This window comes from Pelecanus crispus, chromosome 2, assembly GCF_030463565.1.
Source record: "Pelecanus crispus isolate bPelCri1 chromosome 2, bPelCri1.pri, whole genome shotgun sequence".
Taxonomy (NCBI): domain Eukaryota; kingdom Metazoa; phylum Chordata; class Aves; order Pelecaniformes; family Pelecanidae; genus Pelecanus; species Pelecanus crispus.
Genome location: NC_134644.1, coordinates 29,011,815 through 29,083,903, shown reverse-complemented (window position 1 = coordinate 29,083,903; position 72,089 = coordinate 29,011,815). Strand labels below are relative to the sequence as shown.

Below are 72,089 nucleotides of genomic sequence, written 5' to 3'. Positions count from 1 at the left end.
AAGCGGCACTGGAAGCCAGCTGGCCAGGCGCTCTGCTCGCTGGGGCCCCAGCAGTCACACAGCCCGCCTGCACCCGTGCCAGCCCAGGCTGCTCACTCGCTCCCCAGTGCTTCTCTGAGAAAGGTAAATCACTGCTGTAAAGACCAGGGACAATAAGAAAAGCAAAAATGGTAAACTTGCAGACCTTAACATTTTACATTCAAATCTTGACCTGTTTTTCAGTGGCTGGACCAAGATTACAATCAGTCCCTTGGTCTTTTCTTTGCCCTACTGTCTGGCACACACACATGTAATCATTTGACCACAGCCTGTCTATAATAAGAACAAGCTTCTGTGTTATAAGCAGGAGGGTATAATAACAAGAAATGGACTTAAAGCATATTGTTTCTAGTATCTGAGGAATATGATTATTTGTATAAGTGAACCTTGTAAACCTGCCCATATGGTGGTTATAGACAACATACCCCTGTGGGATAATAGTGCTGCTTACAAGGTCTGCTTATATATAACACATCTAGCACAAATGTTTGCTTCCCTAAGATAACCTCATAGCAGCTAGAGCATCAGAGAGTAACAGCTATACTAAAACTATCCAGAGAGTGTTTGCATTAAGAAAAGCTTGATAATACTTCTTCTGTCCCTCCTGGTTTGGTGTCATCCAACTCTTCTGCAGGCGGAGTCCCTCTCTCACCCACACATTTAGAATATGCCTCAACTGGCTCTACCTCTCTCCTTTTACCTGTCTTGGTATCCTTCTTCTCTAGGTTACAGGTTTGCAACAAGTGGTTTTGCCTGCCCTCTGCTAATCTCTCCCATCCTTGAAAGTGCATCAAGCTAAGCTGACAACATGACATTTTCAATTTGGAGAAAAAAATGTCCACACGTGAAGTTATCCAGCAATAGCTGGGTGTCACTACACATTCAGAAGAGTTTGTCATAATGTCCAGGTGAATAACTGGGTTGACGCTATTGGACAGACTCTCATTTACTCTGATTCTGTCTGGCATGAAATACCATCCAATACATTAAAAGTGCAAAACTCCCACATACTAGGAAGAAGCCAAAAAAAAGAAACAGCTTTGTAGACTTTTTAATATCTTGTTCATAAATTTATTCTAGACTTCCACACCAAGAGGAAATGAAGCAAGTTAATATCTATTTTATATATGAGAGAAAAACTAAGCATTTGAATGCCATATTTTTTGTTATCTGACAGGGTAATCTGCTTGAAAATAAGGGTTGCCTATAATTAAGGTATTTGGCCAAAAGTGATTAGTTTAGTTTAATTAATCATCTCATGTAATCTATTAGCTAGAACCTGTAGATTTCTTTCTAATTGTACTTAATGCTAATGTCCCTGTGTGGTGTTAAATCACCTGTGAAAAATCATTTTACAGATTTTGATAAAACCAATATGATTGGTTAATTTGAAATGAAATAAATTGTATTTGTTTTTATGCACTGATAACATGACCCACTAAAAATCCCGTCTCATTTGAAATGCTGTGCTTAGCACTGAGGACACACTACTTGCCGCATGAGCAAGCTTCTAGAGTTAGCCAGACGAATTTGTACGACATTCCCCATTGCTGTTGCCTTGCGTCCCTTGGGTCAGTTAGAACAGACTTGCCATAAAATATGATACTTAAAATCAGACATTAGAGATGCAGCTTGCAAGCATTTATCCTCTCTGTCGTTACCAGAAACAGACAGGCTTGGTAAAGCTTGTTAAACATCTCCAGTATGTTGTGTACGAGTGTTGTGGCTTAACCCGGCAGGCAGCTAAACACCACACAGTCATTGGCTCACTCTCCCCCTCCCCAGGGGGATGGGGGACAGAACTGGGAAAAAAAAAGTAGAATTCGTGGGTTGAGATAAAGACAGTTTAATAGGACAGAAAAGGAAGGGATAAAATTAATAATAATAATAATAATAATAATAATAATAATAATAATAATATACAAAATAAGCGATGCACAATGCAATTACTCACCACCTGCTGACTGATGCCCAGCCAGTTCCCAAGCAGTGATCACAGCCCCCCGGCCAGCTCCCCCCCAATTTATATATTGAGCCTGACATCATATGGTATGGAATACCCCTTTGGTCAGTTTGGATCAACTATCTTGGCTGTGCCCCCTCCCGGTTTCTGTGCACCTGGCAGAGCATGGGAAGCTGAAAATGTCCTTGACTAGCATAAGCAGTACTTAGCAATAACTGAAACATCAGTGTGTTATCAGCATTATTCTCATCCTAAATCCAAAACACAGCACTATACCAGCTACTAGGAAGAAAATTAACTCTGTCCCAGCCAAAACGAGGGCAACGAGTTTTAAGTTCACTGGCTGAAATGCAAAAAACAAAACCAAACAATTTTTGGTCATCTGATATCCAGATATTTTGTTTGACTGAAAAATGAATTGGCCTGTTTAATTTTCGGGAAGGATTACCCTAAAAAATATAAGTTAAGTAAACTATGAAATGAAAGTCTGAATATGTTTTATTTATCTGAGAAGCCACCAAAATTAATTAGACAAAGCAAACTTGAAATAGTTGTTCTTTCAAAAGAACTGCTGTGCAAGCAAACCATCAGAAAAGTAGATGGAGTCTTTTGCCTATGAGAAATTCAAATAGCACTGGGCACTATTTTGTCTCCTCCACACTCCTTTATTTTCTTATGTGTATGTTCAAAACATAGACACTAGTTCAAAATGAAAATCAATTTGCAGACCAAAGATAACTACAAGACTTGAACAGCTGTGGTGCACCAAAGAAAGTCTGTGCACCAGTGGGAAAATAAATGAGTTTGAGTAGCGAAAGCTCCAGTGGCCAAAGGCTCCCCATTTCCGCTCCCTGGCACCATGCAAAGGAGCTGGCTGAGCCGCAGCAGCGGTGATGGGGTGAGCTTGGAGACGGGAATTCTTCCTTCTTCCCTCGAAGGCTCACCCCAGCTCTGGGCACCTGCGCCGGCGCTCCCGGCAGCGGAGCTGGCACGCCTTCGGTTCTGGGATACGGCTGCTGCTCAGCACTTCTCCCTGCTAGCTCAACTTCAAAGCTGACATTACAAGCGGTAAGCAAATGATGAAAGACTAGAGGAGGGGAGGACAGGAAGGGTATTTTGGAATTTTTTTCAAAGTCCTTTCTGGGGTTTACAGAAGGTTAAGCTGCAAAGGGTCATGCAGAGAGCCACGATGTTGCCCAGCTCTTGTTTACAGAGCTTCTGTTCCACTGTCTCAAACGATTAGTAAAACTACAGATAAACAGCAGTGCAAGACCTATAAGAGCATATGCTGGACCTATAAGGGCATATGCTGATGGATATTGAAAGGCTATAGAAAGCACAAATATGACACCCACTTAGCTAGCAGATTTCCAGAATTTCTGAGGCATAGATTGCAAATGGAAGTGTTACGAGAGCCGGCATCCTCCAGTACTGCTCTTGGACCGAGCAAACACAGTGCTTTCAGCCGTGAAAAACTAGTACACTTATTAGAAACTGATTAACAAGGCACACCATGTACATTCATCTGTCTGGACAAACTCATCTGAAATTTGGGGAGGAAAGTAATCAATAATTCCGTGTTTTTATACATCTCAGTATCCTACCAATGCCAGATTTCCCGTGGAGCAAGCCAGCCCACTCCACCTGACAAATACCGGTACATAGTGGTCTAGAGCAGCAGCGAGAGTACTTCCCAAAAGAAATGAAGTTGCAATGAATCACTATGATGAATAGCCTGGGGCAACAGCTCATCCTGTGAAGGACAGTTTTAAAAATGTTTTTCTTTTCCATCAGTGAAATATTGTCCCATCAGAAAGCACTGATGAATGAGTTACCTGGGATATGACCCATCTCTGCAGCAAGATGAATCTGCCTTTTCCCAGGGAACACAACATGAGGCTTAGCGAGCCAGTCCATGAACCACGGCACTTCTGAAGCACTTTGATCCAGACAAGCACGCAGAGCAGCCTCCGGCTGGCACAACTTCAGAAGAGCGAACCCACCGGCTCCCCATGCAGTGTGCTGCAAGAGTCACCAGAATCATCAGCTGCGATAAAAATTTGCTCATGTTAAGAAAAAAACATCAGGAGCTTGGGGCGGTACAATGAAGCAAAGAGCTGTAAACCTGTTTCTAAATGAGCTAATCAAGACAAAATCAGGCTCATGTTTTCCAAGGGCATGGTGAGGTTTCACAATGGAAATTAGGTCGGATCCGTGTTCCTCATCTTATGCAGAGCTGATATCTGGTTACCAAGGACCTATTCAGAACATATATGCCACTGTCACACATTTCATGAGTAAAGCAGATTTTGAAAAGTAGATCAAAACTGGAAAAACACAATGCTTTTAAAGACTGGGGCACGTTTCATACAGATCAGGTGCCATCAAACTCACAGCCAGAAAAACAGGATGAAACATAGGTTGCTCAAGTTGCAAAGATGGCTGCACTTCTGGAGAACTTTCTCTATCTAATTTGAGCCAGACTGGACCCTATAAAAACTACGGTAGGGTCGAGCAATTATTCTCATGTCTCTGGTGAAATTTAGAAAGAAATCACTGGAGATTGCTAGGAAATGGCAAAGGAAAGGGCCTGTGTGTGTCTCAGGCCAGCAATATTGGACAAGTCCTTGACTATAATACCTGCACCCTATGTGACTGTGATTAACAGTCAGTAACCACGGCCTTTAGGTACAATTTCACAGTGCAAGGTCCTTTTCTATTTCCTTCATAACTTAACAAAATGTTAGCAGTTCATTAATGTTAATACTGCATTTCATGGCAACATTTTTAATATTCATCCACTTCTTATCACAGTCCGTATTCTGATGTTTCTGGGTGTTCTGGCCAAGATCCTTTGAGCTAAAAGGTCCAAGATCCTTTGAGCTAAAAGGTGGTTTGTGTTTCCCATGTCTGGAAAGATGGAAGTCTGGGGAACCTGGCAAGGGTTCACACCACAGCTTTGGCAGAGGAGAAGGGTCAAAGACCACCTGCCCACCATCCAGGCACCTACCCCAGCCCCATCCACATGGCTTCCATCCAGCACATGTTAACAGCATGGTGGCATCCACAGTCACATCCCTAAAATTTACTGGATAAGGCAGAAAATATCCAGCCTGTCTTTTCTAGCGAAACAGCAGATTTTACAGACATTTCAAAATTAGTTTTTTCTCCTTTTTCAGAGACTTAATCCAGAGAGAATCAGATATACAGTGGTAGCTAATTGAACCTTCATACTAACCACATTAAAAAAATCATTTTAAGGTTCAGTTACTAGCAAAGATGTAAGGGATTTGGATGTAAATTTGGACTCTTAAAGGGTGAGGATTACTAGGGATATTTAAAAGGTACTATGCAGGTGAGCTGCTTTTGTAGCACTACTGACAAGAAGCTAATATCAAAAGTAATTACAAATATCTGCAAATTTTGCTGCTAAAAAGAGCCTTCCTCATATGTTTTTACCAGCAGATGATGACAAAATTTCTTCCCTAAGAAGACAGGCTTGGGACCCCACGCATCCTGCCCCAAAGGAGCTCACCTGGCCGGGTGAGCAAGGCTGAGCGCTCCAGCACGGCTGCCTCACTGCCACCGGGGCAGCCATGCGACACCGAGGGGAGCTGCGAATACGAGCGTTGGCGAGGGCAGAGACGCTCGGGACTTCCCTGTGATTAATGCAAGCCACGCTTGCAACAGCACGTGGCAAACCCTGACCCGCATTAATCACATTAGGAAGGGGGATTATTTCGCCTGTCACCATGATTAGGCTGTGTCTGAAGGAAACTTTTTCCGCATTTGCAATTATTAATATTTGCTGAAACACTCTAAAGCATTATTTAATTAAACTTCTTTTGACTACAAATAAGGCCCTCTCTCTTACTCTTTTCACCCAGTTGTCTGTATCATGCTGATAAGGGTGCTTTTGTCCAGTTATGGAATTTTTAGTGGGTTTTGATGAAATTGAATTCTGAGCCCTTGTAGTCTCTGAATTGTTTCACGCTGCCATACAAACAGTATACCTACAATGGCATGCAAAGGATCTTTCACAGCATCTGTGTTTCCCCTGTCTTCTCAGGGGGGAGCTCACGGCTGGTCAGAAAACAAGAATTCTCTTTCACACAAAAAAAATCTGGTTCCATGCAGAAATGACACAGAGATCTAGAAAGAAAAAAAAAAAAATACACATCAGGGAGAGCTTAGACAAGCCAGTGAAGACTGAGATACGCAGCATCAGCAGGAGTTTTAATCTGAGTCTGCTTCTTTCCAGTCCTCAGCTCCCTCCCTCTGACCCCACTAAAATTAAAGTAAAAGATTTTATCTAAAGAGATGTCCTTCTGTAGGGATCTTCAGCTTTAGCCAATCTACATTTTGCAATGGAAAAATGTTTCATACACCAAACTTTCAGTTAATTGTAATACTTCCAGGAAATAGAAGTTTTTAAATGCAAAACTATTCTGACTCCAGCTGGAGACTTTGCTTCCAAAGAAGATTTTCTTTAATTATTTTTTTGAATTTCAGCACTGATCCATTAACTTATCAGGGATAATGGAGAGCATATTGCTTCTTGTGTTACAGTGCTAATGTATAGCATTCGTCAGATTTGGTAATTTTCTGTTTACAGGAAGCCAACGTTTACCAGTCATTAGTCTTTATCCTTTTCATCTTTTTGCAGCGAGGAGTCATCTGTATTTTCTCCAGTGGAGTCATTGAGATTTGTAAGCCATATAGCCTTGGATCTGATATTATTTACAATGGGAACACTCTCTCAAATTAACTTATTGGAGAAAAATGTAAATCAATTATGTTTACAGCTCTCAACAAACAGAATTAAAATCTTCCACCAGTCTGCTTCCAGTTCCTAATCATTTGTGTGATTAACCCAGTGTCTGGAATTTGCAAGAGAGCAGGAGATGAATTGCTTTCTCTTCATTATCTGACATTGTTCAGTTATTCCTGAGGTGTCCTTTAAAAAAAAAGGCAAGAAAACAAACCCCCCTTAAAATCATTATCCACTGAGAAACAGCTAACACCCACTGCCATTCCTCAGGACCATTGCACAGCGTACGTGTAAGTGGAAAGGTCATGCTCTTGATACGGCAAATGAAGCAAAATCAATCACAGACCAAGAATAAACATACGACCAGCCTTGCTCTGGTCAGCCTGCTCATGAAGGAGTGTGAGTGAAGGAAAGAGCATTGGGCGTATGATATATAGAAATGCAAGTCATGAAAATAATGAGCAAGAGCTGAAAAGGCGAAGCTCTAAGTGCCGCTTACCTGCCCGCTACAACATTTTAATACTGTCCTCTGCAGTATCCATTTCCCATCGATTCCACTTTGTTTGGACCGGTATAATAAGGAGGCTTTGATGATCCCCAGGGTCTGTCCGCTTTTGCAGTCATGCTAAAAGACAGTCCCTAACCCATATGTGTGATTTGGTTCCCAGCTCTGAAGAGCCCTTTGGGGCCAGAGGGGTCTGCCCCGTGCCAGCCCACAGGTCCTGCTCCTGGACTGACAGCCTTGGGCATCGCATCCAGGCTCCCCCGCGCTCTCCTGTGGAGAGGAGGGATGTCTTTGTGCACATCTGAAAGACAGTGCATGGGGATTTGCCGGGACACCAGGCCTGGAGCTCTTTACCTTTCTGTACAGTGATGTATCACCATTTTTAACACTATTACCATTTTTGTCGTCCCAGCACTTGTGTGAAGCAGAAGAGTATAGCTGCCCCATCATACAGATGCGAGATTGAGGCAGAGCCAAAAGCCAAAGCATGAAGGCTCCCCACGTAACTAGCTTCCACAGAGATGCATTATTTCAGGAGAATCCAGTGTGTTGGTAGTGTCCAAGAGCCCAGACAGCTTTTCTGAGATGCAATGGCTGGGCTAACCCTGCATGAGAAGTCAGCGCAAGCCGTCGGGCAGACCGTGTTCACTCCGCTGCAGGAAGAGTTCAACCAGCCAGGAGCAAAGGGACCAGCCCTTCACCCAGAGAAGAGGCGTGCCTCCACCCGGCAGGGAGCGAAGGGACCAGCCTCCACCTCTGCAAGAGCCCCGGTGCAGCCTGCTCTCCTCATGCGCAGGCTGCCGCGGGGCACGTGCTACAAGCCCCTGCACCCAAATGCCGTTGCATGCAGCAGGAGCGCGCTGTTCTTGGAAAGAGCATGCTGTTCTCAGCAGCCTTCATCCACCTCTGAATTTCAACAGCCCAGATCCTTCACCTCCTTATGTAAACCTCTGCTCATTCTAGAGTTTGACTAAATACATACCTTACGCGCAGCCTGTACCAATATCTATAAATCCAGCATTTACATTGTCTTGACACACTGATAAAATATCACATTATTTATTCCAACCTTATAATCAGAAAGCCAGAATTACAGCAAATGGAATCTTTTCTATCCTCTGTTTTAAAAGGTCTAATTATTTTATTACTCAATGTATGTACATGCAGATAAGTAATAATTATTCTGAGTATTATCCTGCATAATAGAGCCAGTTAATGCTCAGAGATAATAGAGCAGAGACAGCTCATTATATCAATTTGTACAAAAATAACAGAATTATTTTTTTCTTCTGAACAAACTTGGTCTGGTTTGATAATAGCAAGTTTCAATCACTTCTTTATTTGCTGAAAGATTAAACTATGTGCAGCCAGTATAGTGATTATTATTTCAACGATGAATCACCATGTGCTTTTATACTGGATTCAAAGAGGAATTAGCCATCCAAAGGATTTGAAGACAAATTCGTGTAAGGCAACACTAACAGCAGGATGATCCTGAAATTATTGCACATCTGTTTATAAACAGCCTTCTTACAGGAAATGTCACTTATGAGTTCATGCTGCTAACAGCTGAGAAAACTCGGATGAGCGTGGAGAGGAGGAAACCGTGATGTTTTCCAGTGTCTCAGAACCACGCAAGTCTGAGGTGTAGAAAAGCAGTTCAGCCATGGAGCGCTTTTGGTTTGGCCAAGGCTGAACATGAAGCAGGACAACTGCAACACAGGAGGTAGCTTTCCTGCAAAAAGAAGACAGCGTTATTCCTCAATAACCCAGCTGCCCAGCATACCCCTTGCTCTCTGCCGGATCTAGCAGCATGCTGCCCTCGATGCATGTAGGGAAGGGAAGTCCTGTGAGAAAGCACAGGTTTTGGTTTTCCAGCCCTTTTTTCTTTCATTTCCCCTGATCCAAGCTCACTTCATTCAGCTCCTCCTTACCTAATCCTTTACTCTGCTTCTGCCCTGAAATAAAAAAGTCGGGGGAAAAAGCAGAAAATAGAAAACAATCACTTGTCGCTCTTGGCTCCATTGTCTCTTACTCCCGTTTGTTTTTTCCAGCCTGGAGGCCATAGGCATGACATGGCCTGAGGCCACGGGCAGGGCCACCGCAAGACCAAACGACCAAGCCCAGGGGACTTGAAGCATCAGCCAGCCCCGTGATGCACAAGCCATGGCACTGCTGGTGAGGCATGGTGAGAGTTTGGGTTTTGCCAGCACCAGGAATTCCTCTTACCACAAAAAAAAAAAAAAAAAAAAATGTGACGGGGGCTCAGGGCAGGGGTAAGGTGTAAGGCTGCCCGCCAGTGTCTGGGTGAGGCCAGGACACAGCGGGACAGCCCGTCCATCTCCGCTAAGGAGAGGGGCTGCATTTCCCAACAGCAACCTCCAGGTCACCGGCAGACAAGTGCGATGAAACTGCTGAGGGCAGGTTTCTGAGAAAAGGATCGGACACCTCTGCTGGCACTGGCGGCAAAATCAAAGCAGAGGAGTGGCTGCAGGTCCTGAGGGGAGGCTCTGTGCCAGCAGCAGGCACGTGTTTCTGATGAATACTCAAGGGCGTGATGCCTCTGTCTCACATTAATTGCGTTTTAGGAGGGGCTCCGAATCTTTGCCATGCCCATTGCTGCTTCCCTCAAGCGAGTCATTTATGGCTCTAAATGTATGAGTTTACAATCATTGTTAATTTTGACTAATTACTAAGGCAGTTGTCTCTTCTTTAATACCAGCTTGATTCAGAGAGGGAGTTTGTAATGGGATTCCGACTGGAAGCAAAAGCTGCTATTAATGCTAAGCCAGCCAATGCCAGCTGCTGTGAGTTACCGGCAAATTGGAAAGCACACAGGAGGCTCGCGGCTCCCGACCTGACAAGTGCTGGCTTGGCCCCCGCTGTATTACCAGCAATGCCCCCCCGGGTCACGCAGGCAGGCATGGGAGCAGGCAGGGCACCACACCGAGCTCCTGGGTGGAGACGTCCCACCGCCTGCCCTTGCTGCGGCTGTCACCTCCCCAGGCTGGCAGGGGCCCTCGCAACACCAAAGCCATGCTCCGTTGAGAAGCAGGGTCCCAGGAGGACTCAGGACCTGTAGACACCTCAGTGACACCCACAGGTCATGGTGCATGGCTACAGCACAAGAAGAGCCCAGTCAACGTTGCCAAAGGATGACCATCTCCATCCCACACCATGTGCTACATTATGGGTACACAGAGCTTCCTACTGAATTCCCAAAACCCACCTCACCTGCCAGCTCCTTGCCTAAAATCCCCCCTGAGACATCCCCACAGACAGAGCTGGGCTCACCCATGCCGTCCAGATGATGGCTGGTTTCTAACCTGGACGATTAGATCAGAGACCCGAAAAACTTGGCTATTTCAGACTTTGTACAAGTACCTAGTTTATTTTCAGTTTGCATAAAAATATTTAAAAAAAACTCCAAACCCAGCAAATTTACCTGTGGGACGGACTTGGTCTGCTTCTGACTGAGCGCTGAGGAGCACAAAGATCTTGGCTCCTGGCGGCAGTTTTGACCAGAGGATCACCAACTGCAGCATCCCCACAAGGTCTCCCGGGATATCTCCTCAAAAGGGAGGCAGCTCACCCCACACCTCACAGACCGACATGGGGGTGGCTGGGGCTGCAGCCAGCATCTCCCCCAAAGCCAACTCTGTCCCAGAACCGTGCCCTGCTCCCAGGGCATGGCCGGGCTGAGCAGCAAGGAGGAGACTGACCCACTGCCACCTCCTTTCCTTGTGGGATGGGGGCTGCCAGGGCAGTGCCAGGGACTTCTGGCACAGTGATGTACTTTCAAGGAAGGAAAAAAATGCACACAGGAAGAACCAAAATAAAATCTCCATGGAAAAGGAAGACTTTCATTTCAAGCCTTTCTGTCTTGCATTCCTTGGAGTCCTGTCCTGCAGTGAAAAGAGAAAACCGTCCTTATACTGAATAAAATTTCATAGCTCACTTCAGCTTTTGATGAAAACTCATTCATGGGCATTTTTTCTGCATCAACATTTATGCATGTACCCAGGGAACAGGGAAGGTTCCCTTTAACCAAAAGAAATATTGTTCCTGCCTCTAGACAGACTTCATGGATCCTTGCAATTTCTATCCCCCAGCAGAGGAGGCCAAGACAATGAATTTATTTGTCTGCAGCTTTTGGGTTTTTTCTACACCAGCCACTTGAGGTGAGTGATGCTGCTACTTGGCCGCAATCTGTTGCTGCTTTGACTGGAAGTCCAGGTTCATTCTTGGGCTGAGGCGCTGACCCGTCTCCATCACTGACACGAGCAGTAGGAGCCTGGCTCCATGGGTGCAGGTGAACTTTGCTACCTTCTCCCCTGTATCTGGGATTTACTGGAGGAACGGTGTTTGCCCATGTCCTGGATTCCAGCTAGTTGATGATGCTGTCAGTCACAAATCTTATTTCTACAGCACTGATGGGCTCCTTTTCCGTAGATTACAAAGGGCATTTTTATCATCCAAAGTGCATGAGCCAGCAACACAATTCACCAGAATATAGTACTTCTATGAATATTTCATAGAAAGATGCCAAGTACTATAAAATGTTTCATACAGCCACTCCTGAATGTCACCAAAGCATGGTGCACACCGGAGACAATTCAAGGCCTGTGGTCCAAAGCCTAGAAGTAGGAGTTGCCTGTCCCATCTGTTGGCAAGGGGAAGAAAATACATTTAAAACCTTGCTCGGACAAGGTATTCAACCAGCATACCACCCCAAGGCTCTGTGACAGCTCTGAATTTTCATGGCACACACAATCTGGGCAGAATGTCATTGAAAGCGTAGAAAAAACTCTTCATATTGATGGCAGAGACTACGAGTCTGGCAACGAGCCCCATTCCGGGGGCTTGGGAAGCCTTCTCCTCCGTGCTGAAGGAGGCCAACCAGGGATGGCACGGGGCAGGGGTGCATGCTGCAGGACGCTCAGAGAGCAGCTGTACCAAGTGCCTCTTAACACCCTCCGCAGCCTCTTAACATTTGTTTATCCCCACCCCTTAGCATGCTCTCCAGGGGTGATCTCTGTGCCTGCCCCCTCTCCCCCTTGCTGAGCAGATGCGCTTTTTACACAATAGATGTTGGTACTTGCTCTGAGATAAGTAATAGATCTTTCCATTGGCACAGGGAGTGAGAACTGTTTCTAAAAAAAAAAGAAAAAAAAAAAAAACCAGGCTGTTTTGGGGCTTATTGCCAATGTTCATTAAAAAGTTCATTTTTTTTAAAAGACATGGCATTTTAAGGCCATCCTCTTTAAAAAGTTGGTGTTACAGGAATTATGTGGAAACGCTGGAAACTTGGAAACACTTTGATCTCTGATCTGTAAAAGCCTGAGGAGAGGCAGCAATAGCATTTTGGGTCCTGAGTTGATGGACAAACAGTTCACCGGAAACCAACGTCTGAGCAGCCTGTCCACAGCAAAGAGTTTGAGTAATTTCCAGAAAGGCTCACTTGCAGTCCAGGACAGACAGGTGGTACAAAGTTTCCTTTCTAATCCCCTCTGTAGCATGTTAAAAATTAGTCAGAAAAGCACACAGATCCCTTGGAGCGACGTCAGAGGCCCCTGCTCATTTGGACAGAGGACACCTTTTGTATGGGGCCCAGTGCAGTGGGTCCTGAGTTTCCTGAAGCTTCAGACGTTGCAGTAAAATAGCATCAATTTTAATAATCTTAACCAGGTTTAGGTTTGCTTACCTGCAAAGGGGCAGAGCTAAGGACTGTCTTTTTTCCAAGCCAGGCTTTCCAGTTTTTCAGCTGCAAAACAAACAGTTCTGGTAAAGAAATGCCACCTTGGGACTGGAGAAACCATACAAACACAGCTGGGACGGGATCTGGTTCATGCAATTTTCAGTTTCAGTTTTTTCCCCGCAAGGGAAAGGTAAAGGCTAGCTGTGGGCGCACCGCCGCAGCCAGGAGATGCTTTGCTGGTGTGTTACATGAGGAAGAAGTGAACTCTTTGCAGTCCAAACCTCAGCCCCCTGAGGGCAATGGGCAAATCCCTGCAGGACAATGTTAGGATTTCCCTCAGTGGCTTTCTGCGCCATGCCAGAAGTGCCCTTCGTCGCCATGCAGAGGACGGAGGTGGCTGCCCCATGCCCCCTTAAGCTGGTCACACTGCCCGGGGAGGTGCCGGGAGCGGGGACCACAGGGAATGGCCCTGGGGATGGGTCCCCCTTTCCCGTGTGGGGATGCCCCCCAGCTCCCACCAGCACAAGCACTCCTGTGGGCCCTGGAGGATGCTGCAAGGGTGCAACATCCAGTGATACCTGATTTAGAAAGAAGCCAAATGAAAGCCAGAGTGTGTGGTTTAGCTTTTAATCACAGCTACACATCACACCTCATGCTCCCGAAACATCTGTGCTACAGCAATATGCTGTTCCGCATCAGAGCTATTGGAAAATAGCAATTGAATCCACAGGTAGCACTGATACTTCATGTTTATAGCTCTCCCTAGCTCCCTTTAGGCAGGGAACAAAGTTTTGCTCTTACAAATGACTACGCCATAACTAATTACATAGTAATCAGTTTGTTTTAACAGAAGGGGTTATGTGGTAATGATGAGACCCAGAAGTGATTATAAAGCACACCTAAGGTTCATGTGACACATGCAAAGAGCTGCACAGGTATCTCGCTATATATATTATGTTCAGGAGTAAGCAATAATGTTATTCATTTTCTAAGCCTTTTTCTTTTTTTCTGGAGTATAGCTCAGGCATTTTCAGATTTCTAAAGTCTTAGTTACTTTATAGGGTTCCTAAGAACCCTTGCTATCAGTTCTTGTTATTCCTAAACTTGAAAAGAAATAGCTACAATTTTTAATTCATCAAGTAGTTCTTATGGTAATAAAGAGCTGAATTAAGCAGAGTGAAATACGAAGAACATTAAAGCTGATCATCTGAGATTCCCATACCAGAGGGTAATTTCAACTTTGTACAATTAAACAAAACCACCACCACCACCCCAGCTTGGTAAGAATAACCAAGAAACCAAGCTGGGTCAAGATGAATTTAATTACCTGGAAATTCATGCCACAGCTTAACTATCATGATGCACAGAAAGTTAGCAAAGCACGTTTTGTCCTGCAAAGTTTGGGATTTGCTCTCAGAAGCCCCTTTGACTCCCTGGTCACCTGTGAGCTACAAAGATTTGTCGCAGGTAAGAGCAGAAGAGACAGCAGCTCCAGCCCACATGCGACCTGCTCTGCCTGGATCACACCACAGAGGAAAAGCACCGTACTTCACAGCAAGAGGCAAGAACAACTGACTTGAAGGTAGTATCAATTTCTAAACTTGCACTTGGCATTTGAAGACACTCTGGGGTTTAAAGGACCTCCTGCACATCTGCCCCCTCTCCCAGAAGGGAGCTTCCAGTTCTCTAGATGTTTTCTCAGGAGCTGCTTTACTCTCCCTTCCTTTGAGATTGATTTTTACATGAATTTCAGAGCCCATCCAGTTTTTGAGATGGGGGCAATTATATTTTGGCCTATAAACTTGCTGAATATTGCTTTCAAAATAACTATCCACATTGTAGAATGTCAATAACATCTAAATAGCTTTTACAGGATTGCCTCTAACTCCAAGTACCCCCTTGGCATTCCAGGTTGATATTCCTTTCCTTGCTTTGTTTCACTGTATAGCTTTTACTGAGCTTTTATTGTGATATCTAGTAAAATCCCTACCACAGTTCAAGATTAAGGATCAAACTAGTAAATTCCTATAACATGTCCCCTGGCATCTCACTTCTGTTTGGGTTTTTTGATTCTGAAAGCCATTAGCCAGTCTTTAAATCACTGCCAGTCAGCACAGAAGTCCATACACCCTCACCCTGGCTGCTCTTAATGCATGGAGGCTACAGAAGATGTTTACGAATAGCCAGGAGGGCACCTCTTGGTTTGGGACACAGCTGTGGCTTTGCAGAGACGATGTGAACAGAGAAGAAGAAGAGAAAAGGAAGAAACTGAACATGAGCCAGCAGTGTGCCCAGGTGGCCAAGAAGGCCAACAGCATCCTGGCTTGTATCAGGAATAGTGTGGCCAGCAGGAGCAGGGAGGTGGTTGTCCCCCTGTACTCGGCGCTGGTGAGGCCGCATCTGGAATACTGTGTCCAGTTTTGGGCCCCTCACTACAAGAAAGACATTGAGGTGCTGGAGCATGTCCAAAGAAGGGCAACGAAGCTGGTGAAGGGTCTGGAGCACAGGCCTTGTGAGGAGCGGCTGAGGGAACTGGGGTTGTTTAGCCTAGAGAAGAGGAGGCTGAGGGGAGACCTTATCGCTCTCTACAACTACCTGAAAGGAGGTTGTAGTGAGGTGGGTGTTGGTCTCTTCTCCCATGTAGCTAGCGATAGGACAAGAGGAAATGGGCTCAAGCTGCACCAGGGGAGGTTTAGGTTGGATATGAGGAAAAATTTCTTCACGGAAAGGGTAGTCAAGCATTGTAACAGGCTTCCCAGAGAGGTAGTGGAGTCACCATCCCTGGAAGTGTTCAAAAAATGGGTCGATGTGGCACTTTGGGACATGGTTTAGTCTAGTCTACCCTTGATTGGTTTAGCGTGGACTTGGTAGTGTAGGTTAATGGTTGGACTGGATGATCTTAAAGGTCTTTTCCAACCTAAACGATTCTATGATTCTAAGCCAGTTCCATCTGATTTACTTGTCCTGGAACATCTCCACTTGGTGGGCTGCTCTTTCTGGACTAACACACACATCACTGTGGGAAGGCACAGGGATTCGGCTATGTCCTGAATCATGACAACCAGAAGAGGCTGCTGATGGATCTGAACGGTTAGGGATGGGGCCATGTAGCCGCCTTCCTGGCTCCTTCAGCACAGGACTTCAACGCTCATAAACCAAAAGGGATATTTCTCCACGATGCTCTGAAACCTGTTTGAGCACTGTGTCAGGGATGCCCTGTGCCTCTGCGCCAGGGCTTAAATCCTGTAACATCAAAATAGCTTTAGTCTGGCAGAGCCTCACCTTTTGCTGTGGATATGGTATTTTTTTGAAAGGGGAACCTATTATGCTTAAGATGTGCCATTTTTTGAAGTTTTAGAGCTGCTTTCAAAACTATGCCTAAGCAAGTACTGCAATAATCTATTTATTGTAGCAGTGTGATCAGACACGCTTCCTGCTTTGATCTGCAATAGAGCAGGGAGCAGACTTCATGCAGTGTCATCATACCCGTACTGATCATGTGCCCACAAGGAACAGGTACATCTTTGTGCCTCCCTACACTGCCGTGCAGCTCCTGCAGCAGATTTTGCCTGAGGTAGTGGACTAGCAAAGGAAGACCTCATCCACAGACATTTAGGAGAAGGTGAAGTCCCAGAATTCATATGTCTTTTGTCCAAAAACACGCATTATAGAAAAAATGTGGGTGGGTCTTATTGTTAGAAAGTGCCACGCTGTTCTCTGAGCATCCTATCGCGACCAGAGTGCATGAACTGAGGGGCTGGCGCAGTGGCTCTGGATGAGGAACACTGGATCCTTCAAAGGACCTGCAGTAGGTGGTTGCTCTTGTGTCCACTATGGTCCTAGCTCCTTCTCTAGCCTCTTCCTAGTTCCTCCTCTGCAAAAAGAGACTGTCTTACCACAAAGACTTTTTTTTTTCCGTTTCCTGTCATCTTTGTTTTCCTTTGCGATACTGCTGAGAGGTCACTCAAATTGTAATCTCATGTACCAGAGGTTTTGTCAGTGTTTTTTTGTGTTGTTCTTTTTTTCTGGCATAAGATCTAGGAGATGGGAGACAGAACAAGTCATTACTACATAAATTCCAGTCTCCATAGCAACAATGAAAAGTGTTTTCCTTCCTCAGTTTTACAATTCCCAGCCTACAGTCTCACCTGAGGCCCGGTGAGAGGTTAAAATGTTTCCTAGCTTACTTGCTCATGGCGGAGTTTTAAAAGCAGGTTACTGGGGTGAGTAGCACGGGCCAAGTGAGACCTGAGAAGCTTTCCTGAGCTCCGGGATGCGAGACAGAGGCTTGGGAAGGGCAGGTGGGAAATAGCATTTTCATCTCTCTAGGACTTGTATGCACTAAAGCACACTCCTGTGGCAAAAATCACCTAGGGCAAAGAAAGTGATGGAGAAAACATAACATACACAGTGCCACTCTTCCTCAGGCTGACCGTCCCACCACGGTGGGATCAGGAAGGCAACACTGGACTAACTCCCCTGAGAATACAGGGCTGCACTGCTATACTTGCACCAAAATCAAAGCAATTGCCTTGTCTCAAGTTACTGCTGTGAACCTCCTGCAGCTTATGCAGAGTGCCCGCGGCACGCAGGCAACGCTGCACTCCCGAGCTCAGGGAAGCTGAGAGCCATCACCGACCGCCGTCTCCTGCAGCTACGTGGTTTTGATACTTCATGTGTGTTCATGAAATGCTAAAATTGCTGAATGCTCAGGAGAAAAATTCAAGGAACCTGTGAGGGACAAACTGAATTCCCCAGGACAGACTGGGGAATTTTGAGCCTAAGGAAGACTGGACCCCACAGTCCCGGTCAGCCTCTGGCACCAAGACCTCTGCCATGGCTTTGGCACTCTGCACGATGGATTAGCGTTTGGCAGAGGCCTCTCCGGAGGAAAATACCTTAAAGTACCAAGAGGTGCTTGGAGGACCTTTCTATTTGTCTGTAAAGCCAGTTCTTCCTAAATCTTCTTTCCTTCCCTGCCTGCCAGTCTCCTGGGCAGGGGATGCTGGCGAGCAGCAGGGGGGGCTGCGGATGTGCAGCTGTATGTGCCGTGCTCCTACCAGCGCTGCTGCAGCAACGCAAGTTAGTCACGCCGCATTAAGGCATTCGGGTCATTTGTATAAAAGGAGTTGGTTCCCTCTCCCTCGCAATCTGAGCAAAGTCCCAGTGTATGAAATCAGCAATTAACAGCGCAACAAGGACAACAAAACCAGGCTGAAACACAGACACATCCGAACAAACCTTAGTGTACCTCAATGCACATAAAAAATGTACCCGATTTCTTTTCCAAGCTGATCTTCCAATTGACAGTGTTAATTTGAAATAGCTGACTTGGACAGGAATGGCATAATTAACTCAAAAGAAAAAACAAAATGGAAGAGTTGAGTTGTAAATAAACTCTCCAAAAGAGTTGTCCTTTTCCCTGTACCTCAGCATTCCAGCAGTATTCTGGGAGCACGGTACCATACCACCTGAAGTTGATGAAGTTTTCCAGTGGTAAAGGATTACAAGATTTCACCCCAAGAGGCTAAGAAGCTGTCATTTTAAGATATTTAGGTCAGGTCCATTTTCCCACCACCCAGTAGCATGTACTCCCATTATAAAATTAAACAGAAATTCTCAAATCAGTTCTAACTGGGTCTTTGATTAACCGGATTTTCTTCAGCTTTGAAAAGATCCTTTAACTTATTAGATCATAATCAAAGGTGACTTCACTGATGACAGCAGGATATTGTTAACCTGTACTCAAGTAGTAGAGGGGATGTAAAAGGAGGGAACCCCTCCATGAGCAGGAATTGATCAGCTGAATTGGTCCGCAGCTCCTTACGGCCTCTCTGCAGCACCCAAAAAGGGAAAATTCAGACTCTTTTAGCAGCCCTCTTCAACCCCAGCTGGGCCACAAGCCTAAGCCTGGATGCTGGCAGACGGTGTGCCTTGGGTTCGCCACGCGCAGTTTAAAGCCCAGCCTGGCTGGCAGAGCCTGTTGGAAGGATCCACCCCGGTCTGTCACCCGCTCGGGTTACTCACCGATTCCTGACCGCACCATCCTACTGTTGATGCGGGTCTGTTGTACAAGGGAAGAGCATGGCCAGCTTTTGCTGCTCTGGCAGACCTTCTACACTATAGATTCTGTACATTCTTCCACCAGAGTAAAGCTAAGTGATATCCTGCCTTTGGCACAACCCCAACAGAGTACTGCCAGCTTACCTTCTGCTACATATTTTGCTGTTAATCTCTCAGGATAAAGGTATACCAATATTTTAGATTCTGTACTAGTTGTTTTTCCAGTAACCTTCGGGGAAAAATTGTAAATATGTTAGCTCACTTAACAGATGATTCAGATTTCACTTCATTGTGTAATTGGCATAAACCAGAAGGCTCATCTGTGCTGGAAATGGTGTTGCAAATGGTGGTATTTCAACAAACTACTTATTAAGGGCTTTACAGTAGTAATATGCACTTGTCTCGATGTTCCTCAGCATTTATAACAAGTTGACAGATATTCAGTATCTAAAGGTCATTTTATTAAATAAGGATTCTTGTTTTATAGTCTCAAGTACATGCTTTGAAATTGTTAGAGAGCAGTTTAAACACTGAACTCCCCAGACACGCATCCGTTGCGTAGGATCATGTATCACGTAAATGGGCTTGTTGAAACACCTGACATTTACTCACAACATGCACTGCTACAAGTGGCAAAACCATTCCGTTCTTAGTCATTTATACATTGAATTTATACATTGACTTATAACTCTCAATTTCAATGAACAAAGAATACTTTGTATTATACTTATATAATGGTTGCATCCAAATAAAATTAAATTCTGTGATCTTCATGTGTGTTACTAGGTAGACACAAACCACTGGAAAAGCTGGAAGGACTCAGCACTGTCCAGTCTGTTCCCAGGGCAGAGCTGTGGCCACTGAAACTGCTGAAAATGTCCCTACCGAAGCCAGTGGTTTCGCAGCAGGTATGTAACCTCCACAAAAAAGAGCAGATCATTTGCAAATGCAATTATTGTCACTTCTAACACCAGCTATTTGGTTTGCATCAGTTTTTACAGTGAAGTTCTTGATGTGGTTCAAAGGGGAGGACCTCCCAGTACCACCATTCCTCACTGTGAGGCTCTTGGGTACCAAACACCGGCAGCACCGGTCCAGCACTGCGACACGGATTGGTAGGAGGTGGGTCAGGCAGTTCTGTTACCCAACAAGCCCTGCAAAACCTGTGTTGCTGCACGTATAGCCTCCAGCAGGAAGGATTTACCCTGAAACCCTTTCCAAGAGCTCTGAAAATCAACAGTTAAGCGGGATGACATGTAGAGACATCTTTTGCCCTGGAATGGGAGATGCCTTTTACAGAGATTCAGCTTTCACCCTTCCTCAAAGGTACATGGACCCTCTGTGTTCATGCTTGGAGTAAATCAGTCTGCGGAGAGATTCAGCCCTCCCTCCGCTGTTAGTTTGGCTATAGAGAGGAAAATTAAAATAGATGGTAACAGGCAGGGAAAGGCATGGTATTGTTCCTTCACTAATTGTTCAATACTTTTACCTAGAAGCCAATGAAAACTCGTCCACTGACTCATCAGTGAATAACCAGCCTCTCATAAATACATAGCCAAGATGAACAGAAAGTCCACTAATAATTCAAAAAGATTAAAGTAAGTCCAAAATAGCTGAGAAATTAAACTCCTCCATATATCCTACCTTCAATACATTAAATTATTAATTTATTTTTAAGAGGGAAACATCAGGTTCTAACAGCTCTTGTTGGACAGACAGTTAAAAAAGCATAAACCTGCATCACAGAAATAATAAAATGCTGAAAGAATGACATTTTTAGTCGTTCTTTTTAAGATGTCTAACTTGTATTTTGCATATCAAAACTGGTAATTTTTAATGAGACAGATTTCTGAAAATTGTTTGCTTATCGGTAAGACTTCAGCTCGAGCCTCTTCCAGCTATCTAAAACTTCAGCTCCCTCCAACTCCTACCAGCTGGCAGGTGATCACATAACGTGTTACCACAGATAAGGTTTAGCCAAATTAACCAATGAATTTTATCACTCTTTTAGTTCTAGAAAGCCAAATGGATTTAAGATCAACAAAATACAAAGGATCTTTTTTAATGGATAAGCTGAATGAAGAGACGTCTTTTAAGGGTGGTAGGAGTTTTCCAGCATTTAGCTGTGTAACAGCAATCCACACCAACACACACAGAACACAGCTTAAAACTTCGTACTCATTTCTGAAGTGATCATAGCTATTTTTCATTATAAGGTAATTAGTATCTTTTTTCTAAGCAACTCTTCTGCCATTTGAAATAGCACGCTGCTTGTGGTTTTGAAGTAGTTTTGATGGATGCCTTCCTTTGTTCATTATCCATCAAACCCTATGTAGAATTCCCCACAAAAAGTATCCTATACCTTAAAAAAAAAAAATTAAAGTAAAAGCATCTTCATCACTCCACCTTTCTGCAGACAGGACGAGAAGCCCATTGTCTTCCTCAACTTAATCATCATTAACCACAGTTGTAAATCAAAGAATTTCACTAATGCATGCGGGTGTTGGTGTTGCAAAGCTTCTGTGGGGCCACCCGTACCCACCACTTGGACAAGCACTGCTTGGATCACAGCATGCCTTACTATTAGAACTGGCTGTCTTAAAGCCAGCTATCTTTAAAGATGTTGCATTCCTATTGTGGAATTTTGACTTTTGTAAGAGTTGTTTTAAACAAGAATACAAACATTGTACGAAATATGAGCTACCACTGGAAATGAAAGAAAAAGGTTGTCAGATTTACTAGAAAAGGGACCATGGATGTAAAGGTGTTTACCCTCACCTCCAACTCACTTTAGGTCTCATTATAAGCTTAAATTTTTCATACCAAATAGCAGTTCTTCATTATAAATTAATTTAGCCTCTAGAAATGTGCATTATCTAGGTACATACATGAGTAGACAGATGCAAAACAAGTATTCTAACTTGTTTCATTGAACTAACACGTTTCATTAAACATGTTGATAAAAGTAACTGTGCTCTAAATTGCAGTATTTGAAATAAATTTGAAGCAATGTGGATATTGACTGGAAAGTAGGCACACGTACTAGCAATCGAGTGGAAACAAACTGTTGTCAAACACTTTTTGATATTAAAACTGAGTAGATCTAGTGATGAAAAATTAGTGGTTACTGTACATCTGATGGAAGTGCAACAGAATACATTCTTATGCCCTAGAACTTTGCAGTTGGATTACATTTTTACAGCCTTTGAAGTTTAAAAAGTTTTAGGTATGTGCGAATGGCAGTATCGGAGACAATTTTCAAGCTTCCTACATGCACACCCAATCTGCTCCCCAGTTTGATGCTGGGGCAAGACCTAGGTACGCAGCAGGCCAGAAGGCAGCAGCCGTTCTCTCCAACCATACCCTTGAAGCACCAAGAACCAGGACTTGTGAGCCTCAGCCCTGCAGAGAGGATGTCATCTCCATCCTTCTATCCCTGTTTGGATTAGGCCCTTGAGGCTAAAGGATATTTCTGCTGCACAAGCAGCGGAAGTTGCAGCAGAAGAAGATGTAGCAAGGAAACCGTAAGTTGCATGGGCATCTTGCAGTTGACTTTTTAATAGCAATTAACAACTTGCAACCTAAAATCCTAGCAAAGAATTGGGAAGACTGATAAGGGAGAGAGAAGCAGGCTGCTCCCCCAATTGCCCCCAGTTAGGATCCAGGAGCGTAGCTTTGGCAAACAGCATGTTGTTACAACTTGAGACAGATGGATATGTGCTTACTTGTCAAAGCTGTTATCCCCCAAGAGGAAAGAAATTATGTTGTCTTCAACACGCTGTGGGTAACAGACAGGGAAAGGTCCAGAAATAGAACATAACTAATAATAAAAGACTAGGTTTGGAATATGAAATGAAAGCTGTCTTTTGCACAGAAATGGGGTGTTTTTTCTTAGCAGATAAAAAAGTAGGACTTTTTTTAGTCACAATAGTATGAGAATTACAATTGGCACATATTGTTCTGATGAAGACTTAAACTACCACCTATAAGTTACAGATGTTTGTTATACAGTATTATCAACAGGATAATTTCTGTGATTGAGGAATTTACAAATTCTGGTCTGTATAAAATATTGAATAATACGAGATACTGAGCTTTTAAAGAGCGTTTGAATTCTAACTACAGCACAACCAACTCATGAATGTTTTTTTAAAATTTTAGATACTAACAATAATCTAAGTCTAGCTTTGAAAAAAGTGCAGAATTTTCTTCATAAGTCAGTGGTTCCTTCAAGGTCAATTAAATAAAGAACTACATCTTTTATTTTAAAGCACATTTCACAATAAAGCTCAAGAAGAAAACCAACTTTCAATTTCAACAGCAGTATGTGTTTCTAATACTGCTCATTTCTTTCCATTGAAATAAGCCCGCTCTAGTACCATACTTTTGTTCTTCCTCTACGGAATCCACATCAGAAAACAAATGCTAATTGCATCCTTTCCATTAAGGCAGAGGACGATACACAAACAGAAAGATGCTTTGCCCCATGGTTGCTAAGATTTAAAAAAAAAAAAAAAAAACAAAAAACCTTTCTATTTTAAAAATGTCCATTTACTTTTACTGAAGTCTCCACGCTCCATTAGGAGAAAAAGAATATTGCAATTAACATAAAATTGTTGTGATTATTCCATTTTAACATTTATTCTTGCATAGAAAGCCAAATAGCCAGAAATATCTGTTTCAGACAAGTTATGGTATCAGCAGTGCCCATTATTCCACAGAAACCACATTTAAGTCCAACTGGAAAAGAAAGTTTCAAAATGCTTCTGTATGCATTAAAACAATTTTTAAACCCTTTTACTTTTTGTGTTCCAAGTCTTTAGAAATGGTCATTTTTTTATTAGGTTTGGTAGCCTCATCCATCAGTTCCTTCAGCTGCCCAATCTGTTCATCACGGAAGTCATTAAGTTTTTCTTCTGTGAGCTGGATTCCATATACAGTCTCTTCTCTCAAGTTTTGTTTGTCCTCATTAATTTGTTGCTGTATCAGTGCTGCATAGTTCTAATGAGGAAGGAATATAAAGGTCACAAAAATGACAAAGGCAGGATTCAGGTCAACTTTTTTTAATACCATTTTACCGTAATAGCATACTCTTACTCAATCTTCTACAACAGTCTATTAATCAACACCAAATGAAAAAAAATACACTTTTTAAAAGAAAGAAGTTATTTAGACATTTCTAGTTTCTACAGCCAATTTTCAGCAGCTAGTTTAAAATGCATATCATATATGTACAGATTAGTTTAATTCTGTCGTATCATGTACTACTACTGAAAGCAAAACAAAATTTAATTATAGATCAAATATATTTATGTAGTTATAACTATTAAAATACATGTTTTCTATCTAGCAGTATATCAACAGGATTCACTCTGTAAATGTATACATCTGGAAACATATTATTCTTGAAGATATGTATTTGAAAAAGCAATCTATAATAAGAGACAATGTCCTAAAGCTTTTCTGCCTAACCACTCCGCATTTCTGGGAACTAATAAGGTCATTTGCACCCATCCCTGGCCTGCTCCAAAGGTGGTAGGAATTCAGCAACTGTGAGACTTCTGTCACTCTGTCAGCTTTGGAAGAAATTAGTCACCAAAATTAAAAGTTAGGTGAGAATAAGAAGGGGCTTCAAGGGCAGACACCTCCATATTGCATACTCTGCAGGAAAAAAAGGATAACCACTTTTCTGTACTGCTTTGAATATAATTAAGTTTGTTCAGACTTACTTTCAATCCTGTTGTAAAAGAAAGCATTTAGACCATATTTACTTAAATAACAGCATTTATAGTTGGAAAATTGCTTTATCACTGCTTTGGAGCAATCTTTGACCATTATGACTTTTCTAAATTACAACGCTCGGGTTCTGCAAGGACAGCAGTTCTGCAAATTTAATTCGGCTAGTGGTGCTACCACTGACACCGCTGTGTTCAAAGCCCATCAGCACGGATCCTGTGCGCTCCCCGGCTCCCTCTGCCCAGCACCAGCCCCGCAGCAGCAGCTCTTGAAGAAGCTGCAGTGAGTGAATTTGTCAAAAGCTTCATGGTGTGTGTACTTACTGAAGCCAGTGAACCTACTCGGATGTTTAGAAGTTAAGCACACCCTTAAACACTAGGTTGAAAGGGAGCCTAAACTTTCATTTTTCTTAAGAGGAACTCAGAAACAAACGCCACAATTAAGAAACTAATTTCAAAAGTTAATTTTTATTGGGAAAAATATAGGCTACTCTCCTAGTTTAGTAAGGTATCCTTTAAAGCACCATTAAAGTATCAAGCACAACTCGGAATACAGTATAAGAAACTTAACTAAAAAAACGTATATTTTGAATAAATCAGAATGATGACTGTGTTACATGGTAACAGTTTTGTTGTTTTTTTTAAATAAAGAAGCAAGTATCAGGAGTATCAAAAGCACAGGATTATAGCAATGAGATATAAGCATTATTTTCATTTCCAATTTTCAGCTAAAAGAAGCCTCATTATTGCATATTGAATTGTTAACCCGATTACCAGCAAAGTTACTAAAGCCACTACTTCAGCTGTATGTCTAGTCATTCCAGAGAAGTGGGTGAGAAGGAAAAATGTTATTCATGAGCATGTGATAAATTTCAAAACGACAACATTTACTAACATAAATACTCTACATTGTTTATGGACTATGTCAAGCCTCACTGAAGTCAGCAGGATCTTAGCAGTCCTGCTGCAAAGCTTAATTCATGGCTATTTAAAGAAAATAGATAGATAAAACAAACCGGGGCAAATAAAAGCAAATTTTTACTAATACAGACTCTGAACTAAACTGATTCCTCATTTCTAATAGGGAGATCTGTAGTGGTTAAAGTTACCAAATAAGAAAAATAACAACAGTTTCATAATACTGAGGTTCTTCCCCATATCACCTCTCCCCTTTTTACATTAAATATGCATTTACGAACACTGACACTACAGTTAATCCCTGCAGTAATCCTACACCTCAGTGGTATCACCTTATGGTAGAGCTGGTCCAGGGTTTAGAAAGAACTAAATAAAGTTTTTTCCTGATGACTGAACAATTAAATGGTAACAACAAGGTAAAAAATGATAATGGGTTAAAAAGTCTTCAACTTTGTGATTTATAGAATTTCTCATCAAGGCAGATGGACCAATGTGATCTCTGAAGCTGTCAGCAGATCAGTAACACACGGACACGTTACACATCAACTGTTATACATCAACTATTCCACCTCATTCTATCTTCAGATTTCTGCACAGAACAATCCAGTCAGTATTGATTCTGGACTTCAAAAAAATAAATCCTCATTATACCAAACAACAACATTCACAGCGTGTAATTCAGAAACAATACTGAAAGCAAGCAATGTGAAACTCTCTTACCAAGAGACCTGACTAAACGTACAAAGCCCAAGAACCCCTCCATGCGATGTCCTACCTAGCACAGGTTCCACAGTGGGAGAAAAGTCTTCCCCACCGCTAATGATCAACCACCTGGGAGCAGCCTGGGGCTACTGCTGCAGGCGTGGGCTATGGTACTGAGAAATAACCGAAATCCATTTAAAGACTGGTTACAATTTTACAAACTTTGTTGACTAGAAGATCATCTTCTCCAAAAATATCAAATTAATTACTGGTAGAGGGTCTGCAATATTATTTTTTCTTAATCTAACTTCAAAGCATCACGTTTCACAAAGCATCACATTTCACAAAGCATCAGCGTTAAAGAATCCAGATCTCGGAAGTGGTCGTCTTCAACAAAGCCAGAACGCCCGCTCTCACAGGTGCCCTGCATGCAGACACACAGCAAGGGACTGCATTTCCCTGCTCCTTGATGCCAGGTGTTCCGCTTCGCAGCACTCCAGCATGCTCCCATCTGGACATGTCACCGCTGGCTCTTTTTCCCCAACTCATCTTCTAGCCGAACAAATGTTTTGTACATGCCAGAAAGCTTCAATAGTTGCAATTTCACATCAATTTGTAATGTGAACAAAAATTCAAAACTGGACCCTGAAAACATGCTGGGTTTGGGCTGTCTCATAACAGAAAATTGAACTTTCTCACCTCATTTTACCAAAAGGCAGTGATGTGCCAAAGAAAATATGTTTCAGCCTGTACAAAAGCGCTGAAAAAAGATCAACTATACGGCGTATATTATTTTCTCTGCCTGTGATGCCAGATGAGGAACGAACAAAGGTGGGGCTATTTAAGCGTTTAACATGTTACTGTTCCCTCAGAAATTCATACTGTTATTATGCAATCAGTGATGTGCAGAAAGGTACTACATAATTTGCTGGTACATAGTTCTGTAATTTAAGGTTCAGCTTCTATACAGAAAATGCACCATTTTGCTAACTGCATATGAACTTTAATACGTTGAACTCCAAAGTTCAGTAACAGGTTTAAAAGTGTAATGAAAAGAAAACCCAACCCAAAAAAACCCAACCAAAAAACCAAGCTAAAATTTGTTCTTTCAATAATATACCTTTGGTCACAGAATATGATGATCACAGTCCCTATCGGCCAATAAGGAGCAGCAGCATGTTTGTGTATGCTCTAGCTTCCATTAGAACTTAATAGACACAGAATTTAACTATTTCCTAGTATCATCTTCCCTAACAGCAGAACTGAAACAAACCCTTGCTTAGCTTTCCCAAACAAGGACAATTACTTCGCTTCAGCCTTTCATTTTATTTTACATATAACTACATCTTCCAAATGTAACAAAACTCCTTTGTCAATCATGACACAAATCCCTGGCAGATTTTTCAAGGGCATCTTATTCCAATCACGGTTCACACTCTGCTCACAGAACCAGACACAGGAGACACAAAATGGCAGACAAGTAAACCTGCACCCTCGCAGAGCCAGGCTCAGCGTACACAAGGATAGCAGAGGCACACAGGTGCTCTCCTCCCTTGCACCGATGGTCAAGTGCGGCAGGTCAGTCAGGGACAACCTCTGCACCTTAGGTTTTTTTAGGTTGGTTGGTTGGTTCTTTAAGTAGCTCTTACTGCAATGATCCTCTGCCTGCACCAGCAGTGTACTTTCTGGGCACCTACATGAAAAAAACAAACAAAACCCAAACCACCAGCTAAATGGTAAAAGCCTTTGCCCCTTGTATACGACTGCCACCAGAAACAAAGAGGGTCAGAATCAAGTTCAAGTCAACACAACCTCTCCTGACCATTTACCATCAAAAGAGGGCTGATTTATCCAGTATTCAATACCAGCATGCTGGCCATCCGTATCACAGACACCCTCAGAGTCCCATGCCTCCTAGTATCCATCCCAGTCTTAGAGGAGGGTAACAGTCCAAGGTGCAGACTGGCCAGGTCCCTGCATTGCCAACAGTACATGCAACCGCAGAGACACCCCAAAACTCTCTGTATCGCCAATCGCCAATGCAGAGAGGCAGATGCCTCACCTGAATGCTCTGATGCACTCCTGTTGTTCTGCCCACAGATCACGTTGGCCTCCACAGCATGCAAGGTGAATCTAGCCAGCTCTCTTAAAATCCTATGACATGATTAAATACTGGAACCTCCAAGAGATTTCTACAAAAACACAGAAGGTGAGTATTTGCTGTAATCAATAACCACAGGGTTTTTTATTTAAATTCAGTAACTGAACGCAATACACAGTTTTCCTCTGCTCTCTGATTCATAAGCATTCACAGAATGCACAAATTCATCAAAAAGGCAAGGGGATGGGTGACATTTGAGGTTTTAAAATGCCACACATTACAGAAAGGGTGTCAACCTTGTTGTTTTCAAAGTTGAGAAAGGATTAAACACAAAAAATAAAAGCAAAAACCACAAAACCAAATCCCCACTCCCTGACTGCCAGATGTATAGACTCCTGCCTGGTCCAGTGCATGCTGATAGACATTTATCTCATATGCTAATACAAAATGCTGATAGACATTTATGATTTAATCGTAAGATTAAATGGGTTAAGAGCCCATTTGCCCATTTTCACTGGGAAGAACAGTAATCATCATTTCTATTTCCTTTGGCGTCCTCCTCAACATGTACAATGCTACATTTTAGCCAATCGCTCAAAAAATCTCTGTAAGATTCACTTAGATAGAAAAAGTCAGGACAGATGTGTCTGTTCACACTAACTACCTGTACGATTCACTTCCTTGCCAGAGTTTCTCTTAAAAAAAGGTCTAAAATATTAGTCTCCCTTAAGCAATTAAAGTATAAAGCCGATGTATTAATCCATTCCAAAAGACTATCTCCACTTGCAGTCAAATTAATGATACCACTGATAAACAACAACATTACTGGGGCCAGATCAGAAACCGCTACTCTGAGACATGTTAAACAAACAGGGCACAGTCAGGCACTGAAAAACGCTATCAAATTATTTTAAATAGATTTTTCTCAGGGTGACATCAAAAAAACAAGCATGGCCTGACAGGCCTCCCTCATCATTCCCTGGAAGTAACCTTAAAATTGCAGCATTTCAAATTCTTCTGCTGCTACTAGGAGCAAAATCAAACACATGCTGCTAGGACAGTAGCATGAAGAGATGACTGAATGAACAGCACAGCAAGGAACAACCTATTCTTATTATTGTGCAGAGATACGTTGAATGAATTATTTTATGCATGTCCAGACAGAATTCTGCAACTGATTTACTGGTTTTTTTACTACAAAACAGTTTTGTTGGTTAAACTAATTGAGTATCAGCAAAAGCCTGAAGGATGTAGGGTGAACGGTTACTGCTGAGTGGTTTTGCAAAAGAAAAAAAAAAAATTATTGACTGTAGTGTGAGCACAAGAGGGAAATCTCAGAGATTATTCTCTTTCTGAAAATGCTATAGGATTTTACATGTAACCCTGGAAAACATCAACATCCAAAAGGTATGAGGCCAAATGTTTCATCCACAGACACTCCAGCTCCAGCATAGCAGACAACGCTCGAATTCTGAGACAACAGTACGGCTTCTGAAATGGCATTGTGCTCCAGTTAAATAAAGCATTACAAACAGGTTGATCATCATAAAAATATGGTTATGCTATAAATTTAACAGGCATATACAAGAAAAAACTAGCAACAAGCTTATTTATGATAGAAACCAATGTTTTTCTTCATGTTTTCTTGTTCTAGCATCTCCTTCGTTACCGATGTCAGAGCACAGAATCCATCAACAAAATGTTTAGTATTTACTAAGAGAAGCAGAGTTGTGCAGAGTTTTCTGGTTTCAGAACCAGGAAGATTTTCCCAGCACAGACACGTTAAAGAAAGCCGCAGAACAGCCCTTCAGTTTGGGCTAAGGTAGCCATAGCTGCAAAGTTTGAGACCTGAGACAATGCTGCAGCCAGCAAAGGCTGCAACAACAGAAGTAAGCAAGCAAATGCTCTTCAAGTCCTTTCTTCACCAGCGCTTATCTTGAGGTATCACTTAAATAATATTCTAATCCTCTTTGCATTCACACACAAACCTCTGTTGCTCAAATTAAACATACTGTAAACTCAAGCTCTTTGGCTTGAGTGAAGCACCAGGGTTGCTAATGGACAGGACACCAGTGGCTATGCTACAGGCTACAGATTTAATTAGCTCTTCTGTTAAATGATTTATCTATATTTCATTAAAGCAATTTGGTCATAAATGCTGCTGTTCTGAGATCTGTTTACCACCTTCTGACAGCTCTTAGACATCAAGAATAAGATGCCTTAAACAAGCTAAAAAATCTGCCATCTCTGTTACATTTCAGATTTCAGTCATCCTTGGTATTTTCCATCAATAATAGAAGGGTTCAGTTAAGCAGAAGTTAGGATGTAACATATTAAATAGGTACGTTTTATTCAGAGGTTTGCTACGTATAAAAACATGAACACTTAAAAAATGGACCGAGTAGCTTATATGACCACTCATAAGAACACTAAGTTGAAACTTTAAGCACATATAAGTAAGAATCAAAAAGGGTATCAGAAAGAGTACTTCATTTTTATTAAACCTGAAACATTACTCACTCTTTTTTTTTTAAAAAAAAAGCACTCCTCAAATTAAAGGAAAACACATTTTCATACAAATTTTTGAAAACTTCAGATTATGTGAAAGAACAAAAATACATTTTTTTAAAGCATTTTTTTCTAATCCAGCACAGTGCAAATTGCATTCCTCCCAGGACAAGATCCCTGTTCTTCCCCTGTGCATCACCACCTCTTGAGCAGGGCAACTGAGGAATCGCCAAAGGGGAAAAAATCCCAGAGCAGGGCTAAACCAGAGTTGGTAACTCACAGCCACTGCCCCTGCCCCTCTGCTGAGACAGCCACTATGGTGGCACTTCAGAAAAGGAAGGAAAAACAGGGACAGCAGAGCAGCACACAGAGTTCATTTAATCACAAATGAAAAACACAAAAGGTACAAAAATGACACAGTCTGCCAGAGCCAAACTGGTTCCTCAAGTACCCTTCAAGGCCACGAGTGTAGGGAACCCATCTCACTATGGGATACACCTCCTACCCCCAAAGAAAATCAATGCAAGTGAAATAAAATCCTCCCTTTTCTAACAAATATATGCCATTGTAATTAATGAGAAGCTCTAAAAACAAGTTGTGTGAAGAGCAGCTTGGATAAGCTATTTTGTATTTCAGTCCATCATTAGATGGAAAGATTTATAGAGGCCACTTCAAGCCAAGGGGATAGTCTAGCACTGGCAATGGGATTGTCTACATCTCAATGTTACATGTCTACGTGAAGCTAGACTTGTAGGTTGTCTTTGTGATGAGCATCAGAGAGAGAAACTTCTGTCTTAAACATGATGTGATGACTGGATACACTGTCCTCCGGAGATGTGGGTCTCATCACTGCAAAAGCAACTACATGTCTCTCTCTCGCTGGCTGTAGATGACTGGCTTCAATCAACTTCCTTCCTTTCTTATGATAAAAGGAAAGAGTTCATTAGTTGTTTTGTTTTGTGTTTTTTTAATTACAAAAGGCAACAAAAATACAATTTCTCTTTGAATGAGTCTGTAATCTCTCCCCTGGAGTTTGTTTTATCTGGTTATGCTGCTGAAGCCAGACTCAGCAACATCCTGAAGTGAAACACATGATGGAAAAAAAAAATGTAGTTCCTTTTTATCCTTAGAAAACTTTGCATTATATATATTTTAATTTCTGGGGATGAAAGACCATGTCACCATTTCTAATTAAAATGCACAGAAGTAAAACAGATTTCTCCAGGACAAAGTCACTGAATCGTAAAGAACGGGAACAACCAGAAAACCCACGAGCACTTTAACAATATCATGTTTTCCCAGGAGATTCAGGAAGGGTGCTAGAATATGTGATTATCAATGAAATTTCAGGGTAGTGATCACAGTAACACAACAATGCACATACTGTAACTGTACAGAACTGTTACCATGTAAGGGATTTTTTTGTTGTTGTTGTTTGCTTGTTTGCAGTTTGGGAAGAGAGAATGAAAAATTGTTCAGCTAAAACGGAGCTGGGGAATATAATTATATAATACTTAGTAATCAGCATGGAGAATTATTATTTGATCAGGAAGGTATAAAATGGACTACTTTTTTGAACACAGTTTACTAATATTGTTAAACTGGAAGAAATGACATTTATTTAGAGGAATGTGAAAAAAGCTCAAGGACTAACTCAGTTTAGTTTATAGCTTAAATAACATGTTATTTTAATGTCCTTTTTTCAAGTAAGACTTATGAGATCATAATTTGAGGTGAAAGTGGGAGGTTTGTGGCCTGACTGTCAAGGTAAACATATATAAATGCTAGTAAGTCCAAAATGGAGCACAACAGCATTACAGTACATCAGAGTGACTTTACTGTCATTTGTGGAAAAACAAGCTGTGATTAATTATTTCCTTCTGGATGCACAATACTTACATCAGTATTGTACATCAGGGCCAAAATCTAGGTCACTAAAAGCTTTTTGCATCATCTGATAGCAACCATAGTCTTTAAGATCCTCTCCACTTAGGTTAATAAGCTTCATCTCAGGCCTTAAATAGAAAGCTTGAGCTCGTACTAGGGAAGAAGAAAGGAAAAAAATCAGAAACTTACTTGAAGGAAAAACAACATTTAAGAAAAAATGAAATGCCCAATTAAGTTCTGAAAAGAGAGATCAATCTGAAATGTAGATGCAGCACAAGAAACGGGTCAGGAGGAAAAGATGGGAGGTAGAACGAAAGAGTTGGTCATACGAATGTGTTCCAACAGCTCAACAAGATCCTGTCATGGTTCTCCTCCCTTGGACAGGTTGTATCATTCAAAGTGTGAGCTCCACTGAAAGAAAGACTTCTTTTATGAAAGAATGAAAAAAAAGAAATTCTTCTTTGAAGTGCATATCAGTATTTGAGAGTCTTTTAAACTGGTACTGGAGACAAAAATAGTTGGAAGAGCAATATATTAAAAACCCCATTAGAACTTAATACAGTTAACAATTTCAGAACAAAACATGGAAAATTATTCAGTCTGGACCTTCTTCTGTAAGAATGATGATGAAATTACACTGTTACTAATACCAAATTCTAAGACTGCTGTGACCAGACAGATAAGCTACAGACCACAACAGTTAAACTTCTTTCAAGAACATTGTTTCATATTTTCATACAAATCCTAATAAATCCTCAGGAATTTGAAAGATGGTTATTTCTTGACTCAGTTTCCATTTTGCTTTGACATTTTATGCTGTGCATGGCAGCTCTTTGGCTAATAAAAAAGCTGTACTGTGCACTTTGGTCTACCGCTGTCTGGCAAATATGCCGTAGTCTCGTAGAATATTCAAGGTTTTATCACATGCTGTTAATTTAAAGCAGGGCAAGGGAAAAGACTGGAAGTCATAGTATCAGTTCGTTTTTAGGAACTTAACTTCCTCAATGCATCAGTTATACTGTAATGTTTCTATTTAAATATTAAGCTAGGAAATCTTGGCAAAGTGCTTCACTGCAGATAATTCCCAGACAAATATCAACATTAAGTACAGGCACTTTACCTAAAAAAACCTAAAGACTGTTTTACCAACATCATCACACAACTACAATTAAAGCATACAATGCAAACATTCCTTACAGACTCCCATATCAATTCTTTAAATAGAGGACAAGCATCTTAAATTTGCAGTTATTTCTTTCAGAAGTATTACTTCCAGATTTTCAAGGAAGACAATGATTTCACATCTAGATATTCACAAAAGGAAAATAAACCCTGTTTCCAAGACAACCACATTAGTTTCCAGACTGCTAGATACTAAGAACATGCAAAAGATTGCATATCCCAGATGATGACACTTGAAAGACTTTCCATGCATGTTCTTCTACTCAATTTATACCCAATGAAGCATTTCAATTGTACATATATATCCAAAAGAGACTCGGTATTCTTATTTTTCCATTACTCACATTCCTATATGCTCATTAGAGCCAAAACCTTAAACTAATACAGTAATGAAGAAAACCTCAAGTATAAACAACAATTTAATCTGGTAATAGGCATCTTGCATTGATTTCCCTGACACCACGAATAACCTTTCTGCTGAGGGTGCACTGAATTTTTTACTTTAATGGACCTGTAGAATAATAATGTGCTTGAATGAATTAAGTAAAAAGTCATGGGCAATATTTAATAAACAGACCAGAAGGTCTTATAGTGTAAAAGTGAGATCCACCCCTTAGGACAAACAGGCAGAAACTTCCCCAGTTTTAAGTGAACATATTCTACGTTCCCTGTTCCAATACAATACATGGGACACTAATATAGCAAAGCAAATCTGGCAACAGAAAATACTGAGTCAAAGGCTGATTTTCTTGGCCAGTCTTACCACGGTCCCTCTAGTAACAGGGGAGAGAAGCAAGCCCTACCTGGGTGCTGGTGGAAGCATCTAAAACAGACAACAAAGGAGTCATTGAAGTTTATCTACCGGCTTCTTCAGTATGGCACAAACATTTTGAGGCGTGCTGTTCATAGCGCACTACCTAGGAGACTGGCCATCAATAAAAGAAAGCCTACATACAGGTGGACTCTTATGATTTCAAAAATTTAAAAAAATTGCCACTGGGAAACACAGGTGAATTCTTATGAGGGTGTTACTTAGGTAAGTATGACATTCAGTCTGGTACTTTTTAAAGTCCTGCTCTATAGAAATAACTCAGTGTATTTGACCACAATCATTTAGTTGCAATTCAGTCCTCCTTGCTTTTAAATAGCAGCAATAGGGCATCTCTATGAAAATAAATGCACACTGACGTAACTGACATTTTCCTTAAGACCACTAACAACATACTGGTTTGTATTTGTAAACTCACTCTATGGTAAGAAGGCTTATTACTGCAATTAACATGTACTCCATAATACCTAATAAAAGGCAAAAAAGATTAACTCATTAGCCTCTGTGCTAGACCCAGTGCAAATTTTTTAAGTTCTTGTTGCTGCAGCAAAAGATGCTAAATGACATTCAAGTTTTAGACCAGACATACACTTTGTATACACATAAACGTACCTCTGTCAAATTAAGTTAATAATATAAATTGTTTTAAAAGTCTTCCATATCCTCCATGCAATAGAACAAATCACAGCATTTCCTTCTTCTTTAGTTTTATTGCTCTCAAAATTACAACAGAAAGTTCCTTACTCTGTTTTATTTTCCTAAAATTTTGTGAAACTTTCAGAAGCTTTCAGAGCTACCTATTTAAGGCAAACTCCCAATAAAGCTACTCTGCTTTTTAATTAGTCACAGGATTCACTACAGAGTTAGGCCAAGATAGTAAACAGGAAAAGACTCTCAAATAAGGTTGCCTGAAGAATAATCTTGAATAACAGTGCTACCACTCAGCAGTGCTTCCCCTTGAACCACACTGATGGTAAATTATGGGGTCTTCATGAGCAGGAGTTTATTTCAGTCTTAAGGGGGGGATGAATATCAGCATGTTTTGCTGTCCTGGAGAATGTTTCTTGGGCCTCTGAAAAAAAATCATGCTTGCTAAATTGGGGGAGGAGGAAAATAATCCTCCAAGTACCATCAATCCCACTGCATTTTTGAAGCTGCCAGTCCAGGGGAGAGCTTAGACTAGTCAAACTAAATCTGTTTAGTGATGTAGTGGAAACTCCTCCCGCTCATCCGTATCATGAAGGTGCGGCGAGTGAGCACAGCACGCAGATGCAGCAGGTCACAGCTCTGAGCACTGGCCCTGCGCAGGAAGGCACTGGATTGCGAGGATTCCTCTGCCATCCCAGCACATGCCCCGTTTCTATCACAGAAAAGATGGGTAGACTAGAATAAACAGTTGTTTACACCAAACCCCACTTGTGGGCTGCTTGATGAACTGTCCCTATGGGCTAGACATTGAAGACATCTGCACAGGCTGGTCCCAGGGCCATGGCCAGGCATTGCTTTGCTGCCCTGACCATGCTGCGCTTCCCAGCTCGCCCTGGCTCCCTATGGATCTCTGACCCGCAGGTACGTGCACTACAGTAAATTCAACCATAAAGTCCACCTCCTGTTACAGTGCAGGACTAGCCTTTACTACTGACTGCTGCCCTAGAAAAACAGAAAAAACATAACCTATCTTCTCTATGTCAAAACATAATGTTTTAACACGAATTTTTAATGTCTTAAAAGAGGAGAACGCTGAAAACAAGACCATACACCAATGCGGGGGGAAGCAATGGGATCATTTGTATTCTACTATATTCATTTATGAGAAAAATACAACAGATCTCCTCATCTTCACTGAACTGCTTGCTACATCCACTATAGCAGTGATTTTACAAGTAACAGCTTTGCAGAACATCTTCCTTTGCAGAACCCAGCTTAGTAATGTTTTATTTCATCAAGTGGGTGGAGAATTTCCCTGGAAAAGTTCTGCCACAATTGCTGTCAAAAGTATCTTACCTATTTGAAATATCTTTAGGATCCTATCTTCCCTCAAAAATGCTGCCTACAGGCAATCTAATCACAAATGAAAACAAACAAAAAAGTCCCATTGCTCGGGAAAAAGGAAACCTTTGGCAAGTAATTTGGTAACTTGCCAGTGACAGATGCATCACTGTACCAAAAGCTTTAATCAACAAATGGGATATGCTAAATAGTACAAGGGGTCATGAGAACATCATCTCACACAACAGAATTGAACATCTGAAGGTGAAAAAAAAGACAAAGCCAAATAAAACAAATTCAAAGTGCTCATTCATACTGCGATTAAATCCATTACACACTGTTGCATGCTTTCTGCTAGACTACTAAATAAATTCAAGTGAAGCACTGTTAGATATCAATCTAGCTAATGCATCCTAAAATTGTAATACCATGAAAGACTGGAACTAAGTCTTCTGGATACCATGGAACTGATTTTCAAAAGAAAAATCTGCACAAATTCATATGCTTAATTTATTCCTACCTATACTTTCTACTGTGCACTAAAAGTGTGCATTTGTGCAAATAAGTGCACAAACAATCCATTTCAAACAGTACAATAAAAATCAATAATGATCTAGACAGCTTTCACACCAGTATAATACTGGTTTCCAAGCCCTTGCTAATTGCTGTAAAAGTCTTTCCATCACAGTTACACTTCATACTGTCTAGCACATTAACCCTCAATTCAGCCACTTATGTAATTTATATGGCTGACTTGTGTTTCAGTATAAAGCCAGATAAATTAAACTAAAGCAAACTAAACATATTGCTGAAATGCAAACACACAGCCAACATCACACCTGCATGTTACATTTATATATAAACTAAACAAATTATTAGACAAAACCCAACAACGTATGATTTTCAATTCTTTGGGACATACTAATCTTGGATTGAAAACAAGTGATACCACAAAGGATACCAACGTGTGTCAGTGATCACGTACTTTCAGAGTACTCAGTTAGCACTTGTACTTCAGTACCATTTAGTTGTGAATGCTGACTTAAATTATGACTTTCTGACATTTATCATTATAATTAGTTTTGCTTGAGCACCAGAAACTTAAGGAATTTTCTCAGCTAACATTTGAAAATTATACTGTAAGTCAAATCTTTTCTCCACACCCTCTACATCAAACAGCAAAAATCATAAGGATTTGTGACCGGACGAGGCCCTGAGCAACCTGATCTAAGATGGCCCCGCTTTGAGTCAGGGGCTCCAGAGGTCCCTTCCAGCCAAGGTCTTCCAGGCTACCTCTGCTTTATTACTCTACTCATTAAAAAGCCAAGATTAGTCCAACTTATATTTTAATGACTATCCCTAAGTAAAAAATTTTTAACATACAAATCTCAGGTTACTGATAAGATCTGACATTATGTTTTGAGGATTACCAGATTTAAGATTTGTTTTTAAAATGTTCCAGTACTGAATACATTGTACTATAACAAACAGTTCTTTTCTCCCCCCAAGGCCAATGTATAAAACCAACAAAACCAACTACAAATTTCACGAAGACAGACAAGTTCGCATACTTAAGAGATTAGTAATCATCATCCAATAATCAAACTGTATCAGAACACGAGCTTTTACTGAATGCATGCATAAACTAGTTTCCATCCTATTCTTTCATAACAAATATAAAACTGCATTGGCAGCTATTTCTCAGAAAAGAAACACAGACTGCATTTATTATTTTCCTCACTAAATCGAACAGTCATTGAAGCTTTATTTGTACAATATGCAAGTGAAAAGAAGAACAAAACCTCCTTTCCACTTGAAACACAATACACGTTATGCAACAGCAGTCAAAAAACATCTGATCAAAATTTACAAGCAATACATCTTAAAGATACCAGTTCATCAAATTAGGCTCAACAACAACAAACCATAAAATAGAAACGCCCTAATCCACAAACTGGCATTCCCAAAAGAGAAAGTGTATTTTCTATCTGCTTGTCCTTGGGTTATTGCTAAGATGACAGCACCTCTAGTTTCTCCAGGAAACTCGGGAGTTCCTCTACACCCTTCATTACCCAAGTTTAACCAGGCATCTTCAGGCTGCTCACCACCCGTACAACTCCCTCTTACAGGCACTGCACACAGTGAACGTCACAATGTCATAGTCCCATCTGCTGTGGTCCATGAGAATTTAAACTTGGCCCATGCCATTTCGGAAGTGGGTCAGTGAAAGGGAATGACGAGGAAGCGTGCTTACTTGCCTTATCAATGCAAAGAGCAAGCATGAACGACAGCTAAAGTATGTTCTCAAGAGGACACTGAAAGGGTTAATACCAGTGAACTCTCTCACTGAACTGAAGCAGAAATTAAATTTTAAAGAAACAGCAATACTGAAATAACATTTTTCAGATCTAGGATGCAGAGTAACAAGACACATGCCTGGCAATCCCTCCTGGCTAGAAAGACAGCAAAGGGGTTTTCTGCTTTCTTTTCCTTCCAGGAATGTATTTTCCACCCATTCAGAGCAGAACATTCACAACCACTGCTGTACAGATATAGCACCCAGCTTTGACATGCAAAGGCCTAGAGCGTCTCCCCTTATTTTCCCAGGCCAGCAACACAATAGCCCTAGAGAGTTCAGAACTGGTTTCTTAGAATGGCTCAGATCTGCGCACAGGTTCCAGAGATGACGACTCTTGATTTGGAGAAAGTTAGATAAATGTAACGGTTGATGAAAATCTCGTAACGCAAGAGAGAAAGAACCCAGAAAAAAAGCAGCACTTGCACTTGACAGCAGAGGAGAGCTCTGTCTGCAGGAACGAGTTGAAACAGTGCCAAGGAACACGCTGAGAAGGTACCAGACCTCAACCACCCACCCTGGGAGCTTGGTGCCACGGTCCCTGGCACAGGTTTTGATAAAGGATGACTAGCTTTCTCCCAAACAACTCCCGGGCCCAGCCGCTGAGCTGGCACAGATCGGGGACTGCTCCCAGCAGGCAGTTCGGATGTGGCCACCCTGCTTTTGAGGGTAAGGGGTTTAACAGGATGGACATGAGCTGTCCCACTGCAAAGCTGCCTCAGGCACATCCAGTTCAACAGTACAGACACAGCTTTAGCTCGGCAATGCTGGGGCCAAGGAGTCAAACAAACTAACAGATCCCACCACGCTCTGCAAGAGGTGTATTCCCAAGTCAAACGCTTATTTCACACACTGCTTGGTTTTGGCTTAGAATCAACTCTGTGATGTGCGGCTTTTGTGTTGGGATAGTTTTTTCCAAAACCTTATCGCTCAGCCTGTGAAGACTCTGGGTGGCAGAGCACACCATCTGAAAGGGATGGCATTTAGCAATATGTTACCAAGCAGAATTAATACAAAGGTTTGCTTCAATGCAAACAGGTAAATGCTTAAGTTCTTCAGTTGCAAAATTGAGATTCCTTTCTCTTAACCAAATACTCTGATACAGGAATGACTTCACCTTCATACTTCAGTAGAAGAGCTGAAAGGAATTTCACCTTCACCTACAGCAAGTTCTCCACACTTCCTAGTGAGGTAAGCAATAGCAAGAGATTGGTGGGCTCGTTAATCCTTACTATCTTCCTCCTTACTATTGTACAGCAATGCTTCAACTTACTTCCAGTTAAAAAAATCCACTATTTTCTTTTTTTCTATTTTCCCTGTCCTTCCTTGTGTATCTAGTTCCCTGTCTCATCCATAAGCAATACTTACAAGTAGTTTAGATAAAAGTTACTGTCTAAAACTGTGCTGTATTGAATACAACAAAAAAAGTATTTTACTTCCTTAAGCAAGACACAAATTCATCTTCTATTTGCAAATTTTCAATTCTACTTAGTAAAAAACCCAAAAAACCCCACAGTACTATACTAAGTATTCCTCATATTCTGTTGTACATGTTTTATTTTATTAACAGAAGAAATACCTTCCAAGTATCAATGACAATACAGCAACAAAATTCCTCAAGTTTGTTCTCTGTAGAGTATGTTGCAAAAAGTACCCAGTGGTCTTCAAAATGGCCAGTCACTGCAAAATCAAGCATCTTTCAATAACAGAGTTTGAAAGTTCAATTTATGTCAATTTAGCCAAGTCAAAACAAAACAGCAAGAAAACTATAAAGCATTTAACCGAGCCCCCTCCAGACTTCTCTTCTGTTTCAGCCAACAGTGTTACGAACTGCAGCATGTTGGAATGCTAATTATTTTGTCCAACATACTTTGTACTAGAAGTACAGCAATTTCAAGATTGTTTTCCTTCTTACTAACCTAAAAGCTCTTCAGATGGATCTCGGTTTCCTTCAGGAACTATTCCATAATCCAGGCAGCCAACACCTTGTTACACTTCATTTTGCTCCTTCAAATTTCATTCACTGCCCCTCTACTGACATCACCCACTGAACTGGCCGCCTTCCAACCTAAAGGACTTATCAACGTTATCAATGATAGACTATATTGCCACCATGAACCCAGGAAAAAAAAGGGAAAAATTTCTGATTTTTTGTGACTAATGCTACCCGTTAGGCGGCCATCACTCAACCACATACCTACAGGAGGCAGCACAACATTGCCACTATCCCCTGAGAAGACTGCCCGGCACATCTGCAATTTCAGAACCCCCTACTGAAATCACCTGATGATTTCAACATGCTTTGCTGCAGGTCAAAACCATTGAATACTCAATGAAGTAGATGGCATCAAACCCCTGAAATACACTATATATGTATAGTGCGTATCTATATATACATGTATACAGAAAAAAACAATCCTAAACAGTTGGAAGTAAACATCTAGAAAATTCAGTTTGTGAAACACCTGTTAACACTGGATAGTTGATACTAGCCAATGCTACAGAAAATGTCCTTAAGAGAAACAAGCTTGCTGTAATGTCAAATGAAGTCAGAAAAACTTTTTCCTTAAAATTATATAAAACAAAATGCAGAATATAAAATTTCATAGGAAGAGCTAATGAATACAAAAGCAAGGTCCAGAACCCTGAAAAATTCTGTATTACCCTTTACGAAAACAGGTTAGTGGTAATTATTAAGCAAATGCTGATAAAAAAATTCTCAAATATGTTTTCAAGCTAGACACACACAAAATACCACTCTATGATCATGAGTTGGTTCAAGTTCAAAAAGTTAATGGTGACACTCCTCTTTTGGCCAATTCATTAGTTAAATGCTATTTTAGAATATGAGTTCCAATACACAGCAAACCTCTACCGCTTGATGAACACATCACTCGGAATTGTTCAGAAATACTATTTCCATGTTTCCCCATTTCTTACAAAACAGCTTAGTATCTATTTATCTGCTGTCAGACACTACACACTCAGGAGAAGAACCTGTAGTTGTCAATGCCATCCTTCCACCTTAATCTTTGCATTTTAATTGTTTTGTTATTCTCCACTAGACTAAAACATTTTTAAGCATCCCTTTATGTTTTTCCATTCAGAATAAGTTGAATATAAATGACCACAGCAAGTAATCTTTACCACTGGAAAAACATACACTTATGATAATTAAAACATCCTAGTTTTGAAACATCTCAGACACAGAAAGTTAGATTTTAAAAAACAAAGCCAAACAAAATGTTTTCATCTTACAATTACGGCCTTTCCAGAAAATCAAGTGCAGTCAACACTGTAGAACCAGCAGCAAGGACCGGACAGCAGCAAACAGGCAAGGGCCATATCTAAACTGACATACGGCCTGCTCCGATCCTGCAGGTTCCCAGGCTGCCTTTCTAGCAAAACCCAAACTACAATTTAAAGGAGCCCTTTCCCAGGAAACATGCAGGAATGCAATGATATTGGCACAGATGGCTTTTTTCACAGCTAATTCTTCAGGGTTCAAATGGCATCCCCAGATCATCACAGGTTTCCCACCAGCAACAAGAAAGTTATTTTTAAAGGGGGGGGGGAATATATATATAGTTAACAAATCTTCTCCTACCAGAAACGTAAAACTAAACCCTTTAGAACAACACACACAGGTGGATTTGTGTGAAAAATCAACAACTCGTTAGCCATACCAGGAAGCCTTCCATTACTGGCAGACTGGATCCATACAGATGGAAGGTGTCAGGGCTGCAAAGCTGGCATCCATTGCCTCAGTCCAGGGTCTGCTGGTCCAACCATATTTACCTATTATCAACATAGGCTTCTACTGCAGATGTCTACAGAGGCCAAGACAGGCCTTGCCCACATCCAAAACATCACATGTTAAAAAGACGATCGTTTAAAGTTTGGACATAGCAATATGCCGTTATTCATGTCCCAGGACATCTAATCACAGGATAATGCCTTTCCAAAATTTAGACAAGACAACAGAATATTCTTGTGGAGGACTCCCTTGTCTATTTTCACTGCACAGCTTCTTAGTTCTTTCTTGGCAGATGCACTTACAACTTGGCCAGCTGTTCTTCAATATGCCTAAAGGTTTTATGAGGACTTGTCCTATTGCAAGTCATTGAGACTTGGGCTTCTAAGTCATCCTCCTCATTACACCTTTCCAGCAATCCTGATACAGACACCTTTCCACCACCCAAAATCCTTCCATAATGAAGCTTCCCGAGTCCTAAAAGATGTCTGGGTCATCCTCTATTCAACTAAAATACTCCTCTATACAAAACTTTGAAGAACAAAGGCATCTTACTCTACGTACTGCCATTTTTCCAGCCTTGAGGTTTAATGCATCAGCAGGAAACAAAACTTTAAAGAGCTTCATTGTAAAAGATAAATATTTAATTGTTTATAGCATAGGTTGTCCTTATCAAGGAAAACAAAGACAATCCCAGGCAAACTGCCATCAACGCTTCTAAAAACAAAGGTCTACCACAACTATTTTCCTCTATCTGGTCAAGTTTGGGAAACTAGTCTGCTGCTGAGGAGTGGCATCTGCTGGTAGATAGGAACTCCACAAAAATCAGATTCACCAATAAAATAAAAAAGAAAAAAAACGAAAATCAGAGTTCACATTATTCACAAAGCAACTTTCACTCGCTTCTTGACTGATAGGATGATGATGTTTTTCTTAACAATGTAACTCCTTTCAGTTCTAGTGATGGTACTGAATTGCCCATGAACCAGAATGACATTGCTAGCGCTGCCTATGAAATTTCTTTTCACTAGTCAATCGGCGGCAGAACTAGTGAAAAAAACCCACAGCTATACAAGATTTCATCTCTGTAAACCACTAAGGACATAATACACGTCTGTTATTTAATTAAAACTCTTCACATCATGGATCTCTTAAATTCTTACAATGACTCACAGTAATGGAAGTTAAAAAGCTTGCTAGTGTGCTTCACTGCAAACAATCAACTGAACTTAAAAATTCAAGTGGCCCAGAAAACAACTGAATATAGTGATTTGCTGTACAACTTAAAATTAATTCTAAGCATTAAATTGAATTTAAACTACTGTAAATGAAGTACATACACAGATCAAGTCACTTCAACATGAACCAGAATATCCTTAATTTTAGAGCAACCTGCTTGTACCACAGCCTAAAGCTGACCTGCACTTTCCACAAGGTGCTATTCTTACAAGCTATAGTTCCTGTAACTGTCGCAGCCTATAGCTTTTTGGCCTAAAATATCATGGTGGATGACTGACACATGCTGTATTCGTTTTGGAAGGGACAGAAAAAAGAAAAAGAGATTCAGTTTAAATGTTTCAGCCATGTCCAGGAATGAAAGTAGGAACAGGTATGTTTTTATACTATGTTTCCCTTTTTAAAGAAAACTTCCTAGTCTTAACAGCACCATGCAATACCAACGCACTTTGCAACAGCATCTAAAATGTGGCATTATTAACAATAAAGTTTTTCTTTTGGTGAAAAAAATATGCATACTGAGCTATTACTATATGCTTCCAAACATATAATCACTTTAAAACTCAACAGATCCCTTATAAAAAAAAAATAAATAAAATATAATTTAAACAAAAAAAAAAAAAGGAAATAGTTTTGTGTCTACATAGTGAGGCTCCATCTCCTCCAGGCATACTCTACTGGGGGCGGATCAGAATTTTGTAATGACTCTTCTCAGCTGCCAGGTTAGTCGGATGAAACCGGAGCAGAAAGTTACTGTGATAATTATCTCTCTTCCTGATACCATAGTAGCAAGCAAAGGTGTGCTTTTATGTCACATATGTCATAATATATGACATATGACCTCAGATCGGTGGCCAAAGAACCAGGTGGTTATCCAACTACCATTATCCAGTGTTGATCTGAAACATCAACAATCATCCAATTGTTAGACTTCTAAAAATTAAGGGAAGCTGCTGTTGGTAAACACAACCAATGCTCACAGAAAGACTCAGCCCTGGTGTCCTCATCGCTCACCCCACTGGGGACCTGGTCACAGCACTTCCCGACTCCCTTCCAGCCCCACGACATTAGAGGTCCACAGGTGGAAAGCAGGGAGCTGCTGTGCACCTCTCAGTGCGGAGTCCAAGACGTAGCCTAGGCACGATCACTGATGGAGATACTAAGGGTATCTCATTGGGCCAAGAACACTTGCTGGAAAATTTACATTCATGATCTAGGTTACAACATGAGAACTTGGAAAGAAAGACTGCAATGGGGAAAAATAAAGAACAAAATATTATACAGTATGTCAAAAATACACATCTATTAAGGTGTACAGGAAGAAGGAAGTTTTTAAGCTGACAAACGTGACAGGCAAAAGCCTGAAGAGGAACAAACAAAGCAAATCTATCATGTTGGACCATTTAATCACAAGACTACGACAAAAAGACTTCGAAGAACTCCAAGAACTTTCCAACTGCAGGAAAAAAGGGACTTTTACCATGCCAATTTCTGTTGAAAAATGTAGAGTCATATGCTGGCAGTCTATAAAGTTCCTAGAATGTGATTAGGCTATTTTTTTTAAATATCATGGAGGCTAGTGCAGGGTGTTTATCTTATGCTGGTTCTCCATCACAGGTTTGACCCATCTACAAATCCAACTGTGAAAAGCAATTTGAGTAAAAATCATCACAAAATGAGAAACCAGCACTCTAAAAAAGGAAGTGTGAAAGAGGAACATATGAGATCTCTTCGCAGAGAGATCACATATATTTCTCCAATAGACAAAACCAAAAACGGGCTTCAGAAAAGCAAACTTCAGCACTATTTGGGAAACAGAAGTGCCAGGGCAACACTTCGAGGGATAACAGAGTGTTGTAGGTGCCCTTTTCCCTGCTAGGGTATCAAAGGGTAGCCATGCTAAACACTGCAAACTACTGGGGTACCTGCTGCATTTCGCTACTGGGGTAGCAAACTACCCCAATGCAAACCAAATCCAGAAAGCACATTATGAAAACATTATGGCTAAACCAGGTGGAAACCACAGTAAAGTTTTTGAATTAAAAAGCCTTCTCAAAATCTGCAGCAGTACATTAACAAATCTCAGTATGTATTTTAATAAATATTTTAACAAGAATTGAATCTGTGAAGATTCTAGCTTATATTGGAAAATTCAGTATCCTACTTGTTTCTAGTACAGGAACAAGTGTTCTCAATTTAAGCATTTGCTGCCATCATCTGTACACTTCAAAAACTGCAATCTTATGAAGGATACTTTTCATTTATCAAGTTAAAAATCAGCTATCAGACTACACATGAAGGCATTACAGACTTCAGTTAGAAGGTGATGAAGTTTCAAAGATTGCTAATATAATATGAATTCTTCCCTCAATACAGATTGCATATACATCAAAGAGCATACAAACTCAATTCAATTACAAAGACCACATGCTTCCACAACGCAATCGTAAAAAGCAAGAAACTGATTATGAGCTAAATGGTATTTGGTGGTCCACAGAAAATAAACCGATTGTTCTGGTTCATTCCATGCAGATATCAATACTACCAACACAATTTGATACCTTTAGTCATGACATCTCCAAAGAAGCAATGGAGATGGGGACTTAAGTTCAAACCCCTCCACCAGGCTTCTTCTGGTTCAGATTCAGAAAAAGAAAAGAAGAAAAAAAGAAAGGAGTTAAAAAAAAAAAGAATGTTGCAGTAACCTGATGATCTGTTCACTTCCTCTAAATTAGGGAACAGAATGGTTCAGGAAGAAGAAAAAAAAATAGTATAAAATAGCATCAAACTACTGTATCAATTTTATATCATTCAGGAATTCCCACAGAGCAAGGGAATATCCATCTACATTTTAAGGATCAGTCACTAGCCAGTCTTGAAAGATGGGTGCAAGACCAATTTAGAAGGTATTCTACAGATTTAGCCAGTTATTGCAGGGGGGAAAAAAGTGCATCATGCTCTCTTTCACCTCAGTCTGCTCTGTCTCTCACTAATATCCCTGAAACAACAAAAAAGCAGCATATTAGCAGGACTCAAGCTCCCCACATATCACTAAGCCTGAAAACCAACATTCAGTAACTCTACTTCTAGTATCACTTCTAACTTACTTTTAGTGTAATGAACATTTCATTAGAAATATCTCATTAACATTACTTCTGGAAATGACCTTTAAAAACCTGTAAGTTCAAACATTTTATCAGACACTATGATTAAATACGTTTTCCAAATCATATCCTTCAAAAATGCATTTGAAATTAGCAGCTTGGAGACACAGAAATAAAAATATTTCAGCAGAAATTTTCTGCTCAGTGTATTTCCAGGAGCGAGCTGCATAAACAGCAGGATATCAATTAGAAGATGTATGGTTGTAGGTACAGTCAGCTTCAGCGTTAAAACAGCCAAAGCTTTTGGCATTACAAAAGACACTACAACAACATGAAAATTGATAAAAATGCTACTAAATACAAAATTATGAAGTCAAAATCTGAGGTTCAGCTTCTTGCAAAAAACATATTTCATTAACTGACTTTAATATTAGTGAACTGTGTAAAAAAGCCTTCATACCTTAATGGGTCCTAACACATCAGTGTGTCCTAAGTACAGCTCTATATTCAGATGTGATACACGCATCTGGGGCTTTAAAAATCCTCCAATTTGTGTAACACTACTTGTGCAGACACCTCACATTATGCTGAAAGAAGGGGAAAAAAAAAAAAACCTATTCTGAAACAATTATTCAGATGTGCTCCAGATTCCATTTTAACTCACAGAAAATACCAATTTTGTGTCTACGCAGGACAGAAAAGCGTATCTATACAGCATGCGCAATTACAGCACTCATAATATTATTGCAGTAATTACAAAATATGGTACTTGACAGCACTTGTGGAAAGTTGGCAGTGTTTATAGTGTTGATAGTGGAAAGGCACTGAAAACACAGTAAAACCTACTGTGCTTACAAAACACTACAAGCTGACAATAATCACAGAAGTACCAAACAAATGCTAGAAGGAAGGTGTCAATAAAATACAAACAAGCAGAAATCCTTACAAATTTGCAACTCCAATTCATACTCCATTTGCCTGTTTGACCCACTACATTGTCTTAAAATACAACAAAGTCCAAAAGATTTGTGGATTAGTTACCTCAAAATTACCTTAATCTGAAAACCTAACCTAGTCAGGTTCTCTAAATTCGACTGTAAAATACTTTAAATAATAGACAGTGCTGGAACATCAAGATGGGGGCAAAGCAATCAGAATACCCATCTCTTCCTCTTTCCTTTTTTACGCCTAAAAGGAAACAAGAAATCTAACAAGACTCCTACTTGCGCTCATACGGCTTAAAGACAACTTTTTAAGACATCAGTTTTCTTTCTGTAACCTGTACCAAGGTAAACTTTTTGAAAGAGCTGTCAAGGAACACTGAAAAAGCGGAATCAGGCTAATTTGCAGCAAATAAGATGAACTGTTAGATTCAAAGAGTACTCAGGGATCCGAATGCACGCCGCCAAAGTAATGGATTCCTGATCATTACAGCTCTAACTTAAAAAAGTCTGGAGGCCCTGAGAATTATGTGATATTATGTATATAATTTAATCCATAATAAAGGCTTTTGATTTCCTAAGTTTCAAACACATACACAAGTACTACGGTATGTCAGCTGCCATGGTTATGCATATGCTGTGTTTCATATGGCTTGGACAGAATTTTATACCACCACTAGATGGAAACCTGAATTACCTTTTAAACTGACAATTCTGTAAATGCTCCATTGCTGGTTTTGCTTATACTGTGTCTGACCATTCCTAGTTTCTTATTTAGAGATCTAATCACACACTGGCTGTCACAAACCTCAAACCTGTACTCATTAGGAAAGTACCCATGAGCAGGCACACACAAAACTTGTACAGTGTCTTCGAATCTGAGAGCATTAACATAAATATGCCCTGTTCATTTCCCAAGCCAGCGCTACTCAATGCAAGGAATAAACTGTTATGCATATTAGAGATTTACCCCACTTCTACAGCAACTTAAAGTTCTCAATCTAACTAATAAAAATTGCTGTACTCTGCCAACAAATCCCAGTTGGGATTTAATGAATGCCACACTTTAAATACCAAAGGCACGTTATATGCTTTACAAATACATGCAATGATCAAATCATCTGAAAATTATAAACGATTTTGCACACGATGTATTTATATGAAGTTCCATCACTTCAATAGAATTTACCCTGTCATTGCATTGCATTATAACCCAAGGTGACTGGCACATGCAAGTGACTGACATTACTGTCTGATGTGACCCCAATGACTCAGATATTATTTCCTGCTGTGTCAAAACCATTGTAAATAAAACCTGCAACTAGCAGACAGGCACAGTTATCAGGACAGCCATGTGACTAGCTACATGCAATCACAGATATGATAATATAGAGATAATTGGCATGGTAATGTGACAGGAGCATCGAGAGCACTGACGCCACAGCTTATGAAATTTTGAATTTGGAAAATACAGTAAAGGTCTAAAACAAAATCTCAAAATTGCCTTTAAGTCTTACTTTCCATCAAACCAAGACCACACCATTTTTTAAATAGGGAAAAAAAATGCAGTGTATTTACACATAACAAACTTAAACAAAAGAAGTTACTCAAATGCTATCCCACAGCAATATGTACACAGGAAAAAAAACCAAGAAATCACTGGCCTTAGCAGCAGGCAGATGAATCTGAAAGAGAATGACGCTGTTCTCCAGATGAGAAGTACTGAATTCCCCTTCCCGTGATGGGCATACACCATGTACAAGCCAGCAGGTACCCACCACGTTATCCCAAGTCTCTCCACATGAGAAAGCTCCCAGACCACCTGGATTCTCTGTGGAAGAGGAGCGGACACCAGCTCCTGCTTCTAAAACCAAACCTGAAGGAGCACTGAAAGGATGGAAGTGATGCCATAATACGAAAAGGATGTTATTACCGTGAAACTTTGCAATAGGGATCATGTGGTCAACCTTTGCCTTTATTTTTTTGGTCAAAGGGACAATTGCACATGAATGCTGGTTCAGGAAACTCACCAAATCATGGGCACACCAAGGCAAAACTGCCACCTTACACAGGCAGACTTCCAAACTTAGAGCAAAGCAGGCCACCAAGGAACGTCAGGTCAGAGCAGCAGGCTGATTTCCTGCGGCTGGTCATACCCGAATCCCACATACTCTTCAATTTAACAGCCACAACTCTGTGGCTCTCAGAAAAGTGAGAAATTCTTTCCTGCCTTTTGAGAAGTATCAGAGAAAATAGAGGAAATTGTCTCCAATTTAGTTCTTACAAATTAATACCCAGTGAACACCCTAAGTGGGGGCTAAATACATAAGTCGCAGTAGGAATTCACTCTTAATAAGAAGGTTTTCATCCAGATAGCCATAAAAATCACTAAAAGCAAATTCCAATGTATCCAGTAATGTTACAATGAAATACTACTCTTAAATCCTATTTCACAACTTTTATTAAAGTCATAAAATGGCAAAAACCTTAAAGTCGTATTTCACTCCCAAAAAAATGTATTTCTTTGTCAGGCAAAGAAAAGATCACTTATATAAAGTACTTCACTGAAACTGACAGCAGAATACAGAAAGTCAGCAGCAGTTTTAGACTTCTGCAACCTATATATTTGCTGAAAGACAGTACAAAGGGCAACCCGTAAGTCCCATTCCCATCCCAGTCTGACTCCAGTACTGGCCACAGCTTCCTCTTCCACCCGTCCAACTTTCTTTGGCTGTTTGCTCTTCAAATTCTCCTTTCCACATCCTAACACATTTTTGAGTGCCAGAAGCCTAAAAATAAATCAAGAAGGGGAGGGAAGGTCATACTAGCCCAAAGAATTAAGAAGCAGAAAATTCTGTAAGCGTTAACTACTCACGAGCAGAAAAAAGACGTATCAGGGCAGAAAAAGACCTACCAGGACAACTGTGTCCTGAGAAGTATTGTGAGACCATCCCACAATCATCCCAGAAAACTAAACACTGCAAGCAATATGGGCAATTGAAAACAAATTTGATGAAAATTATTTGTATCATATCAAACATCATACTGATTCAAAAAATTAGCCATTCTTCAGAGGCTACGTGGCCAGGTTCCCCAGACAGAGAGATACAGTTCCACCTTAATTTTACCAATATAACGCCTAGATTTGTTATCAGGAATGAAGAAAATGTCACCTTTCTTCTGAGTGTACAACAGCAGATGCCAGCTCCCAAATCAGTCTCCGTTCATTTGAAAGCTTATAAAAAGGCTTTCAGAGTCAAGAGTGACCAAAGCATTTCAAAGGCAATTTATTCAATCTATTAGATGTGAGAAAATGCCATGTAATTCTGCAGAATGATTCTGCTCATCTCAAGATAGTCCAGACCTTCCCATCTACAGGGTCAGGCTTTTTAAACAAGCTAAGTACGAAATTTTCAAAATTAAAAGAAGAATTAACTTAAAGGATGTAAAACAAATGATTACTGAAATTACTTAGCTGAATATTCTACATTATATCATTTGTAACCTGGAATAAAGTAATCAATACTATCTTAATATTACCTATTCTTAAGTAAGCATTCTCATCAGCTACCATATCATTTAGAAGACTGTTGAACTAATTCACTTATCATATCTGTCAACATTAATTCAATAGCATTCCAAGGTAATAATCACTATCAATCTAATTATATCAGCTGTCTCCTGTAAATGAGTACCAATTATTTTAATGAAAATATTAAATATTTAGAAAATAGAATATATAGTAATAATTTATATACTTAATTTGAATCTACCTGAACAACCATCATTCCTGAACAACAAAGCTTGCTTTCTTTGTACCACCCTTTAATATTTTCCAGCGGGTTTCAAGACACAAACCATCGATCCAAAACCAATGATAGGAAAAACGCAAAATTTACCTTGTTCTACTTCTATAGAAATGTATACGTACTTGCAGGCTATTTCTATCAGTCTTATTCACTTAAGAACTCTTCCAAGAATATTCAAAGGATAGTTTCCCTATTTTGTAAACGCAAACAGGTCAGTTTAGTTTCCCATAAAATGACATTAGCCATCTACATGGTTGGGTTCTACCACTAAACCCCTCAATTCCTGTCCATGGCAAACAAGGGGATCCCCTCTCATCTCCTTTATGTGAAAACGATACAAATCATTCACATAATAAGACAGTATCATTTGGGAGCCTTTTTACCTCTTTTTTTTTAACGCCCATTTCTTTTTAAAGTTAATCTTAGAAATCTCCCTTTAATGTTCCACCTGTGCTTTTGTGGACTGTAAGGATATTCAAAATGCCTGTACCCCTGTTTGAGAATCAGGCTGAGCATTCAGGTCCTGCACTGAGATTTGGGTTCTTCCCAAAAGCCACAGAACAGAACCTAATAAAGAACTACAGTAATATTAGAAGCTATGGTTGCTTGAATGCCCTGTAAAATTAAGACTTCTTTAACAGTTCTTTTTAAAGCTTTTAACAGTAAAATCCCACAGGTTTTTCACCATGTTTCACAAGAAATAAAGGGAATTTGCTCAGCTTGTTTTCTTTGATAAACAATCAACGTGCCCAGTTCCCTTGAATCAGCATGATTTAAATACCAAAGGAAAAAAATAATTTATATTTTAGTAATTTAAGTTATAAAAAAATAATACCAAAGGGAAAAAAAAAAAAATTTGGTGCAACCATAATGTGATTAAAATGCCAGGCCTGTTAACTGAACAATTAGCAAATACGAATCAAATTGAAGGACAAGAAAGCATACCACAAACACAGACTATGAACTAGTATATTCAAGCACACACAGAAGGTCTGACTATCCAGAAAAACCCTGAACAGTTTTAACAAAAGTCAAGTAGTTTCATGTTAAAATAAGTCATCCTTGGAAATTTTCATTCAAAAAACATATTAAGATCACACTTCATACTGAAGTCCTTATTCAAAGTCAAGAAACATCAATGCAATCATCATATCCATAATCTTTACCCTCTGGCAAATATACATTAAGATATACTATTTTATTATAAAATTATGAATACTATTTTTCTGTAGCATGAGATATCATGCCACTCTGCACCAGACATGAGGAAAGAACTTTTCCAGATGGAAGCTGAATATTTAACACTAAAGTGCATACAGTAAGGTATATGCGTACCTTAATGAACGAGCAATCGGGAAGAAAAGTGCTTGACATGTGCAACATGCCAAAATACTGTTAACAGAGGTGTAACTTCCCATTTTTCCCCCCAAAATGGCTAAAATTTAACAGGGAATATAAACATTTTGTATTAATGCTGTAGTGATTTGTTTGGGGGAGGGGTGTTTGGTTTGATTTTGTTTCTGTTTTTTTAATAAAAGTAGATATGAAGGCAAGAAATACAGTTGCGGTTCGCATATGTGAAGTAGCACATCACAGCTTCGCGTGTTGCTAACCGTGCGATTCATAGACCCTTCAAGAACTGAGCACTTCGCAGGTACGCTGGTGTGTTCTGCAAGAACCATTTTAGGGCCTCCAGCCTATTTCTGATTAAAAGAGCGTCCTGCTGCCCAGGAAGGGTGTAAAGAGAACTCCAACATGAATTAGAGCATCCTTCTCTGTTACCTAATCCAAGTTGTCTACAGTCCACCTTCCTTGGTGATCTAGTTCAAGTCTTCACAGGGCTGGGAACCACAGCATAGCGTAAGATGCAGAGTGAGTCCCGCAGGCCAAAAATGTGGAAGTCTGATTTAAATTCCACCTTTGAAATATTATTAGGGGGAGAAAAAATGCCAGAACAAAACAAAAATTAAAGATGAGCAGAGCCACATTAACTATGCACTAGTATCTCCCAGCATCTCGTTACAAGACAGACATATTTGCAAAGTTCTTTATACGCACACACTCAAAACAGTTATTAAATTAGTTTCCTTTCCTTAAGCATATCATACCTAACAGCACTAAATGTCAGGTTTCACAATTTGAATTCTGTTCCTTGTAGTCTAATTTTTTTCCCCAGTTTTCCCTATAATCTACTTTTAAAACATATTAAAACTGAGAAACATTTTCACTATTTGTTTACTTCACAGAAATGGCTAAAGATATTTCAATGTAAACATTTTCTTCCTTTTCTAAAACTATTTTGAGGAAAATTTTAGCAGTGAAAATAGCAACCTGCAACTCGTCTTTTTAGCTCATGTTAAAATTGGATGCAGCGATGCAGAAACATTTTGGCAATATCAAGTAAACAGCAATTGAGAATGACAATAGCATCAGGCATTTGAGAGGTAGATACAAATTTTCCTGATTTCAGGATTTATCAGTTGGCAAGAGGTGATTAAAATACACTTATTCCTTTCCTCTGAAGAGAATACCAGGCAGTGTTCTCCCTGCTGGTTCCCGATTGCCCAGCGCAAGGGTAATGGAGTTGCTTTACCTCCCCAAGATTTCAGCTACAGCGGGTGGAAGGGATGGGTCCAATCTCCCCCCATTACCCTTCCACTGGTAAACTGGGAGGCACTGGACGCTACCTACGTACCTACCTACGCTACCAAACCAGTAGTTCAATGAGCATGAAAATCAATGGGAAGCTTGTCTATAGATCTGTCTCTTGCAGCTGTTTTCATGCTTTAATTGAAGTTTTTCCTCCGTGAAGTGTCTCTAATCGTTTTCCTGTCGTGTGGATTTTTTGGGGTCTATTAACATGCTAGCATCTGCTGGAGTTCATGTATGTGGGGAAAGCACCTCAAGAGTTTCCCTCCTCTGCTGCTCGCGAAACTTGTTACATCCTAATCCCCTGGGTGACCGGCTTTTCTCTCCTTGGTGAAACCAGCCACGAAGTCCAGGGGGAGAGGCAGGCGGGGGGGTAAGCAGAGAAGCAATGTTCGCGTAAGACTTGTTTCCTTAGGAAACACTCTGAAAAAATGTCACTCAAAAATCACATAAACACAAGTTCATAGGGAAGCTACTGACACCTATGTATTTAGCTAATTATAATTACACAATTAGCTGTGTATGTAGTTATATATATACACACTGATATAATGTATTATTATAAGTTATACAGATAATACATCTATTTTTACATATGTAGATATAGCTAATCAGGTAATTTTGTCATTCCGTTATACATACTTGTGCGTGCACAGCTATAATCACACACAGATGAGGCAAGGAAAGAAGAACCATAAACGGCAGCCTGCCCGGAGATGTAGAATTACGAGGAATTTTGCAAGGAGCTCGCCCTTCACGGGGGCGACAGAGGAAGGCACCCTAAGCACACGACGCGGCAATGGCCACCTCGGGGGTAAGCAGCAGCGAAGGAGGCCGCGGGCATTTTCCGCCTCTTTTTCCACGGCACGCAGCCTTAAACAACGCGAAGTCCAGCGAGCTGCTGCCGCCACAGGCACCGGCGGGGCCGGCCGAGGCGGCGAGCGAGGGGCTGGCCGCCGGGCGAAGGGCGGCTGGCGACAGGCCGGGCCCCTCGGCGGGGCGGGCGCCTGGGCCTTGCCCGGGCCTCCCCTGCGCACCGGCGGGCCCCGCCGCTCCCGGCCGGGGGAGGCTGGCGGCGGCTGCCGGCAGCGAGGGCCGGGCTCGGAGCCCCCGGCCGGGCCCGCGGCTGGGGAGGCGGCCCCCCCGTCAGAGCCCCGCGGGGCGGCGGGCACTTGCCTCCCATTCCCGCAGGAAGCGCTGGGCCTCGGCGGGCCCGGCGGCCTTGTGCTTCCTGAACTCCTCCTTCACGTAGCGGTCCCCCAGCGCCCGCAGGGCGGCCGGCAGCGCCCGGTGCAGCAGCAGGATCCGCCGGTACAGACCCCGCGCACCGCCCGGCATGGCGGCGGCGGCGGCGGAGCGGGGCCCGGAGGCGGCCGCACCGGGGGCGGAGCGAGGGGGCCGAGCTCCGGGCCGGGCAGGGCCCGGGGCGGGCCGGGCAGGGTAGGCCGGGCAGGGCCGGGCCGGGCCGGGGCGGGCAGGGTAGGCCGGGCAGGGCCCGGTGCAGGCCGGGCAGGGCCGGGCCTGCCGGGCCGTTTCTGGCACAGGGAGGAGCGTACCCCCTGCCCACGGCAGCGACTGCGGAGCATGAGCGTGTCTTGACGCTAAAGCTCTGCTTTGTATGTCAGAAAATGACGCCGAAGGAACTCAGAACCTGCTTTTTTGCAGGGAGTTTGTCCGCAGCGTGCTCGTCTGCACCGTGTTCAAAAACGTTACCAAGAAATTCAGTTGCAAATATTACTTTTAAAATAGATGGAGGATGAATGCGCAAGTTGCCTTCTGTCAAAAAGACGCGTGCGGATGGCAGGGATCACAATAAAAATCCAAAACCCGATTAATTTTCAGTTCGGTTTTCACCACCAGAAGCAAGCTGTGCACTTTATACCTGGGTAGGATTTGGTGCAAATGAATTAGTCCATTAAACCCAAGCTTCATAAGCTTAAATTTGATTTATCTGCGGTTTTAAGCGTGGGTGAGAGACGAGAGGAGCTGTAGTAAGAAATCTCACTGCCTCCGTGGGGCTGCTCAGGACTTTGTGCCACCACACTGTTATCGCCGAGCTCCGGCTCTTACCTCCCACCTACAGCCCAAGCTGCAACTCCCCAGCTCTCCATAAAGTTTTTTCAGCTGTTTAACATCACATCCAACCCACCCATATGGAAAAATCTTCAAATGTCAAAAGTTGTGGATATTTTGAAAAAAGCAAAGAGTCTGAAAATCAAGCGGTGGCAGCAGTGGCAAAAACTCCTGCCTTATCACGGGTGCCCTGTTAAGCTCCTTCCAGCCAGGCAAATCATCAACGCTTCAAAACAAAAAGGAAACATTTCCATACGCCCAGGGAGCATTAAGCTTTCCCAGGATACTCAGAAATGTCATAAAAATGTACTGCCTCGTCAAAAGCCCAAGTCGTTATATGTGAGCAACAGATGAAAGAGCAAACTACGGACTATTTCGCTCACTACCATTTCATGATGTTTATTCTCCCAAGCATTATGGCGATGGAAAACTGAAGTGCCCAGTAACACAAAAGTTACCGAAATAAAAGAAAACAGTTATAGCTTCACTTTTTCTCACTGGCAGTTTCCAGTTTTCTTCGTGCCTGTGGTGCTCTTGGGGTGGGCGGATGGGCCCTGGCAGGGGAGGCCTGATCCTCAAATTGATTGGTCTTGCTATATTTTCAAACTGTATTTTCTGTGGACATTTCTTTGAGGAAGGATTTCTGGTCTTAATGCATTTTGTCTACCCCTGTGTCCTTCAATATGTTCAAATTTTTAAAAGATTGAGGTTAAAAAATGATTTGCTTTATCAGTTTTATTTGCAGTGATTTAATTCCACTGAGTCATCTCAGGGTGCATTCATTTATAGAATTTACTTAAATCTTTTTTTATATAAGGACCACTTTACTTATGTTGCACGTTGACAGCTTTCTCCTTGCTACATCCACCCTGTGTGTTTTTTCGGAGTCCTTTTCCTTTAGTGGCCTGCTTAAGCCCTCTACTGGGCACTTGCTTTGTGGCTCAAATACTAACCAGGATGCATCAGCCGGATCTGTGACTTTCAGCATTTTTTTACACCTTGACTTTCTGTCCACAGAGACCAATTGACCACCCTGTGGGGCAGGTGGTCCCTGCCCGGCAGAAGAGGAGGATCCCTGCAGCATCTGTGCACTTCTGGGCTGCTTCAGCCGCGGCTCTTGAGCCTCCTCCTTGTACCTTCCCTAGGCACTGCCCAGGGAGCGTGGAATTTGTCAGTAAATTCCCCACGGAGCAGAAGATAGAGCTGTAAGCTCAGCAAGCTGTTTGATAACAGGCTAAGTTGTCAGCCTTTGCCCATTAACAATTTTTATATCCCAAAGTCCTTGAGGGGCTCTGCGCTATTAGGGAATGCGGAGAGGCTGCAGAGGCAGTTGAATGCCGTATCCCTTGTGTGTGGGCACAAAAGGACTCACCGTCAGAGCTCATCAAGATATAATAAGATACTAGAGGTATTATTTCCATATGACCTCTCAATCATCAGTACTCAAAATATCTATGCCACAGCTTGAGTCCAGACACAATTTTAGCTGACGTGCATGAGTGCAACTGCTCCACTTGCCTCTTGCAGACACGTGCCCGTGCTTGCAGGCAGCACTGCCTTTGTGCAGGGCACTGGGGCACCTGTGCTGCCACCCCCATGCTCCACGGCCTCGGAGCACTTCTTGAGCTTGCACCAAAGAAAGAGGCACCTCAGGAAAGGGAGTCATCCCATCCCTTTCAGGCAAGTGGAAGCAATTTATCCCTACTTCTTTTCAACTGATAGAAGGATGTACTGGAGTGTATGTGATTTAGATACCCCATAAAGGATTATTCTGTATCCAACCAGGCTTATGAGCACTGGCTCAGTGTTAGTTATGCTGAAAATGGAGTAGACCCTACAAAGATACCAGAGTATCTCTCTGCCATACCCCATAGCGCCATTGGATTTTGGGAGGCAGTATCAGCTTTGCCACAGGGCAGCACAAAGCCAGGCAGAGTGGCTTAGCCATCATACTAAATCTTTATTTACCTGGCTAGGACTCCGTGAGTAGCATCTCAGTCTTTTCCCAAGTATACACAAGAAATTTGTGGTAAAGCATAGACGCAAAGTGCTCTAGTTGCTTAGCCATCCTTCTGAGCTAGCAGCACATCAACAAAATTAGAAGACAGATTTTGATCCTGTGAACCTGCCGGAGTGGCCATGTTCTTTGCTACAGTCCTAACTCCAAATGTAGAAAGTCTGGAGGAGCATTTCCATGTTTATTTTTTTTCTTTTATCAGTAATGTGTTGACTAAAGAAGATGAAGCTGAAGTATTTATTGAGCTGTTATAATTGCTGCAATTTTAAAAATTATCAAGAGCATCCTGAGACGAGTTCTTTTTGTGAATCAAAATAAATGATTAAACATAGAATGCAATGACATGATATTCCTTTCCAGAACCCTTGGTAGTCCTGACAAAACTAAATTGTATTGTCATCTGTTAAAAAAACAGGATAATCTGCAATCTTCTTCTCCAAACTGTAGGTAAATGTTAAAATACAGTCTAATTTCCTGCTATAAAAAAAAAAAAAAGAGCATATAGTCCTGTCCCATGTTTCCTATTTTTGCATTATACAGATCACAACAAAACTGCATCTCTTACTTCAGAATTATGAAGTTTTTAATAAAATTTCTAAATATTCAAATAGATTCAAGTCAGTTCCTTTTTGCATACTATTCCACACCAAGGCAGACTTTTCTGATTCAGAAGCCAAGCCAAAGATCTGTTATGACAGCACAAATTGCCTGCTAAATATTCTGCGGCATCTTCCAATGTGCCTCATAAAGCAAAAAGACGCAGAATTATCCCTTCTTTGTGGGAAACAACTGCAACATGAATAGTTTCATAAACGACTTAGAAAAAGCTATGGGTAATAGGAGATTCACAGCATGCTTCTGCCTCTGTCAAAGTGGAGTAGAGCTTTGTCCTTGATTCAACAGGAGCAAAATCAGTCCTAGCATGGGACAGTCTGCTTCAAAACCCACCAAAAAGTTGGACATGCAAACTGTTATACATGGAATCTGTTAAAAAATGGACCAGCTCTTTCCCCAGGGCTTGGGGAAATACAGGCTGACGAAGATACCAGCCATGTTTGCTGTTGGCTGCAGAGACATCTGCCTGTCCATGTCTGGCCCAGGTGAAACCAGCGTTCTCCACACAGGCTGTGCTTGGTGTGCCCCAGGCTGATCAGCAGGGGACGGTGGTGAGAGCGGGACAGTTTTCATTCAAAAGCTCCATTTCAGTGAAGAAAAAAGATGCCATAATAAATGCTGTTTGGTGTAACTCATCAGGATGGCTTCAGATACTCGTATATGCATCTCATAGTAGGATGAAACCAAATAATAGAAAGTATCTCTTATGGAATAAATAAAGTACATGATGATTTTGGAAGGGAGAGAGCCAGCTGTTTCTGGACTTCAGTCAATTGCATGCTTGGCGTGTTGATAGCTTTTGGATGTTAAAAGGAAGTTCTGCTTTGGTTCAGCTTATGCTTGAGCTGTTCATTCATTGCAGGATTTCTTGTTCTTTCATCTGAAGCATATGATCTGTATCATCCAAAACACATTTTTTTGTCAGTCAAAAGGAGCAATTCCTGAGGAAGCTCTGCTTGCCTCCTGCAGACTTGAAAGTTGCCAAGAATATTGGAAATCTTCAGAGAATTCAGCTGCCAAACTGTATCACGTTTCTACTTGAACATGTGTGAGCAGAGCTTTGCAGCAAGCCAAATGTAGGCAGCTTCATGCCGGAGGAGTGCCAGGCTTGTACATGGACCCTCCTGCTCACCATCTTCCCGCCTTCCTCTCTGCAACTCTCCTCTCCCTAGTCCAGTGCCAGATTTCGAAGCACAGAGGCACCAGCATTTCTCAGGTAAGCAGTTGTGAAGGAAAGGAAGATTGCAAAGAACCTGTGAGGGTTTCCTCTAATCTCATTTTCAGAAACATCGACTATTCAGCTGAAATTTTCTAAAATAATTCAACCCAGTGAACTGATCCAAAATTAAAGTTTTGGATAGAATGATTAAAGATCATCAAAACTCAATGTAACAACATGCAAGATATTTTTCGGGGAAAAATCCTACACCTTCATTTATAGGCAGTGGTGCCAAATCAGACTGTGAGCTGGAAATCTTTTTTGTCCTTAAGCTATTATTGTTGTCAACGTTCAAAGTAAACACCCAAAAGATTGCCTAGATTACAAAACAATTTTTCTGCTTTTGAAAATTCAAACAGAAATTGAAAGTGTCCATATTTAGAATCACCATGTGTCTTCTCCTTTCATGAACAATCTTTTTGGTAAATATACTACTAATCCACTTGGTTACTCTGCCACATGTGCCATTCTGTTCAACCGCATTAAAATTCTATAAACAATGCAATATTCTCCTGTTAATTCACGTAAGTACAGTTTGAAAGAGCATGTTTTGTTATTTCAAGTATAATATAAAGTGTGCACCATTCATGGGTAAAGCTTTGTTTTCCTGGTCGACTTAGTAAGTCATTGTAAAACTCAAAGCTATGCAAAGATGCTTCCACAAATCCATTAAAATTCCTTCCTGAAGAACACAAAAAGAGCACAGAAATTGTTATGTTGACAGTTGTAACAGAAGGGGGGGAATGGAACGAGGGAGAAGATGGACAAACTAAATAAATTAGTATTTTGAAAAGCTGCAGAAAAGACCATATGTGTGTGAATGCAAAACAATAGCTCAGCCTTGGAGCATCAGGAGGGGAGCACAAGTGAGCCCCTTCTGAACAACAGCATCCACGGATCCTGGGAGCTCCAGATGACAAGCCATCGGGCCCCAAAGTCTAAACTCTGGAAATAAAACTAGCTAGGCTACATCCCTTTTAAGCTTTTAGCCCAGCTTCACATTAACCCAAGGGGAATTTAAAACACAACATAAACATGTGTTTAAATGAAGTTAGAAGAAAGCTTGTTGTCCTGTCTCCTGTTTTAATTAAATATGTTTTATATGAAAAGCATAGCTTACAAATGCAAGCTATGTGGTTTCTCTGGCAGCATTGCAGCTCTGAGTAAACACACTATAGTATTGTTTGCTTTCTTCCCTAATTAAGTTTTAAAAGTTTCCTCAGCTCTCTGTGTGGCTGCTTCAGTTTTGGCAGCAGTACTGTGGCAAAGGGGACTGGGAAGAAGAACACGCTTTCTCTTTCTCCCTCCCTCCGCTGAGTAAACCAAGCCCAGATCAATTGGAAATCCCTTCTCTTTTTTTAAGACAGATAGGTGACAGACTACATGCCACGAGTGAAGCATGAGCTCTGCGGGTCATAACCATGTGAAAGCCCATACCCTCCCACTGGGAAAGCAGCAAAGCAGTCGACTGCATTGATGATGGGAGGTGCAGCTGCAAGCGCCCAGACTGTGCTGCACGCTTCAGAGCAGAAGTCAGAGGTGAGATGCAAAATTTGAAGCCAAACATGAATTTTGTCATCCTTTGAGGGTGTTTGGATTTCTCCTTTTACATTCCTGAGAGGCTATGGCTTTTCAGGTTCAAGGCTTTGCTATAAAACTGTTAGGGTTTAATGAATCCAGATCATTGTCTGCTGTTTAAAATGAAGCACGCATAATCCAACATCATTCATCATTTTGGCATAAACAATATGCTATCAGCGAAGCACATTTCCCATCTCAGGTTCTTCCTAGTCCTCTGAATAGCCCTCAATGCATCCAGTCTGTCCAGGACAATTTAACATACTGGCCAAGTACTGGAATACTTAACTGGCCTTGCATTAAAACACTTGGCATCACCTTTGATGTGAAGTGATGGATAGGCATCTCTTGTCTCTGTCCAGTTTCTGATGTTGTAATCAAGCGGGAAAACAAATCTGACATGAAACTGTGTAGCTCCGTAACTCTTTGTGTCTGTTGTGTTCCCCACCCTGAAATTCAGCACCACACTGCAGGCTGGGGGTATCTGGATGGTTATTCATCCTGGGTTTATTGTTCGCTGATTCTGGTAATACTTGGGGTCACATTTCTTGGTAGGCAGGATTTTCCTTTGTGGTTTCTTGATATAACATCATGTATTAATGGTTGAGATTCAGGATGGAGCTATAGGATACCACATGAAAAAAAGTTAGCTTTAGCATAAATACCCAAGGTTCCTTGAACCCGTTTCACCCAACAGCGCTATCACTGTTCATCAATTCCTCCCTCCGCCCCCTTCCCAACCCGCCTGAAGGCAGGATCGGTACTGATCAAAAGACATGCTGCATTTCTTAGTATTGAAATGGTCACATCTGTGAAATATGGGTTTTAATAATAAGTTTATTGCTGTTTGCTTTGTGAATTATGGCTTTGCACTTCTCCTAAGCCAAAACAAAAGTTATTTACAAGGTGCCACAGGAATAATTTTTAGACTGAAAAACAAGTAAGTTAGCAATCACAAACTCCTCGCTGATTTGTGAAAGTGGCATTTGGTTTTTTACTTCTTTGAGGTTTGATTTTACACTGAGATGTTGAATGATAATTTGTTCTTGTATGCTATGGAGCAGTAGCAGCTCCAGGTGCTATAGAAAGCACAAAGCCCTTCAATTGCAAAAGCAAGCTGTAGGAAAAATGTTATCGACTGTTACAGTCTAACGTGTTAGATAGTAGGACGGTCACAATCTCTTCAAAAGAAAAAAGCTGGAGACTTGCCACGGATGGGAGGTAGCAACTACAAAGCGCCATAGCGTCATTTATTCTCCTATTTTGGTTTTTTTCACCATATATAAATGATAACATTTTTATATTAATTAATAGGGTAGAAAAACTGTAAATGTCTATTTTAAAATCCTTGACAATGAGTCTTAAAAGCAAAGTGTTTAATGGTGCAGTGATGTACTTCTGGAGCTTATAGTGAAAACAGCATTCTGTGGGACAGCTGATTTTTCTGAGAGCTCTAAAATTCAAACGTTTGCTGCATCGTGTTGAAAAACTGGAAAATCCTGTCCAGGTCTAGGGTACAGTCTGCATGTCAAATGTCACATTGTTTAAGAAATGGATACCCAAAATGAAGCCCACCTTTAAAAAATATCCCAGCATTAATATCTGGCAAGTCTTACTGCATTTGAGGGATCATTTTTTAATTTTTTTCTGCATGGAGGAGCACAAGCATACCGTGAGGTGTACTGGAGGGGATCAATACTTCAGAAATTCTTCGAAAGGACAGGAATTGTATCCCTTCTGTTGTTCAGCTTCATATATCAAAATTCTGCTCTTCACAGCTTCCAGAGGGCTTTGCTGTGACTCATTTACTGTCTTCCTGCACTCTGTTTTCAAAGTTATGCCCTGGGAACAAAACTTCTCATTTAAGACCTGGATTTCAAAGTGCTTTAAAATCCACAGGCATCTCCAACATGTTTTGAAAATTGTTATACCTCATCAGAGCCAGGGGCAACATTATCCATGCAGGTCTGAAGTCAGTTGGTCTAGCAGGTCTTCAGATAGTACCCCTTCTTTTCAATCTTCCCAGGAGGACTGTATTAAATATGCTCTGAAATCCACTGGGATATGATGATTGTCTTGAAAACTCAGTCGTGACACTGTTTGCAGGACAGTTCACGGTGCAAATTTGGGGTCATTCCTCTCTCCCTGTGGAACTGCTTATAGCAATTTTTGATTCTTGTTTTTTCGTGAACAGCTCAGAGAAATCTGAAGGTATGAATCCCACGAAATATATGTATATTACAGTCTAATCCTGAGCTCAGCTCTTCAGCTGACCAAACTGACATGACTGAAATTTGGTAAACAGCCAGTTTAGAAATATTTAACACTACTGATTGATTAGAAAAAGAGTAAAACAAAGTCAAAAATTGCTTTTCTGATTCTAGAACACAAATCATTTTTCTTGTTGTCAGTAAATGCTTTTGATTCCTGCTCAGCTATTGTCTGCACGATACCTGTGGTGTTGTACAAGCAAAAGAATAGATATGCCACAGATATACCACACCAGTAGTGTGTGCATATATATATATATATGTGTATACCTATTTTTATATAAATGTATATACATATACATACACCTACATGCCCCTCCAAGCACACATATGTATACCCATACACACACATACACACGTACAAGTGCACACAAAACTGTTTTGTTATTGTAGCAGTCTGAAGTAATGTACCGAAACCATATTTCCCCATTTTACTTTCTAATCAGATTTTTTAAGGTTTTTAATACAGTGACTTTTTTTTCCTTCCTGGTAGCTCATCCCAGTACTTCCCACGATATAAACTGTACTCTGTACATGTGTACTTGACACTCACCGATTGCTTTGCATGCTTGCATTTCAAAAAGTGCCTTCAGCTACATCAGGATTGCCTGTGAGTACTACATCCCCATTCAACAGATGGGAAACTTGAGAAACTGAGATGTCCTGCAAACCTAGCGTTCAGTAAGACAGTGGCAGAGACAGTACAGTATCTTAAGACTTTCCTGGGTCTTGATTCAGTGCTTTAGCCAATAGCTCACATCATTTTTCAGGTTTGCACAACTTTGTATTAATTCAGACTGTGTCAATGCGACGGCTTTTATTAAAAACTTTTTGGACAATACCTTGTCATTGTGTAGTAAGTTACCTGTACAAAACCAATGTAAAGTCTATAGGAAGTTTAGTGAAATCTTTCTATATACACTGTAGAGGCTCTCTCGACAAAGGGAACATGCAGTTATTGAGATTTGAAGTCTTAACCCTAAAATGAACTGAAAGATGTTCCCACAGCAGAGTTGCAAAAGCCTGTAGCAGCAAAAGACTTGAAAGATACTGATTGTCTCTGACTGACATTGAGTAACAGAAATATGTCTTAAGGCAAGATTAAAACATTCATTAAAGAGGGAAAGTAAAACAGCATTACAAAAAAATGAGGTTTCCCCCTTACACTTTAGTAGTTACAAAATATTCTTCTGGCTCTTTAATTGCAGCTTGCAAAGGCTCTATACTGAGTCATTTAGTTTCTGTAAGTAACAACCCTGTCCTAGCCTTCTTATTGGCATTTACTCCTATGCCACCCACATTGAACTCCAAATCTGGATCCAAGGATTGCTGAGCTGTGAAGACTGTATTTGTATAATTCTGCCAGTAACCACCCATATAACCTCAGAAGAATCAAAGAGAACTAAAGATATGCTGAAACATTCAAAAGTCATTTGAACACCACCTACCGGGAGATGCTCACAGGTTTAAGGATATTTTATATGCATCCTATTCCATTCTCTGATTGTTTTTTTCAGGGTGAAGAGGGATGGGAAAGGGCCAAAGATGTCTGTCTGTGTTTGCTCGTTTAGCAAAATAGAAGTTTTGTATTCCATCCATCTCACCTCCAGATGGTGGTAAGTCGAATCTCAGCACTGTGCCACAGTGCAGGACCAGAGGAAGGCAGCTGAGCGTTGCCACAGGGCAAAAAAGCATGTTTGAAAGGAGATGAGGACTAAAAGCTGCTAAGAATAATTAGCATGGCTATGCTGTTTACCCATTCCAGTTTGCTCATTCACTACCTAGTAATCATCCCTTCCTCAGTGGGTAAGTGTATCCTTTTTGCCTGCTTGCTGAAGAAAATGAAGAGGTTTACCCAGGGCCAACAAGAGGTCAAAGCAAAGCAGAGCAGCCTCAGCATCCTCACCTCCCTCCCCTGACTTCACCCCTTACCTGGAGAGTTCCCATGTCCAGTTTTCATGTCCCAGAGGAGTTCTGTCTTTGGGCTTGACAGAAGTTGCTGTAAGGCTGGAAACAAAGTGTTCATCACTTCTGGTGTCTGAATTAAGTGACCTGAAGACGGCACAGGCTGTGTGCTCCCGAAAAGCAGATTCTTGCAGGATGTCACACAGTGAGCACCCAAAGGTGAATAACACCAGCTCGCTTGTGAAACGTGCCCAGATGGAGACTGCTCCGTGTGTGCAAAGCTCTCTGGTTCATCTCTACACACGTATGTGAAGAAGACACATCTTTATGCATCCACATATGCAAGCAGGCCTCTGTGTTGCAAACAAGGAAACAAAAATTGATGTAAAAGGCCCTTCCCCACTCTGTTTAACTGGCAATAGCAGAGATCTGGCACACCAGAGGACAAGTGTTCTTCCATCTGTGTTTTTAACCAGGGTGCTTAACCCTCCCACCTTTATTTTCTGAGACTTTATAAATGTTTTTCAAGTATTCAACTGCCTCTCGGTATTTCTTTATCCTCCTAACTCAGACAAACAAAACAGGTTTATTCGTTTCAGGTTTAAGTAATGAATTTCTCATCATTTTCTCTCCCTGACTCCCATACATGAGCATAAGGCTGCACTGTCTGGGATGCATTGGCCGAGTGGAAGATGTTTATTTGTAATAAAGATATACCAAAAATCCCCTGTATCCACTGGAAACGATAAACATAGAAATATCTCCACAAGTCTTCAGTTTGTTAAAAGAAACTGTGTTTACAATTACTATCTTTAGGTCCCAGTTTGACGTCACAGTGTCCCTTTAAACAAATAACCCAGGCAATGCAATGCTTTTCAGAGTGGGAGCGAAGGTTACACTGACTGTCTTCTTGCTGGTCAAGAGATTCAGCAAATTTTTGGGGTTTGGATGAAAAAAACCACCCTTTATTATCTCAACAAATATTTTTTCTCAAGAGTTGCTATGTAACCAAGTTCATGGGAAATGTAAGTAAAAGTCAAATGAGGGAAGAGAATAACTGGGTGGGCTCCAGCGAGTGTTTGATTATTACCCAGAATTATTGTGGAACGCACCTGTGGACACATACACATGTGTACCCACCCGCCAGTGTAAAAGGCAGAAGGTTTATATTAGCACTAAACAGGGACACGAGTGTCACACTTCTAGTTTTCAGGCCACATCTCAGTTGGTTACTGCAGTAACAAAACCACTAACATACATGACCACTTGCAGAAGTCATGGATGGCGTGGTAACATAGGACAGCAGCCCAGAAACCTGCATCTCATTTATTTTTTTATTCATTATTAGGTGTCACTGTGTTTAACATGAAAGTTCACATTGCATAAGAGCGCTGTTTAAAGAAGTTACACATATCAGAAAATATGGAAGACATTTTCTTGCTCTTGATTTTTTTTTTTCTCAATACAATATAGCCATTCAGAACCAAACCCCAGGATGTCATATCCAAACAAGCAGCTTCATAGATACACACATTCCTGTTTTGTCCTGCATCCTGAATGCTGCCAGTCAGGAATCAAATGCCAATTCTGACGCTCTGAAATTATTTGAGGAGGGAAATCCAGCCCACAGTTGTCCCATTGCTAGCATCCCTGCATCCCCTGCAGGGGATGTCTAAATCCAATGTACAGAAGGGTACGTCTGTTGTATATGGTCTGGTAAGAACTTTCTGTAATATTTTGACTGTCAGATCACTTTTATCACAGATTTCTGTCTTATTGCTATGAGGAAGACCATTTTTAGATCTTTATAATCACAGACTGAACTAGTAACACCTTATAATTTTTTTCTTTTCTGTGTTTTGCCTTTTCTCCTTCTGTCTCCTCCCTCTCCCCTTCTCCCCTTTTCTTCCTTGCGAACAGCACTGTGAGAAGCCCATTGTTGAGCAGTGAGGTTGTGACATTAGGGTCAATTCCCTACCCCTTTGCTCACATTCCCTCTTCAGCTCTCTAAGGGATGAAATCCAAGTGAGGGAGTAACACACAAAATTGTACAGAGCCTTGGACCTCTCACTTATGTTATAAACAGAGCCTACAAGACGATGCTTCACTTTGAGCACATTCTTGACTCCTGCTAAAATCAACGCGCAACGGTACTCAAGTCTCCGTGGATTAGGGCGACCGCCTTTAATGCAGAGCTTTATGTCAACACATTGCTCATATTTGCTGCTCTTGCTTCCATGCACAATATCAGCCCTTTTTGGACAGCCTAGATTTTCTTCTCACCACCTAGAAGCCTGTACAACCCTGGACTGGATCTAGTCCATGCTCTATCCCTCAGCTCTGGATTGATTTGCTTCCATGAACTGGAGCCAAAGCCTTCCTTTCAGCACAGCATATTCCCCTTCTGGATGTTACGCTGATGGCATAGCTGTGTAACACTTCCAACCCAGTGCCACTCACTGAGTAAATTGGCACAGCCTACCTGTTTTAGAAAGCAAGTATGATGATTTTCGGAGGTGCTGGTTCTGCTGAACTGCATCATCTTGTTGAGGCAACAGAACTAAAAATTACAGGAGCCGAGCTGATGGAAGACAAGGGATTTCAAAATTATACACTTTGAACATAAGAAGTGTGAGCTGGTAGGAAATTTATTCTCTTTGCTATCGTTAGCATTCACATTTTCAGAAACAGGCATGTTTTGATTGCCTCCTTTATTTATTTTTAATAACACTATTTGCAAGAGAAATACCTTACTGCTGGAGCACCGTGCATTTGGGGTTGATTAGGTATAATTTTCTGCACAAGACTTGTAGAGATTGCATCACGTTAAGAGAAAAATGCACTAATAGCAGTGTGGTGCAGAAATCAGGATTGTGTCATTTTAGGATATCAGAAACCGCTGCTTACATGTGTTTCTTTTTCAAGAGCAGAGGAGGCGTGTTTGTGCATTTTGGATCTTGTTTGTGGATTTCAGCTGGTTACACCCAGTGTAAGTTGCTTTAACTCCTTTTTTCATGACAGCCACTACTGAAGACAATAGGGAAGCTTTGCACCATCAGAGGATTTGGCCAGTGCTTTGCTTGTTTGTTTGTTTTTCAACTAACAATAAACAAGTGGTACATAAGTAAAATACCTTATATTTTCTGTTTTGCAATTTCCATTGTATTACTTGAGATATCTGCGGGTGTTCTTCTGATTTATCATCCCGCCTCTCAGAAGGATGACATCCCCTTTCCTCGCAGAGTCGAATCTGCACTGTTTTCTGCATATAATTCTCCTGCAAACACTCCTACAGCCATCTGCATTGGCCAGTAGATGTCATTGTGTTTCCACCACAAGAGCACATCAAACATATTCATCTGGCTGCAAATGCGTGTCCAGTCCTGCAAACAATGCTGTTGACTATTTAGGACTTTTTCTACCCTGCAGCAAAATATTTGTTAAAGATGCTTAGCCAGAAAAGAGTGAAAATTAAGTTCCAAGCATTTGATAGCTGTGACTAACTAGCCAGAATACCCTTGGTCTCAGCTAATATAGTGCCAATGGTTTTATACAAACACAGCTTACTCAACAGGACACAAATCATTGTTAATAAACTGTTACAAAAGATGCCAGCAGAAGAGGACAGAAATAATGTCTTATGGACTAGCCAGCTTCTTTAACTAGCCAGCTTTGCTGTGAGGTAATCTGCTCTTTAGTACTCACAGAGAAAGGATTGAGGATTTATACTTCAGAACTTTTTAGACCTTCAGAGTGTAATGAAAAGTGACTGTAGCCTGTTATTTTTCAGCTATTTCATCCTGCACTATGTTAACAGCATCCTAATTTGCATGATATAATAATATTTGTGATGTAATTAGAAAGTTCCTTTTGAGGTCAAAATATGGTAGCAATAGAGAAGCAAACAGTTGGCAGTAATCCCAGAGGTAGGGTTTTCCAGAAAGTCTGACATATTTTTTATCAGCAAAAACTCAAGAGACATCATTTTAGGTTTTATTTTTAACCATCATTTCATAAACTTAATGAATGTAAACAGGCTTTGATATCTAAAAAGCTACATTCTCAATTACAGCTCATTTCCCAAGCTAAAGAATTAACACAAGATGAATGGAGGGTGAAGTCAGTTTGCGACATCCGTGCTGGAAATGGCACATAGGGCCAAATTCCCCGCTGGCAACAACCAGCGAGGCTCCGCTGGCTCTAACAACACAGGAGACCCTTGACAGATTCAGCAGAGAACTGGCCTTTTGCAATGTGTTTTGAGTCCCAGGGGCCGGCCACAAAACTGAGTGAAGTCAATGGAAATCTTTTGCTTGTTGGCAATGGGCTGTGGATGAAGCCATGAATCAGGTTTTCTGGAGGCTGGGCACAGCACATCTGTCTTGGGGTGAGGCAGCTGAAAGGCACGGGCTTGGATTTGAAAGGATGAGCTCCATCTCATGAGTCTCTCTCTGCTCAAGCTTTACTAGCTCAGGAATAACCTGAGATGACACTGTGATAAATGATGTTCTTCCCTTGGAATGCGTACGGGAGCTATGAGGAGAGTGGCTAATCCTCTTGCCTCATGGAAACATCAAGACCCCTTTCTGGCCTGGGAGACTTTTGCACAGGGACAAATCACAGACTGGTTTGGGTTGGAAGGGACCTTTAAAGATCATCACATCCAACCCCCTGCCATGGGCAGAGACATCTTTCACTAGATCGGGTTGCTCAAAGCCCCATCCAACCTGACCTTGAACACTTCCAATGATGATGCATCCACAACTATAGATGGGAACTGTGCCTGTTTCCAAGTTTGGATATGAGGCGTATGCTGCACGTACAGAGACCCTGTAACTGAGGACCCCTTTGAGTGTCTAGACCACCTAACCCTTCCACTTGGACGAGCAGAAGGATGCCCAGTGGTAGCTCACAGGTACTACAGCAGTTTCCTCTGGGCTGTAAGATGCGTGGGACATGTTTAAGGATCACAGCAGCATCACCTGCTGTTTTACAGATAAACTCACTTGCAAATACAGGAGCCATCCACTGTGCAGAACTTTTTAATTTTTTATATTTTTTATATTTATATATATATATTTTTAATAATATTCCAATGTCATCCCTTATAAAAAAAATAATCGCGTGACAAAACATAAGCCTAACACTATTCATGGGTCCGGCTACAGGTGCCATACCCATTTCCCACACACCACTCCACACTCATGTCATAAATCCTACTGCTGCTCGCTCTCCTATGCACATGGAGGAAACTCTGCACTACTCAACTGAGGCTGGGCTCGGGCTGCTGAGCTCCCAGTGCTATGCCTCCAGACTTTCACATTTACCTGGGATTTCTCATTGGAATAAGATAATTTAGAATTGCCCCCAGGTTACTTTTTTGATCCACATCAGCTGAGCCATAAATCTAAAACAAGAAACATGCAGTGCTGTCTCAAAAAGCTGTATTCCCAGCTCATTACTTCCCCACCTGATTCCTCTCACTCCTGCTCCCTGTCCCACACCACCAGGCCTTGCCGGCACATTTAGCCAAGGATTTAGCTGACCAAAAGCACATCAGGAACTTTTCTGCTTTCAGGTGCACACTATTTCCAGGCAACCTACTACATCATTACAGCATGACGCTGTCAAACATACACAAAATGGAAAGTAGGAGAAAATAGAGCTCTGCTT

The 72,089-nt window shown here is 41.2% G+C and overlaps 1 protein-coding gene across 1 annotated transcript; it reads right to left on the bottom strand.

The window, feature by feature from the left end:
• Positions 1-23,556: 23,556 nt before the first annotated feature.
• SDHAF3 (succinate dehydrogenase complex assembly factor 3) lies at positions 23,557-56,077 on the bottom strand. Its single transcript, XM_075705479.1, has 2 exons — positions 55,916-56,077; positions 23,557-24,040 (listed from the first exon to the last, which is right to left on the bottom strand). Exons 1-2 carry the CDS (start codon positions 56,075-56,077, stop codon positions 23,837-23,839), a joined length of 366 nt encoding a protein of 121 aa, XP_075561594.1. The 3' UTR covers positions 23,557-23,836.
• Between the last annotated feature and the right edge of the window lie 16,012 nt (positions 56,078-72,089).

Excerpts from the sequence above, each read along its gene's own strand:
- SDHAF3 (XM_075705479.1), bottom strand. The coding sequence starts at position 56,077 with ATGCCGGGCGGTGCGCGGGGTCTGTACCGGCGGATCCTGCTGCTGCAC. Across the intron at positions 24,041-55,915 it reads GCTTCCTGCGGGAATGGGAG|AACTATGCAGCACTGATACA; the intron begins GCAAGTGCCCGC and ends CTTCCTCATTAG.